Source organism: Camellia sinensis, chromosome 5 (genome assembly GCF_055761805.1).
Source record: "Camellia sinensis isolate YWXY chromosome 5, ASM5576180v1, whole genome shotgun sequence".
NCBI lineage: Eukaryota > Viridiplantae > Streptophyta > Magnoliopsida > Ericales > Theaceae > Camellia > Camellia sinensis.
In genome coordinates, this window is record NC_138965.1 from 37,381,221 (window position 1) to 37,453,309 (window position 72,089).

Below are 72,089 nucleotides of genomic sequence, written 5' to 3' on the forward strand. Positions count from 1 at the left end.
GGCTTCTTTTTGTCACTTGCCTCTTCATCCCTCTCCTGGCCTCATTTTTGTATGATTTGTTAGCCCCTTTTCTTGTGTTTTTTGACTCTTTTCCGAACTGTAAATAGCCTTATTTTGACCCCCTCTTCATGTTTTATCAAGGGTCTTTTGTTGTTTTAGGCTCCCCTTTTACACTTTGTGTTTAAACCTCTCTTTAGGCCTTATTTTGCATAGTATTTTAGGCTTGCATGTGCACGGTTTTGGGCTTGGTCATTAACTGTAATATACCATGTTTTTCTCCCCTCTTCAACTTTGTTGAAGGGCCCTCCTCTGTTTGAGGCCAGCAACCATCACTTGCTTCTTTGTCTCCCTTTTGGCCTATTTCTTGCACATTGTTTTAGGCCTGTTTGTGTTTAGATCCGTGGATTTTTATAAACTATAAAGTGCTTCATTTTGATCCCCTCTTCAACTTTGTTGAAGGGCTCTAGGCCATTTAGGGCCAGAAGCTGCTACTTGCTTCATTACCTCTCTTACGGGGCCATTTTTGCATGCTAGCTTAGTCCTATTTGTGTTCATTGTTTGGCCTTGATTAAAACTGTAAATATGCTTTTTTTGGGACTGCCTTGAATCTTTATTCACACTTCATGTTCAAATAATGCATGCTTTGTATAGCTATAGGCCATTGCGTGTGCCTAGTTTTGCATTTCGGGTCTCATTCCATGCATCCGGTGCCATATTGCCATGATTCGGGGCTGTTTTACATCACATTTCGGTACTAAAATTTGCATGTTTGCATACCATGTTTCATACCTTGCCATGCTTTGTTAGAGTGGCATTTGTGCCTTAGGATTGGTCCTCGGTTTGCGTGCACGTGTGCACGTATCTCGAGTGTCTCATTTTCATCTAATAGCCTCTTATGTGGGTGTGGTTGAGGTCCACTCATGTTGGTGTAAGTCCATTGCGCATTGTGTATGCCATTTCATTTCATAGCATTGTGTATACTAGGTTGCACGTTAGCGCATTGTGTATGCTATGTTACCTCGTGCATCGTGTATGCCATTTCATAGCATTGTGCATGCTAGGTTGTATATTAGTTGCATTCATGCATGTCATGCATATTGCATTGTGCTTGGGATAGGAGTTAGCCCGAGCAAGGGAAACGAGGTACGTTTCGTACTCCGAGTGACGGAACGTGTCTCAATTCCCAGTCACCGACACTCCGGATTATCCATGATGGAGTTTAGGTTTTGTTGTGTTTATATGTGCATTCATTCTATATTGAGCTGCACAATTCGACTCCTCGGCCATCATGCATCGAGATGCGTGATTGGTGGCACGAGGATCGAGGCATGCATACATTTGTGAAAATACATTGCCATGCCCTTTTCCTGCTCTCTGTTGCAGCAAATCAAGAATCAGTAGCCTTTCAAAGGCCTTGCACAGCATTCCGACATCAATCGCAAACAGAGGCTAATTGGGGCATCGTAGTGGATTTCCGTGCCAAGCAACCCGAGCATGCATCATTCATCACCCGAAGCAGCGTCGAGGCAGTCCCTAACTTGCATGCTAGTTTACAGCTTACCTAGTTTAATTAGTTAATTAATTAGGATTTTGTAATTATTTGGACTGTAATATTTATTCGGGACTGTATATTATTTATTCGGACCCTCTACGCGAGGGCAATGTTGTAATAAGTGTGCGTGTGTGTGATGTATGTCTTCCAACCCCACGTCTTTCTCCCTTTTATTTACCCGCTTATGATGGTTAGATTAGGGCATGTTTCAATTAGCATACAATATGATAGCATGTTTGCATTCATTCATCTGTTTTGCATGCACCGGGCTCGGCGCATCATACTAACTGCATTGTATTTTCAATTCCAAGTTGAATACATGTTAGCTGTAGCATTTCATATGCCATGTTTAGAATAGCCGAGCCTGCTATAGTTGCATTTTTGCATGTGTTGCATTAGGCATTTCTGTATAATTAGGATCATGCATGGATTTCTAATTAGCTTCTGTTTTGGCTTGGAGTACTCGGTAAGTTTTATGCTTTAGCATCCTTGCATACGTGTGAGTGACTGCCATGAATAACATGCTTACCATGAGGCTATATGTTTATGTGATATAACGGCCTGAATGCCTGTGGGTGAAGGTTGGGTTATTTGGATTGGAACAATTCATCAAATGTGTGTTTTAAGCCCACTAGATAGTGGCAAAATCATGTTTTTCTAAGCCCACCCGAGGGTGGCAAATCCACGTCTTAGCCTACTTGCGAGTAGCACCATAAAACCATTTTCAAACAAACAAACATGAAATGTTTTGTTCCAATTCAGGCGATCCAGTCTATACTTGTATGCTGTGCTCATCACATAGTAAATCTAGGCTAATAACCGGAATAAGAACACATAAAGTTTTCAAAACTAGATATCATGGTTAGTAGAGGCCGATCTTTGATTGGGCGAGCGGGGGTGCTCACGAAGTGACCTTCCCCAATCGTAGCCAAGTTCCCGAGCCGAGGCAACTTTGGTGATGACGGACACGTGGCCTTAGGCAAACGAGTCAGGGTTTCCTAAATTTCTCCAAAATAAAATATTTAGGTGGCGACTCTGTATCTGGCAAAGCAATCCATGTTTGGCACTTCTTTCAAAAATCTATTTTTTCTCAAAACGATTTGCCGGATTTGGACTCTTTGGTTCAGACTTACAACCGTGACAATTTTAGAGTCCTGAGCTGTAGCGAGCCCAATATCGAACAGAACGGGGGAGTTCATTCCTCCCGGGGCGTTCGGGGACGTCTACACTTACTCTTGACTAGCATGCCGTCGACATATACTTCCATGTTCCGGCCTATCTGGTGATGAAAGACAGCATTGACCAACCGTTGGTAGGTGGCCCCGGCATTCTTTAACCTAAATGGCATCACACGGTAATGGTAGGTACGTTGGTCGGTGTTGAAGAAGGTGTGTTCCCGATCAGACGGGTGCATCAGAATTTGGTTGTACCCAGAGAAGGCATCCATGAAGCTGAGCATTTGATGACCGGCCGTGGCGTCAACCAGCAGATCTATGCAAGGAAGATGGTAGCTGTCTTTGGGGCAAGCTCGGTTGAGGTCGGAGTAGTCGACACAGAGCCGCCATTTACCATTGTTCTTACGGACCAGGACCACGTTTGACAACCATCTAGGGTAGTCCACGTTCTTGATGAATTGTGCCTCAAGGAGCTTATCTACCTCTGCAGCGATGAGAGTATTGCGCTCTGGATGAAAGATGCTCTGCTTCTGGTGGAAGGGTCAGAAGTGGGGCTCAATGCTGAGGCGATGAGTTATGAAGGAGGGGTCAATACCCGGCATGTCTGAGTGGGTCCAGGCAAATACATCGTTATGTTCGATCAAGAGGGCAGTAAGGTCGGTCTTTGCTTGAGAGGATAGTTGGCTGCCAATTTTGGCAGTTTTCATCAGGTTGCTGAGGTCGATGGGAACCTCAATGAGCTCCTCAACTGGTTCCCTTCTGACAAGCTCGTCTTCATCTCTGACGTCAAGTCCTTCAATGATCATAGCCTCCTTGAGCTTGACTTCCTTAAGTGAGGCGACATAACATTCTTTGGCTACGATCTGCTCTCCCCTCACTGTGCCAACCCCAAGATCGATGGGGAACTTGATGGCAAAGTGGAAGGTAGATGTAATAGCTTGGAAAGCATTGAGGGCGGTGCGGCCAAGGATGATGTTGTAGGCAGAGGGGCAGTCGACAACAAGGAAGGTGAGCAACTTTGTGGTCTATCGCGGGTACTCGCCGATTGTGATGGGAAGATTGAGCCGATGGAGGTCACCAGGCCGCTAATGAAACCGACCAAAGGGGTTTGGAGGGGAGATAGATTTGCTTCCCCGATCTTAAGCTGGCCGAAGCAGTTGAGGAAGATGATGTCTAAAGAACTGCCATTGTCGACGAGAACCCGTCTAACCTTGTAGTTGGAGAGGAGGGCCGAAATGACGAGAGGGTCGTCATAAGGGTAACGGATGCCTGTGCAGTCAGCGTCCGTAAAGGTGATGGGCTCGGTCCACTGCCTGGGCTGTTTGGAGGGTCGGTCTAGTGTGGCAACTTCTTTGTCTGAGCCTTGCCTTATTTTTCTGAGTTCTGCCCGCTGAGCCGAGCGAGATGGTCCTCCACAAGCAAGCAGGCCAGAAATAACTCTGATTTCTCTAACAGGTGGGACGGGGCGACCTTATGCCCAAGGTTACTGTGGAGGGCAATCATGACCTTGGTTAGGTTGTGCTAGTTATTGGGGAGGGGTGCGCCGGCGGTTGTTTTTGATAGGTTCAGTCCGTTGTCTCTGTTGAGGGCAAGTTTCCGTGAATCGACTGAAACGTCCTTGGCGAATCAAGCCCTCGACCTGATCTTTAAGGTTAACACACTCCTCGGTATTATGGCAGTGGTCTTGGTGAAAACGGCAATATTTGGACTGGTCTATTCGATTGGAAGGAGTTTGTGATGGTTGGGGCCATTTTAGGGGGTAGTCCCGTTGGATTTGATTGAGGACTTGTTCCATAGGGGAATTGAGGGGTGTGTACCGCTCGAACCGGCCGGGCGGTCGGGCTGGTGCCGCCTGGTCGGCTCGGGGGGGTCGGTCGGAATAATGCGGTGTTTAGTTATTGTACTAGGTGTTTCTGGTTTCTGAATCCTTTCTCTTCTCCCTGGGGGTGGGATTTTTGGCTGTAGGGTCTTGGCGAGCCGCTAGAGAATCTTCGACGTTCATGTATTTTTGAGCTTTGGAGAGTAGGGTTGCCATGGAGGTCGGGTGGTTTTTAGAGAGGGAGAAAAGGAAGTTAGATGACCGTAGACTAGCCATGAAAGCTATAAGGATGACCAGATCATCGTTTTCCGCTACCTGCAAGGCTTCAGTGTTGAAGCGGGTAACGAAACTGCGCAACGACTCTCCCTCGGTCTGATGGATATTGAGGAGTTGGGTTGCCGGACGTCGCTGGCACTGGGCTCCGATGAAATGGCTGAGGAAGGAGTTGCTGAGGTGCTGGAAAGTGGAGACGGAGTCTGCTGGCAGTTGACTAAACCAAAGTCGAGCCGACCCCTTGAGTGTCACGGGGAAAGCCCGGCACATGATTTCGTCAGGGAAAGCATGAAGGATCATGAGGGTTCTGTAGGTCTCCAAATGGTCGAATGGGCCCGTTGTACCGTCAAAAGAGTCAATGGTAGGCATTTTGAACTTGGGGGGTAAAGGTTTGTCCCAGATGGAGGCGACAAATGGCGAGTTGGCTGTGGTAGATGGCTTATGCTGTATGTTTTGCATGACTCCTTGGAGCTGGAGCTTCATGGCTCGGAGTTCTACATCCCAAAGAGAGACGTTGTCCCCGCCGGAAGGCAAGGGGGGCTGGACGCTGCTGGCCTCTCCTTCTGGGGTTGGTGTCGGGGCCGATGGATGCGGTGGCCGAGGTGGTGGATTTATACCTGGGGGAGGGGGTCGCAGGGCTTCCAAGTTGGGTGGATAGGGCAGATGAATAGTATGGCTCAGGGCTCGTTCTTGGTTGGGTGGAATATCAGGAGGTGGCGAAGGGGGCATGGGAAGGTTTCTTTGGAGTAGGGCATTAATCAAAGCTTGGTTCTGCTCGGCCAGGCAGTCAATGCTGTTGGTGAGCTCGGTAAAGCACTGTGGCGGGTTGTTTGGGTTAGGAGGGTCGGCTTGGTGATCGGGAACATTAGGGTGGGAAGCCATGGATCTAGTTGTGACCATCTGTAGACGTCCCCGAATGTCCCGAGAGGGAAATCCCGTTTTGTTCATTTGAGGCTCACTACAGTTCAGGACTCAAAGTCACGGTCTTGTATCTAATCTTGCAGAGTACAATGCAAGATCGATGAATCGTCAAAGAGTCCAAATCCGACAAATCATTTTTGAAAACAGATTTTTTGTGCCAAACATGGACTGTTTTGCCAGATACAGAGTCGCCACCTAAATATTTTATTTTGGGGAAAATTTAGGAAACCTTGACTCGTGCCTAAGGCCACGTGTCCGTCATCACCAAAGTTGCCTCGGCTCAGGAACTTGGGTACGATTGGGGAAGGTCACTTCGTGAGCACCCCCGCTCGCCCGATCAAAGATCGGCCTCTACTAACCATGATATCGAGTTTTGAGAACATTATGCGTTCTTATTCCGGTTATTAGCCTAGATTTACTATGTGATGCGCACAGCATACAAGTATAAACTGGATCGCCTGAATTGGAACAAAACATCTCATGTTTGTTTATTTGAAAATGGTTTGATGATGCTACTCGTAAGTAGGCTAAGACGTGGATTTTTCACCCTCGGGTGGGCTTAGAAACAAGATGATTTGCCACTCTTAAGTGGGCTTAAAACTCACAGTCAATGCATTATTCCAACTCAGATAATCCAACCTTCACCCACAGGCATTCAGGCAGGTATATCACATAAGCAGTTAGCCTCATGGTAAGCATGCTATCATGGCAGTCACTCACACACATGCAAGGATGCTAAAGCATAAACACTTACCAAGTATTCCAAGCCAAAACAGAAGCTATGTTAGAAATCCGTGCATGATCCTAACTATGCTGAAATGCCTAATGCAACACATGTAAAAATGCAACTACAATAGGCTCGGCTATTCTAAGATGGCATATGAAATGCAACAACTGACACGTATTTAACTTGGAATTGAAGTACAATGCAGTTAGTATGATGCGCCGAGCCCGGTGCATGCAAAACAAATGAATGAATGCAATCATGCAAGCATAAATATGCTAATTTGAAACATGCCCTAATCTAACCATCATAAGCGGGTAAATAAAAGGGAGAAAGACGTGGGGTTGGAAGACATACATCACGCACACGCACACTTATTACAATTGTGCCCTCGCTCGGAGGGTCCGAATAAATAATACAAGCCACCTAATTAACTAGCTAACAAGTTACTTAATTATTACAAAACCAAATGAATAATTAGCTACAACTAATTATTACATAACTTAATTAATTAACAAATTAATTAATCACAAATAACAAATACTAACTAATAAGTAAGCAGTAAAAGGAATTGCTCCAGCTCCGTTTGAAGGAGAGGAGGGTATGCATGCTCGCTTCGGTTCCTCGCCTCGAAACGCCTTCCGGTTGCTCTTTAGAGGCTCTGTTTGCAGGGTAATGGAGGGTCTCCCAAGGGTGTATACGCACTATGCCACCCCAAATCACCTCAAAACATCAAGGGAGAGGCGTAGTTGGATCCATGACCATCAATCACACATCCTGATGCATGATGGCCAAAGATCCAACTTGTGCAAATCAATATGAAAATGAATGCACCAATACAATGAGTAAAGCCTAGAACTCTATCATGAATCATCAAGAGCTTCAGCGACCGAGAATTGGGACACGTTCCATCACTCGGAGTATGAAACGTCCCTCGTTTCCCGTGTTTGGACTAACTCCTACTCCAAACACAATGCAATATGCATGACATGCACAAATGCAACTAGCATGAAATCCTAATGCAATGCGACCTGACCATGCAAACATGCAAGGATGAGATGCAAACGTGCTACTAGCATACACAATGCGATAAACTATATGGCATACACAATGCGGCTAACAACCTAGCATACACAATGCAATGGACTAAAATGGCATACACAATGCACAATGGGCTTACACCAATATGAGCGGACCTCAGCCACACTTAAATCAGTGGCCATATGATGGAAATGAGACAACCGAAGCACATGCAAACATGCACGATGCAAGGGATCGATCCTAAGGCATCCAATGTCGCTCTACCAAAGCATGGAAAAGGATGCAACATGGCATACGAACACACAAATTCCAGCTCTGAAACATGATACAAAATGGTCTCGAAACATGCAAATATGGCACACAATGTAAGCTAGGGGGGCCCGAGTACCAAAACTAGTGAAGCGCGTTACACTAGAGGTACCAAAGCAATGCACAAATGGCAAAACCAACCCCAAACAGACCCTAGGCTGGTCTGAAACAGTGGGAAAATAGTCTAAAATGATGGCTCAACATGCAAAGAAATGAAGCTCATTCATTGGTCCGAAAACAAGGCATTCATGGACAACTCTCAAGCACACTTAAGGAGTAGAAAACATGAGAATATGGCATTCATATAGGCTCTGAAATATGATGCAAAATGACCCCAAAGCATGAAAGCACCTCAGTATATGCATGGAATGAGCCTCAAAACTCAAAGTTAAGCATGGGTATTGAACTACAAGCATGCAAAACAAACATCATTCGATCATGAGACCCAAAAACAGAGCTAAGGCAGTCCAAAATATGCATAACATCAGTTTAAGGCATGGCCAAAAAGTGCTAAAATCAAGGGTCAACAAAGCATGCAAAGAAAGCTAGTAAACTATGAGTTGTACTACAACTTTATGAAGCATATGAGAGCTCACCAAACCAGCCAAAAACAGAAGTATGCCATGCCAAAATATGCCCAAATAACCACTGAAACTCAGTCAATGCATGCAAGAATGATAGGCTCCTTTGGAAGTCCATGCAAGGGGTTGTTCTACACATATATGATGGACACACCAAATGGCAAAATCACCTCTGAACAGAGGTTATGAGGGTCCTAAAACCCACCAAAAAGGCCATGGAATATGGCTAGGAAGCATGCAAATGAAAGCCCCTTTGAAAGGCCTTGAATAGGATTGCTCTACACATGCATGATAGACACAAAATATGGCAAAAGGGGCTCCGGAAAGAGTTCATGCAGACCTTAAAACTCACAAATAATGGCCTGAAACAAAACTTCAAAGCATGCAAAATGGAGCTCCTTTGGAAGGCCAACAAAGCTAGTAAAGAGAACAAGGGGTGAAAGGGTGACCCCTCTCTGATTTTGAAGCTCAAAGACACATCTAAGCCACTAAAAATCCACTAGATTTTAGTGGCTAAAAGGCCAAACCAAGGCCAATGCAAATGCTCAAATGCATAGCCCTGAACATGAGGAAATGAAGCATGCAAGGGGGTAGATGACCCCCAACAGAAAAATATCCTTAAGTAAACATGTTTATAAGCTCAAAAGAAAACTTTTTTCAGTTTATGTCGAAACCCAAAAATGCTTGCAAATAGGGCTAAGATATGAAGCAAAATAATGCAAAACAAGGGAAAATAGAGGCTTACCCTTGTAGAGCCGACCCTCAACAACTTCCGGACCAAGGTAATGAGCCTTCAACCTCTGTAAATCAGTTCCAAGGTGCTTGGATGGATAGTGGAGGTGTTGTGCAAAAGTGCAAGGAAAAGGGACTAAAACAACAACAATATAGAGAGAGAGCAAGAAATAGAGAGAGAGAGAGCTATCTCTCTTGTCAAAGTGCTCAACCTCTAATAAGGAGAGAGGGCCTCTCCTTATATAGAGGAAAATCAATTCAAAGCTTCTTGAACAAACTTGGCAAGAGCTTCATCCCTCCATACACGTGTATGGAGGGGAAATTAAAGGATTCCAACTGGCTCAAAAGATCTGTCGTGAAACCAGTTGAGAGAGGGGTGCTGCAGGCCATCAGTGATGGCAAGCAGTGGCTCATTGATGGCCAGCAGGGGTCACTTTTGGCCGGCATTGTCCAAACATGGCCGGCACACTCCCATAGAGGTCGACAACAAAAATCAGTCCTAGTCCCCGTTTTGAAGAAATCCTAAATCCTTCATCTGGATGCCTTTTCTGGTCATTCTTGAGCCTAAACTGTAGCCCCGAAAGTATTTTTTCCAAATTTATCAGCCTCACCTCAAAATTCCATGTGTGCTAAGAGATATCCCTCTTTTAGTGAAGAATGCTCAGTTTCAGTCCAACCGAATTGATGCCCGACTTCCAACAACCATATCTCTCCCATTCAGACTCGGCTCGAGGAGATTCTTGAATAAAAATTGAAGCCCCGGAAGTAAGCTTTCCAACGGTGGTGGCCTCATAGCTGAAATCCAAGTATTCAAAAGGATAGGCCTGATTTGGCGAGGACTTCTCGTCTCTCTCTTAACCGTTCATGCCCAACTCCTTCCCTGACTGGGTTTCTTCTCTCCTCTCCTCTTTTCTTCAACTCCAAACCCCTAAACAAGGTGTTTTGAAAGATTTTTCAAAAGAGTTCATCTCTCCTTCATTCATTTCCACTTTGTCCTTGCTCAGTTTACCGAAAAGCGCAACATTTAACAAAATGTGAGCGTCGGAACATCGTAGGAACCTATTTTCAAAAATGTTTTGAAAGAGAGGGTTTTGAAGTCTAAAAACCATTCAAAAATAGCTTTGGTCCAAAATGGGGTGTGAGGTTAGAATTTGGCTCTCTCCTTGCTGAAGAAATTGAAACTTTGCCCTGCACACCTTTCACCACCAAGTAAACCGTCAGTAGCAGTGTCCAAGTCTTAGGGGCAGTCAAAAATGGGGTGTCTACACCATCCACCTTTGTAGGTGGTAAGAAAGGGTTATCGGGAAAGGGCCTCCGGCAACAATGAGCACAACTAGCGCGCGGAGTAAGAGGATTCCCACAGACGGCGCCAACTGATGATGCAGTTCGTTCCAAGTGGAACGGGTCAAACTGATCCTCACTCCTCAGGTCTATGTCTGAATGTCCAAGCCCACCAGAAGACCTGCATAAGAGTTCAACGGGGAACGGGGAGTCCCCCGGCGAACCCTCCTGCGAGCAAGTTAGAGAGAGAAATGGGATGTGTATATAGATTAGGGATGGAAAAGCTTAACCTTCTTATTGTCTTCAACGTCTGGTTATATCCTCTGGTAATCATTTCGTTGTCCCTTTCGACCTGTCGTCATGGCCGAAAGTCTATGCTTCAGCTCACCTCGTTCATGGTGAAGCCGTTCTGTCCCGACGAAGAGAGGTTGTCACAATAAATGCTGTAAGGGGCTTCATTAATGACAATGTGCCGTGGCAATAACTTTGCAGGATCTTTGTCTGCTTATGTGGCTTGTCCTTTACCTGTCACGTGCCTGAATATCATTGGTTCTTCATGCCATGTTGACTTCCAGCTGTGTTAGGCCTCATCAGTTGAATTATGTATTGAGCCCTAAGTGGTAGGTTTTGGTTGTTCATAGTGGACTATAGTCTTTATGGGCTTACCCATGTCATTAATAAAGCTAAAATAGATTAAAATAGTTAATAAGATGAAATATCACATTTAAATCATAATTATTTTATTGTTTTTCTCGCAATAATTAAATCAACTACGAAAAACAGCCAATTATCGTCTCAAATATAACTTTTTTAGTCAAGTTAAAATAACAAAAAAAAGAGCTAAAAAACCAACTAAAATAACCTATTCCCAAATGAGGCCTATGTCATATATGTATAATGGAAAATTCTAATATATATACTTTTAAAAAAGTGTACCATATATATTCTCACTTTTGTCATTTTTTTCCTTTAATTATGATTTTTTTTTTTCAATTATAATATTATTTTATGTTGGGTTTAATTATGATATTTTTTTAATTATAATTCAAAAAATTAAAGTTATGATATTTTTATTTTTAATGATAAAGTGCATAGGCACCATAGAGTTTCCCATGTATACTTCCGAACAGACAAGCGTAGCGTAGTGTGTAGTTGCTCCTCTCTGATCGTTCAATTCCAATGTTCTATTTCTTCTACCGTTTGTTTTCCTGAATCTGTGCCATAAAGCAGAGAGTGGGACGCCTCTGTTCTTCTGTAAGTAATAAATAAATTCTCTTCAAACTTTTTCTCTGATATATAATAGATTTGGTTTCACTCATGTTTTTGGTCAACACATCAATTTCCCTTTGTATCGTGGTGTGCTCTGGTGTTTTCCTATTCTTAGCAAACATCAAACCATGGAAAAACAAAAACCCTAGATTGTTAGTGGTAGTCACTAATCACCATTACAACTTTCAACTTTCAATTCTTTATATTTGTTATTTTAATTGTTATTTACCCTAACAAACAAGTAATAATCAATTAGGGTTCTTTTTGTATACTATTCCGCTAAACCCCAAGGCCATGTTTGGTTGGGCGAACTTGATTAAGTTGGATTAGCATTCTGATGACTAATAGTCTTAGGACTATGAATCTCTTTGGATTTTATATCTTATCCTATGTTTGAATGAAATTAGGATTATAAAAATAGATTAACAAAATATTATCCAATCCGATGTTTGTTTAAGGGGATTGGAATGGATTGGACATGACCAGACATGAGACATCCAATATATTGGCCATAATACCCCTATTATAATTAATGTAAAATTTTGCAATAGGATGTGCTATAATTTTTAAAAAGGAAATTTTCCTACTGTTGCTCCAGATCCATTTCGATTCATTTGAACAAAATTTAACCCCAGTTTTTTTTTTTAATAGAAAAACATCAAAAATCATTGAACTAATAAAATTTATATATACACAAGCAACCGTGAAAAAATATGCACGGCTATTTTAATCATCTAACCATTCATTGTCCAAATTCAAAAAAGTATTCATTTGAAAAAAATTTAACCCCCCTTTTTTTAACAAAAAACATCAAAAATTATTCAACTACAAAATTTATATATACACAAGCAACCATTAAAAAATGTGCACTGCTATTTTAATTATCCAACCATTCACTACCCAAATTCAAAAAGGCACTCATTTAAACGAACAGAAAAACATCAAAAATCATTCAACTATAAAATTGTAAAAATATAAATCTACCATTCATCATTTCAAAATACGCGTCCCAAGTAGCATATTGCAACATGGAGTAGGAAAATATGAGTAGTTCAATATGAGTAGTTCAACAAAAAAAAGTAGCAGAAAGTCTGTCTTTATTACATGTATTAAAGTAATCAAAAAACTAAGTACGTAGAAGGACATAAAAGAGTCACGAGTCTGTCATGGAGCACTCCTACGTAGCAACCTCATCACCCACCTTAGTTTGTCATCATGTGTCAAGTTGAAGAACATGTCGAGCTTTTGAGCACTTTGTGATATGATCTCATAAGCATCTAGCCTTTCATCAAGAGTAATTGGCAACTTAATTGGTTCATCATTCAAACTTGCCCGTTTAGATGCAACATCATGTTCATAATCCATCCTTCGACGGATGGAATCCAGCTTTTCAGTGGTGGCAAAAAATACCTCACCCAACTTGTTAGCAATCATGGACAACCCTTCCACTACATCATCATTACCTCTAGGCCTCTTCTTGTTGTCATTCTTTTTAGGTGGTTGTTGACTGGATGAGCGGAAGCAATTTATTCCGTCGTTGATATGACTATTCATACCCATATGTTCAAGAAATGTGCCATCATCTGCAAGACAGTCAAACAACAATTATTACTCAGCATTTATAGCATCAACTACATTAGCAGGCCCTTCAGCAAACTCCCTCATAGCTCGATCCTAACCAAATATGTGGATCCATGAGTTGAAATACGTAAAACTTTTGTTTCGTAGGTTTTTTGCATCGCTCTTCCTGTACAATAACCAATTTCAATTAATATCTCCAACTTAAGATTAAAAAAAAATGAATAAAAATGAATTAAAAAGTTAACAACTTATACAAAGTAACTTAAAGAAAGTATTTTACCCGAACGTATGTTTCCCAAATACTATCACTCTCAAAATCAACTTTTTTTTCCAGTGTCGTTCCATCCAAAACCACTAGTACCAAGCATTCCTGCTACACAGTGGTAGTGCTTCTTCCATATCTTTATCTTTGATTCGATGTGGGGAGTGCCACGAAGGTTTGTCTCGGTTAGCATCTCCAACAATTTCTCCTCTAATTTCATAAGGTAGTTGGCCTTGAAGGCATTGTCCTGTTTCATTCTATTGTTGACAATGTGCATCAAGGCATTAATAAGACATTCCACTTCTCATGGGCTCCACAATTGCCTTGGTTTTGACGGATCAACTTTCTCCTTTACTTTTTTACAAGAACTGGACACTTCATTATCCATGCCTAGAAAAGAAGAAAAAAGAAAAGTGTGCATGTTAGTCTCCACTATGTTGTTATCAACCTGCTAACATGCCAAAACAAGTCAATACATAAATGGATTTCAATAATAAAAAAATTCCATACCCATACATACATGTAACACATCCATCAGATAGAAAAATCTCATTGCTTAAAAAATATGCAATCACCAACAAAAACCATACAATTTTTGCAAAAAAATGGTGCAACATCCACAAGCTAATACAAGTTCCAAATACAAATCAAATGAAATTATATCATACTCGTAACAAGTAATTTTACAAAATATTGAAACTATCCTCGCCCTGCCCCCCTATTAGCCAACCAATTGTTATATAGATGCATTACAAGTGTATCCCGCCACCCAGTCCACTCATTGGATGTCTCAACGGTGTCATCAAAATCATCTCCCAATTGAGGTTGATCTTCTATGTTATTATTTAGCCTCTCTTCTATGGGGTCAACAGGCATCTCCTGACGAATGAGGTTTTGTAACAAACAACATGCTGTGATGATATGGTTTTGAGTTCTAATGGGGTAGTATGATGCACAACGAAGTATTGCCCATCTTATTTTCAACAATCCAAAACCCCTTTCTATGACATTTCGGGCTGATACATGTTTCATATTAAAAATTCTTGATAATTAGTTGGAGTGGCCCCTTCTCTCCAAACAGACAAATGGTATCGTTGGCCCCGATAAGGTGCTAGGAATCCTTGTCCATTTGTATACCCCGCATTCACTAGGTAATAGTAACCTGTAGGAGATGCTATACATTAGAATTCATTATTAAATAAAACTTAGTAATTCCATCAAGTAAAGTTAATTATTTATTAATTACCAATTGGAATTCTTAAGCCATTGGGTCGATTAATAGCATCCCTCAAAACCCTAGAGTCTATAGTTGACCCTTCCCACTCCGGCAACACATTTATGAAGTTTATGTCTTGGGAGCAAACTCTTAGAACATTGGTAGCAATCTCCTCCTTCCGTGTTCTATACCGTGATTGGTAAACCACTGATACATGAACTTTAATATAGGTTCCATCCATTCCACATCGAATTAGTGCATGCTTGTGTTATAGGATTTGGTGTCCTAAGCAAGTGGCCTTGAAGGTGCAATATAGCTTTTAGGACATCATTTAAATGTCGGCTTACAGTCTCTTTGGACCTAAAGAAATTGAACTTAAGTTTTTGTATTTTCAGGTCATTTGCAGAGGAACAAGGCCATCTTCTAACATTTTGTGAATGCCTCAACCCGCCTATTGTACGAACCATATGGCATAATGTGATGTCCCGGGTCCTAGACTTGACTGATATTGCGTAGTTAGATGGTTTGTTTTACTTTCGGTGTTTTGATTATCATATTGAGTCATAGAGATTTTAATTTCACCCTTACTTGACTTCTTTTAATGTTTCTGGGTTAAAATTTTGAGTTTTGGGCATTAGAACTTGTATCAAGGTGTGGAATCAAATTTTTGGCTTTGGCTGGCAAAACTGCTCATGCGGAATCACTCGAGGAATTTGGGAAATTCTTGGCAGAAAACCGCTCGTGCGGATTTGGTTGGAATTCTGGGTTGTTCTCTGTCTCAAACCGCTCGTTAAGAGCATGTGAAATCCACTCGTGCGGATTTGGGATTCCGCACGTGCGGAATTTGAACCGCTCGTGCGGATTTCAATGTATCTGTCTCGAATTTTGTGCTCTCTTCCTCAAATCTGGTGCAAAAAAGTGTTTGGTACACTTTTTCATCTCTCTATATTCATATTTTCTCTTCCTTCTCTCTACGAACCCACCCAAACTCAAACTTCTCTCTAAGATCTTGCTAAGATTATCAAGAATTTGAGAGGGCTTTTTACATCAAATTGAAGAGGGCGACGATTTCACCAATCAAATCAAGATTTCACCAACACTCAATTTTAGGATTCTCTCCTTCTCGTCCCAAGCTTGTGGTAGGGATTTTCTTTGAGTAATACATATATTTTTACAAGTCTATGCTTATTTGAAGCATTTCCCTTTTATTTGAACTATGATTTTGGGTTCATGTACTCTAAATGATTTTTAAAGTGTGTTTTCTTTATATTTCCCAAACTTTGAGAGTATGAGCTATGTTGTTATGTGTGTGTGTTGTTTGGATAGGATCCTTTCAAAAAATGGCAAAAAATCTAGTTTTGGTGAAACCCTAGAAATTGGGGATTTTGAGAAAAATGCTGAGATATCATGAGATTCATGTTTGATAAGGTATTTTGGTGAATAAATGATGGAGGATTATTACATTTGTATCTAATGAGGGATTTATTGGAAAAATGAGAAATGTTTGATTTTGGAAGTTTGATGTATAATATGTTGTTGATTTGTCTTGAAATGACTAAGTTGAAAATGTTGATTAACATGTGGAGAATGCATGTATTATGGTATTGTTAATTACTTCTCGAAAGATTCATTATGAAATTATATTGAGAAGAGGTGAAAATTTTGATCACAATGGAAGATTGTGTGGTGGAATTGAAATTGGAATTATTCAAATGCATTGTTACATGTTGCATTGCCATTCCATTTCATTTTGTTATCATTGGTTTCGAATTGCATTTGAAAACTATTACTTTGAGAACATAATTGTTTTTTGAAACAAGATCATTTTGATTTGTTTTGGGGTAAATATGTTGGTAAGTCCGGATAGGGGGTGTAGTTTGGTATTGGTTAAGTTGACCTGAATGTGCATGGTGAAAGACCGAAAACACTCGTTGAGGAGGTATCACGTGCCTTCTGGTGTGAGACTGGTAAAGTGGCGATTGGTAGTACTTGATATGCCTACTTGCAAACACCAACCTAGGGATTACCTGAGTCGTATTCACCACCCTTGAAATTATATTGAAATTGTTGGATTAATCTGTTTTGAAATTTACATTGTGCACAAGATTTCCAAAAGATGAAAAAAATATTTTGAACATGGCATGGCATATGCATTCATCTCTGGAGATTGTATAAAATGTATATACTTTGTTAAGATCTTCTTACTGGGCTTTGTGCTCACCCTAGTGGATTTTGTGTAGGAAAGGATGTGGTGATAACCGCCAAACTAAAGGCATGGAGTGTATTTTGAGGGCATATGGCTCTTTTCTTTTTGTTGTTATTTTTGACAAGCCAAAGGCTTTACGTATATGGGTTGTAGCCCATGAGGGCACTAATTGTGTTTGACTTGTAATATCACATGCTATAGATTCATATTCTAGGAAATGTTGAATGTATAATTGCATGTGAAATACTTTTGTTAATCTCTTGGTTATAATGAATACAAATTTCAGAGATTGTGATGATAATGTGTAGACGCGCCCGCGGTGGGCCTCATGCTACAGTTCGGACTCGATTTGTGTCACGGTTCTTAATCTGAACCAAAGAGTCCAAATCTGGCAAATCGTTTTGAGAAACAGATTTTTGAAAAAGTAGTGCCAAACATGGACTGCTTTGCCAGATACAGAGTCGCCACCTAAATATTTTTTTATGGGAGAATTTAGGAAACCCTGACTCGGTGCGGAAGGCCACATGTCCGTGATCACCGGAGTTGTCTCGGCTCGGGAGCTTGGGTACGATCGGGGAATGTCAGCTATGAGCACCCCCTTTCGCCCGGTCCGAAGACCGGCCTCTACTAACCGTGATATCCATTTTTTAAAACTTTATGTGTTCTTAAACCAATTGTTAGCCTAGAATTACTATGTTATGCACGCAGCAAACAAGTATAGACCAAATTACCCAAATTGGAACAAAACATTTCTTGTTTGTTTTGAAAATGGTTTGCTACTCGCAAGTAGGCTAAAATGCAGATTTTGCCACCCTCAAGTGGGCTTTTAGAGAAGATGATTTTGCCACTATCTAGTGGGCTTAAAACTCACAGTTTCAATGCAATATTCCAATTTAGGTAATTCAACCTCCATCCACAGGCATTCAAGCAGTTATATCACATAAGCAGCTAGCCTCATGGTAATCATACTGTCATGGCAACACTCACACGCATGCGATATGCTAAAGCATAAAAGCTTACCTAGTACTCCAAGCCAAAACAGAAACTAGTCAGTAATCATATGCATGATCCTAGTTCATGTTAAAATGGCTAATGCAACACATGCAAAGATGCAATCTAAACAGGCTCGGCTAACCTTAAAATGGCATATGAAATGCTACAAGTAACATGTATTCAATTTGGAATTGAAAAGTACAATGTAGTTTGTATGATGTACCGAGCCCGGTGCATGTCAACAAATGCATGAATGCACGCATGCATAGCATAAGGTATGCTAAAATAAATGTGCCCTAATCTACCATCATAAGCAGATAAATAAAAGGAAGAAAGAAGTGGAGGTTGGAAGACATGCACACCACACACACACACTTATTACAAATTTGCCCTCACTCGGAGGGACCAAAATAATAATACAAATTAATTAACTACGCAAGCTAATTAAATATTACAAATTGCTTAATTAATTAACAAATTAACTAAACTAAATAAAAACAGTAAACCGCCTCGGGGCGAGGGCCAGATGCAACACATGCTCGGGACTGGCTCGGAATCGTACTGCCATGCATAGTTTGCCTCTGTTTTCCCTGCTCTGCTCCTCTGAAAACTGCCAAAGTCTCAGGGATGCCTCTCAGGACACTGGGGGATATCATCGGCTGAGCAGAATTTCCACCGGCAGTAGCATTTAGTCACCGGCACAAAATAGATCCACCGGCCATCGATTGACTGCCGGTCGGCACTAAATACTGCCGGCCGGCAATAAATTCCTGCAGAACCTGCAACTCATAGCAGCAGAGGGCAAAATCTTGCATGGCAATGCAATTCAAACAATTTATGCACCAATCACATTCCTTATCATGTTAATGACTCAAAGGAGGATGTGCCCCGATTCTCGGACCACCAATCACACATTTCCATGCATGATGGCCCAAAGAATCAAGTGTGCAACTTCAATTTCAAAATGCATGCAAGCCAAATAAACACACTAGGGGGGCCTAACCTCTATCATACTCATCTCAAGAGGCAAGGTGATGCATGCAAGATGCAATGCAACTTAGGCATACGAGCTAAGGATGCAACATGCCGATACAAGCCAACATGCAAGGTGAGCATGCAAATAAGCAAAGGATGGTCTTAAACATGAATTAGGCAGCTATAGTTAGGCCCAAAACAGTGGCCAAAATGCTAAGTGCATGGAGGCAAATGACATGCAAACATGCATAGATACATGGTCCAAGACTTAAGCATAATGAAGCGACTTTTCGACGCATTTGAAAGGCACAAACATGGACAATTCGCATGCAAATTTCAGAGGCGATAGGTGATGCAAAACAGCCCCGAAACATAACGAAACAACACTCACCGCATGGAATGAATCCCGAAATGCAAAATTAGGCACATGAAATGGCTTACAGCTATACAAAGCATGCATAATATGGACATGGAGCATGAAGACAGAAGCAAGGAAGCCTTGAGATAAGCATTTTTACAGTTTATGGCATGGCCAAACAGCAAGCAAAGATAGGGCTAAAGTGGCATACAAAAACGGGGCTAACACATGGATTTCAAAGCAAGTAGCACATAGAGTATCCAAACAGTGTTGAGCCCTTCTTCAATGTTGAAGAAGGGCTCAAAATAAGCAACTTCACAGTTTATAACATGCCTCAAAACAGATCACACGCAAGCCAAAAATATTATGCAAAATTATGGCCTAAAGAGGGCTAATGAAGGAAGTGCTAGCTACTGTACTCAAACAGCAAGAGGTCCTCAATCAAACATGAAGAGAACCTCAAAATATGAGGATTTGAAGTTTGGGTCGGAGCCCAAAGATGTAACCACAAGGAGCTAAGATATAGGCCAAAAAAATGCACAAAAGAGGAAAAGTGGGACTCACCCTTGTAGAACCAATCCTTAGCAACCTTTGGACCGAGTTTGGGAGCTTTTAACCTCTGGAGGACAGCCTCAAGCTGCTGGAATGGGCGTTGGATGCCTTGTGCTATGAGTTGATGAAGAAATGGCCCAAGAACAAGGGTATTTGATGGTTGAATGAGAGAGATATGGAGAGAGATGGAGGGTTGTATGTATGTATATCAGATATATGTGGTATATCTTTGGTTTTTTTGCTTCAAATCTCTAACCTAGACAAAGGGAGAGGAAATGGTGCTTATATAAGGCAAGGGAAGCATTTAACTTACAAGCTAAGTAAAGGGAAAGGGTCAAAGGGGTTCAAGGGGGTGCAAGGCTTCTAGAGGAAGCTAAAACAGCTGGCCAAGCTTCTCCAAGAAGCTTGGCCAAAGGGTTCAAGCTTCTAGAAGGTTAGGGGGGTTCAAAGGCTCACAAGGTATAAAACAACCACACATGTGCGTGGGGGATCGATTCTGTGCATTCCAGCTGGCACAGCTGGAATCCACTCAATCTGCAGAATGCCCCGGAAGGTCGTCGGCTAGCAAAAATTGCCGGTCAGCAAAATAAAGTGCCGGTCGGCACAATAAATTGCCGGCCGGATAAATATAGTGCCGGTGGATGGCCGGTGAGGTCAAAAAATGGCCGGTTGGTGTCCAAATTGAAGCCCCGGAAGTTAGCTTTCCAATGGCGCAAACCTTGCATTAAAATTCCTTCTGGGCAAAAAGTTATGCCCTTTTTCGTGAAGCCGCGCAGATTCGATCCAACCGGGATGATGCCCGACTTCAACTGATCATATCTCCCCCACCCGGACTTGGCTCTAGGAGATTCTTGAGTGCAAAATGAAGCCCCGGAAGTAAGATTTCCGATGGTGGTGGCCCCATAGCTAAACTCCAAGTGTACAGACAAATAAGCCCGATTCAGCGAGGGCTGCTCGACTCGTTTCTACCCGGATTCATGCCGAACTTCTCCCAAACTAGTTTTCTCCTCTCCTTTCCTCTTTTCTTCAACTCCAAAACCCTAAACAAAGTGTTTTGAAAGATTTGCCTCTCTTCTCGCCGAAGAAACTGATTCTTTGCCCTGCACATCTCTCAACACCGAGCAAACCATCAGTAGTGCCCAAGTCTTAAGGGCGATCAAAAATGGGGTGTCTACAGTTGCCCCTCTTTGACAGAACTCGAAAGTCATAACAATGACGGGAGTGAATGTCAAAGCCCAGAGACGACCCATTTTTGACAAGGCCGAAGACTTGGACAAACAAACAAAATACCGATAAATAAATGGTTGTGCCCACAGGCTGCCTACGTATCCCTTTGCAAGGAATCAAACCAGCATAGTTCAGGGGCAGGATGCAAATGATATGCAGGAAGACTTTGATAATTGGACTTATACGCCACGTGAAGCCAGTTTGCACTCAAAACAATGCAATGTACTAACAAGTACAAGTGAGGTGCGCAAAATAGCGCGAATGTAGCTGTGATGAAGCAATTATGCAAAATAAATGCAACATTTTAAGTGGATGCTATGCCACCAAGTAGACATGAACCAAACTACATCTCATGCAGAAAGGATGTAAGAGAATTATGCAATTCTCACGAACATGTGCGTTAGATACACAAAAGTGAACGAAGTGTGATAGATACACTAAGTGGACAAACATGCGTGATAGATACACATAGTGAAGAGAGTGTGATGGACATGGTTACACGAATAAAGTGTGATTGATACACTAAGCAAAGCAAAGTGTGATAGATACACAAAGCGAAACAAGTGTGATGGATACACTGAGCAAATATGTGATAGATACACTAAGCAACCGTGTGTGGTGGATGCACAAAGGGAGCGTGTGATGGATACACAAAGTGAACGTATGATAGATACACAAAGTGAGCATAGTGTGATAGATACATAAAAGGTGAAGCGAGTGTGATGGATACACTATATGAAGCAAAGTGTGAGCGTGTGATAGATACACAAAGTGAGAGTGTGTGATTGATACACAAAGCGAACGTGTGTGATTGATACACAAAGCGAACGTGTGTGATTGATACGCAAAGCGAGCATGTGATAGAGACACTATATGAAGCAACATGTGATACATACAGTAGTTGAGCGTGTGATAGATACACTAAGCGAGTATGGTGAGCATAGTGTGATAGATACACAAAGGGTGAACACAAAGTGTGATAGATGCACTAAGTGAACAAGGTATGATAGATATACTAAAGGTGAACACAAAGTGTGATAGATGCACTAAGTGAACAAAGTATGATAGATATACTGAAAGCGAACACGAAGTGTGATAGATGCACTTAGTGAGCAAGTGTGATAGATATACTGAAAGGGAACACAAAGTGTGATAGATGCACTATGTGAACAGAGTGTGATTGATACACTAAAAGCGAACACAAAGTGTGATAGATGCACATTGTGAACAAAGTATGATTGATATGCTGAAAATGAACACAAAGTGTGATAGATGCACTATGTGAGCAGAGTGTGATTGATACACTAAAAGTGAACACAAAGTGTGATAGATGCACTTATGTGAACAGAGTATGATTGATATACTGAAAATGAACACAAAGTGTGATAGATGCACAATGTGAGCAGAGTATGATTGATACACTAAAAGTGAACACAAAGTGTGATAGATGCACTATGTGAACAAGTATGATTGATATACTAAATCAACGAAGTGTGATTGATACACTGAAAGTGTGATACAGAAAACGAGAATGTGTGTGATAGATACACAAAAGTGAATGACCTTAAAACGGAACTTCTTCGAATGAACCGTGCATACAATATTGTGCATGACTGAGGAAGAAACTTGATAGGTATAATGCATTACAATGCAAGTGAAGTGGGTGCATAACAATGTAAGTGGAAGAGTGTATAACCTTGAAGCAGGATTCATCTTGCGCCTGAGGTAGAGGTACACTCATATTTCGGAGCATTGGCAAGGCCCTGAAGGGGTACGTCCGGAGTGCAATCACGGAATTTTCTGAAGTTGACACAAACTCAGATACTTCGATTTTCACTCTTTTACTTTTGCTTTGCAGTCTGGAACTATCATAGCTTCAGATAGGTCCTGGTTTCACCGTTCACACTTATCGGGGGTGGACCCTGCAGTTTTATGGAAAAAAGAATCTTGTTTTGCACAAACGTGAAGGATGGCACAGCACTCTGAGCACAAAACGATTTATTTTTGAAATTGAGAGATGAGTTTTCGACCAGGTATTGAGCCTACGACTGAACACAGCGAGAAAGACTCAACAACGAAAAACAAAAGGTAAACAACCTAAACACGTCGAGACATGCTCGGAACGACTCAAAGCAAGAATCGAGACAAACAAAACAAAAGACACGACACACAGACGTGCACAGGGAGCCTGTTTCACCGAGTATTATTCCCACCCTTTCTTATTTGTGATTCTCACATCACTCGGCTCTCAAGCTCGGTTTTTCTCTCAAAACCCTTTTCTCGCTTTTTCTCTCAGCGCACATCTCTCTATTCTTTAATCTCTCGTTTTTCATCCCTCCCCTGGTGGTTGATGGATAAGCTGGAAATTGTGGGCTCTTGCCCCTGGTACTCTACCAGCTTTTGATTCTTGTTCACAACAGTGAATTCCTCCCACAGAGGGGTTGTGCTACAACTGGGTGTCTAGCAAATCTGCAGCTAACATCGGTTGATGATGCCCTGCTGGGGAGTTTGGACGTGGTTAGATCTGTCCAGATGGGGAAGTGGAATATCATGATCCATTCCAGTTCGTGCTTCGTACTTGACTTGATTCCTCGTTGCTTGGAGGATGAGAGAGCTTTTAGCCCTTTGTTGTTGACTTCAGTTGTGCCCTTTTCTGGCAGGTAGAGTGACCTTCTTGGCAAGTATATTGAAAACGGGGAAAAGACAGGAAGCCTGACTCAACTGTACCCCTAGTTCATCATTTTGACCATTTTTTGTTTTGGTTTTCTACTAAAACAATTTTGACCAATATGAGAGTTAGATTAACATACTTGTTCGATTTTTGATTTGAAAATCATGCAAGTCAGGCTATGAGCACTGAAAATTTTCCTTTTTTGGGTCTAAGAAATGGTCCAGTTTTTGGAAAAGATGGAACAATTTTCGGGAAAAGTAGTCAGCTTCAGTAAAAATTCTCAAAAACTATTTTTGCAAACGGCCAATGCTTGACAAGCACGGAACCCACTCTTGAGACGTACAACCTCGGATCTGGACAAAAATTGCCCCCTTGCTCGAAGAGAGCTGCATGGCAACGGAAAGTTGCCCCTTGTTTGAACGGCACCGCAGTGCATTGAATGGCAACGGAAAGTTGCCCCTTGTGTGAATGGCACCGCGGCGCATTATAATCAGTCCTCGAAGCGATGATTGCAACCGAACTCTCGGATATAGAGAAGGCAAAGATTATCAGAACCATTGCATGAACATGATCGAATTCGAAGTGTTTGTGGCTGGACTTCAAGATGAAGTTGCCTACGTATCCCAAAGATGGGAATCAAGCCTTACGTAGTTCAGGGGTAAGGTACACTCGGGTATTTAACCTCTCCTTTTTAGGCTCTAACTTTTGCCAAGACGCCCGATGCGGGTTTTCGACCTTGCGAGCTTTGTTTTTCTTTTCTTTTCAATTCTTTTCATTTCTTTTCTTTTCATTTCTTTTCATTTCATTTTCTTTTTTTTTTTTATTTTCTTTTTTGTTCTTTTCTTTGCATTATTTTCTTTTTTGTATTTTTCTCTTGCTCTAACTTTTGCCTGGGTTGCCCTTCTGGGTTTTCGGCCCAACGAGCCTCTCAAAGGGTAAAAGTGTAACAAATCCATGCCAAATGGTTTTAGGGTTTTGAAGCCATCTGTATCCAGGAGAGTGGCTGTTGATTTGCAAGAGGACTCATCTTCGGCTCTTCGAGCACGTCTGACATCTTTGCCCCTAGTTTGAAGGGTACTTCTGTTCTAGCTTTACAAGCTTCTTCTGATGAGGTCTAATCTTCTTAATCTGACTTTCTTGCCTCTTGTCCGAGGGCTGCTTCGAATCTGGCCACACAGGCCTCATATGGCGGTTGACCATTGAACATTCTGAACTCAGGTTCAAGGTTTGAAAGTGAGGGGTCGAATCTCGAGGCTGAGAGCGATCCTAAGCTGCACAATCTCAAGAGTGATCCCACACAAGTCTTCGAAGGACTGCGCAAAATATTTTTTGAAATTTTTTAAGAAAGCGACAAATCGCTCGCGCCGAAGACAGTGTAGAACAAATCTAGATCAAGCCAGGGTCCTTCTCAGTACTCACATTAACAAGCATGATCTCAATCATTAAGGGCTTAGCATGCCTCTCTTTCTCTCAGTTGATCAAATTTTTGCAAAACCCGAGGAATTCTTTCCTCTTCGTTTTCACCGCAGTGTTTAAAAAAAGTTTTGAAAAAACTTAGGTCGATACAATGATTTCAAGGCACAGAAAAGGCAGGCGAAGAGCACTGTCATTCCATTCAATACTTCTGGCACAACTGGCACACGGCAGAAGCAAACACAAGAGTGTGAAAATCACTGCTGTTCATTCAAATCTGTTGGCACAACTGGCTCCCTGGCAGAAACAGACTCAAGGACAAACACAAAGCAAAATAGTGATATCCGAAGTAACACCCCCGGAATCACCCGACTCTAACAAAACAGGACTGACTCAATATAACAAGACAGACCATTAATCAAAAAAGAGTGACTCAAAACAAAGAGACAGACTTAAAGCAAAACCACAAAACTGACTCAACACCCAAGTCAGAAGCTACAAAAACCAGCATTCGCAAGTGCTCAAAACAGTGCGTGCCACACGCCACATCTGGAGTAAACTGAGTGCCGCCCACAGGTGGTTCATCCCCTGATCACATATTCGTACTATCTCCCGAGTTCACTGATCCAGTGGTGATAGACTTTACTGAGCTGGTGCGGCAATGACCTTGTTGTCAAACAAATCATGTACATCATGGCGCAGACGAAAGCAGCTATCGGTCTCATGACCGGTTTGTTGGTGGTACGCACAGTACTTAGTCTGGTCATGCTTTGCAGGGATAGGATCGGGTAGGGGCCGTTGTTCCAACGGTTTCAGATGTCCTTTCCGGAGTAAGACCTCTAGAGCCTTTGACAAAGGCATATGAAGTGGAGTGAAGACCCTCTTGACTCGAGGTGGATATTTGGTTTTTTGTGAGCTACTTCCGGACGCACCGGTGAATGGGGTGGCCGTTTTTGATGCAGTGGTGGTAACCATGTCTACTTCAGAAGATCTTGAACCTGCATCACCATTGGTGGTCGCATTCGAACTGCGGGAAAACGCCCTCCTAGGCTGCTCCTTCTCCTGGTCAATGAGGCCCTGCTTCATAGCATCCTCAATTTGTACCCCCATTTCATGTAGATCTGAAAAGGTAGGAAAAGGGAGTACAATCATCTTCTGCATTAGCTTCGGCTGAAGATTGCGCACAATCATCCGAATCTGGTCCTTGTCCGTGGGCCTTAAGGTCATCATCGAGGCCTTAGCCCGCCATCTGGCTACAAATTCTGAAAAGTTCTCCTTGGGTTCTTGCCTCGTTGTCTCGAGATCCCGGGTCGTGATCTCGATTTGCGTATTGTATGAGTACTGCAGGATGAAGGCCTCAGCCATCTCGTCCCAACTTCTCTTGATGTCATCCTCCAATTTGGCATACCATGTGGCCGCTACACCCGACAGGGTCCGGCCAAATAAAGACAGCTTCTGCAGTCTAGTGAGGCCCATTGGCCTTAGGATGTCTGAAAACAGTCGTAGGTGCACCATAGGATCCCCAGATCCATCAAAACGATCAATTTGTGGCATCTTAAACCGGTCTGGCAGCGTCACGGCTGCGTCAGTGTATCCGTCTCCAATGTCCGGAATGGACTTCACACCTTGAGATTTCTTGAACAGCTTTTCAAGCTTGTGAATTTTTAAGGCCACGGGCTCCACCTCGGGCTCGAAGGGAGAATCTGATTGGTTGATAGGAGTGGGTGCCTTGGATAGTTGAGGCAGAATCGGGGGTGGAGCTGGCCCGACTGGAATGTCCGTATCATCCTGGACATGGGTTGCCTCCCCGAGTATGGGAACTCTTGGTGGGGGAGGAGCCTGGTGTGAAGTAGATACTCCAGTTTGCTGCTCCAATCTGGCAATTGTCTCTGCCTGTTGGGCTATGACCACAGCCTGTTGCTTGGCGAATTCTGCTTGACGGACAGTGTCTTGCTGCATGGCTTTCATACTATCCTGGAGTTGGCGCACCATCTCTTCCAGACTCGACATATTGTTCTAATCTAACTAAGCAACTGGTATATTTGTGTCGGTAGCAGACTTGGAAATCTCAGCCCGACTGCCCAAAGATCACTGGTCTGGTAGCTGTTGTACAGGTGGTCTGTGCCTAACTAGCCTTCTCTGGCCCTGATTATCCTTGAACTGAGTCTCTGACCTGACAAAGTCTATCAATACAAATCCAATGAACCTCGGGGGATATTGGAGCCCTCTGAAGCTATAGTTCCACGACTACCTTGCAAAAGAGAAAACAGACAGTATCTCAGCTTGATTTCACCAGAACAGGTATGCACATAGCTGAACGACTATGCTCTCTACTAAATTCTGCCCAAAATTCTGCCGGTAAACTGATACCCTCAGGTAAACTGAATCCCAAAATACTGAACTGGTGCCCTCAGGCCTGATGCCCAGACTTGTAAACTGGTATATGCATTCCTGTAGAGATACACTCTAAAAGCACATAGCAAGTAAGATAGAGCCAAAACACCCCTATGTTGGGGTAGGGTTTCCCTGTCCTATTTTGTCAGGAGCTAGGGTTTCACTATGCACGCAGCAGTTTCAAACAACCTATAATCGGGTAAGCAACCTGTCCTAGCTTGGAATGGTCACTATGGATCCGAATATGCACTAGGTCGAATGGTCGAAAAGGGTGCCCCGGTAAACCGGGGTTTGTGTTCCCATATTGTCAGAGCCCATAGCCGGTCAGCCTTATGGACATGCCTTGACAAGACAAGCCTCCGGCAAACCGTTCAGGAATGGCAGATGGCAAACACTGTGTTCCTAGGCGCACCAATGCACATGCAATGCAAAGAAACACATAAGCGAAATCAAAACAGGATATCATGAGTTCGAGTCAAGCTTTCTAAATCCCCAGCAGAGTCGCCAGAAACTGTAGACGCGCCCGCGGTGGGCCTCATGCTACAGTTCGGACTCGATTTGTGTCACGGTTCTTAATCTGAACCAAAGAGTCCAAATCTGGCAAAACGTTTTAAGAAACAGATTTTTGAAAAAGTAGTGCCAAACATGGACTGCTTTGCCAGATACAGAGTCGCCACCTAAATATTTTTTTATGGGAGAATTTAGGAAACCCTGACTCGGTGCCGAAGGCCACATGTCCGTCATCACCGGAGTTGTCTCGGCTCGGGAGCTTGGGTACGATCGGGGAAGGTCAGCTATGAGCACCCCCTTTCGCCCGGTCCGAAGATCGGCCTCTACTAACCGTGATATCCGTTTTTGAAAACTTTATGTGTTCTTAAACCAATTGTTAGCCTAGAATTACTATGTTATGCACGCAGCAAACAAGTATAGACCAAATTGCCCAAATTGGAACAAAACATTTCTTGTTTGTTTTGAAAATGGTTTGCTACTCGCAAGTAGGCTAAAATGCAGATTTTGCCACCCTCAAGTGGGCTTTTAGAGAAGATGATTTTGCCACTATCTAGTGGGCTTAAAACTCACAGTTTCAATGCAATATTCCAATTTAGGTAATTCAACCTCCATCCACAGGCATTCAAGCAGTTATATCACATAAGCAGCTAGCCTCATGGTAATCATACTGTCATGGCAACACTCACACGCATGCGATATGCTAAAGCATAAAAGCTTACCTAGTACTCCAAGCCAAAACAGAAACTAGTCAGTAATCATATGCATGATCCTAGTTCATGTTAAAATGGCTAATGCAACACATGCAAAGATGCAATCTAAACAGGCTCGACTAACCTTAAAATGGCATATGAAATGCTACAAGTAACATGTATTCAATTTGGAATTGAAAAGTACAATGTAGTTTGTATGATGTACCGAGCCCGGTGCATGTCAACAAATGCATGAATGCACGCATGCATAGCATAAGGTATGCTAAAATAAATGTGCCCTAATCTACCATCATAAGCAGATAAATAAAAGGGAAGAAAGAAGTGGAGGTTGGAAGACATGCACACCACGCACACACACTTATTACAAATTTTCCCTCACTCGGAGGGACCAAAATAATAATACAAATTAATTAACTACGCAAGCTAATTAAATATTACAAATTGCTTAATTAATTAACAAATTAACTAAACTAAATAAAAACAGTAAACCGCCTCGGGGCGAGGGCCAGATGCAACACATGCTCGGGACTGGCTCGGAATCGTACTGCCATGCATAGTTTGCCTCTGTTTTCCCTGCTCTGCTCCTCTGAAAACTGCCAAAGTCTCAGGGATGCCTCTCAGGACACTGGGGGATATCATCGGCTGAGCAGAATTTCCACCGGCAGTAGCATTTAGTCACCGGCACAAAATAGATCCACCGGCCATCGATTGACTGCCGGTCGGCACTAAATACTGCCGGCCGGCAATAAATTCCTGCAGAACCTGCAACTCACAGCAGCAGAGGGCAAAATCTTGCATGGCAATGCAATTCAAACAATTTATGCACCAATCACATTCCTTATCATGTTAATGACTCAAAGGAGGATGTGCCCCGATTCTCGGACCACCAATCACGTATTTCCATGCATGATGGCCCAAAGAATCAAGTGTGCAACTTCAATTTCAAAATGCATGCAAGCCAAATAAACACACAAGGGGGGCCTAACCTCTATCATACTCATCTCAAGAGGCAAGGTGATGCATGCAAGATGCAATGCAACTTAGGCATACGAGCTAAGGATGCAACATGCCGATACAAGCCAACATGCAAGGTGAGCATGCAAATAAGCAAAGGATGGTCTTAAACATGAATTAGGCAGCTATAGTTAGGCCCAAAACAGTGGCCAAAATGCTAAGTGCATGGAGGCAAATGACATGCAAACATGCATAGATACATGGTCCAAGACTTAAGCATAATGAAGCGACTTTTCGACGCATTTGAAAGGCACAAACATGGACAATTCGCATGCAAATTTCAGAGGCGATAGGTGATGCAAAACAGCCCCGAAACATAACGAAACAACACTCACCGCATGGAATGAATCCCGAAATGCAAAATTAGGCACATGAAATGGCTTACAGCTATACAAAGCATGCATAATATGGACATGGAGCATGAAGACAGAAGCAAGGAAGCCTTGAGATAAGAATTTTTACAGTTTATGGCATGGCCAAACAGCAAGCAAAGATAGGGCTAAAGTGGCATACAAAAACGGGGCTAACACATGGATTTCAAAGCAAGTAGCACATAGAGTATCCAAACAGTGTTGAGCCCTTCTTCAATGTTGAAGAAGGGCTCAAAATAAGCAACTTCACAGTTTATAACATGCCTCAAAACAGATCACACGCAAGCCAAAAATATTATGCAAAATTATGGCCTAAAGAGGGCTAATGAAGGAAGTGCTAGCTACTGTCCTCAAACAGCAAGAGGTCCTCAATCAAACATGAAGAGAACCTCAAAATATGAGGATTTGAAGTTTGGGTCGGAGCCCAAAGATGTAACCACAAGGAGCTAAGATATAGGCCAAAAAAATGCACAAAAGAGGAAAAGTGGGACTCACCCTTGTAGAACCAATCCTTAGCAACCTTTGGACCGAGTTTGGGAGCTTTTAACCTCTGGAGGACAGCCTCAAGCTGCTGGAATGGGCGTTGGATGCCTTGTGCTATGAGTTGATGAAGAAATGGCCCAAGAACAAGGGTATTTGATGGTTGAATGAGAGAGATATGGAGGGAGATGGAGGGTTGTATGTATGTATATCAGATATATGTGGTATATCTCTGGTTTTTTTGCTTCAAATCTCTAACCTAGACAAAGGGAGAGGAAATGGTGCTTATATAAGGCAAGGGAAGCATTTAACTTACAAGCTAAGTAAAGGGAAAGGGTCAAAGGGGTTCAAGGGGGTGCAAGGCTTCTAGAGGAAGCTAAAACAGCTGGCCAAGCTTCTCCAAGAAGCTTGGCCAAAGGGTTCAAGCTTCTAGAAGGTTAGGGGGGTTCAAAGGCTCACAAGGTGCAAAACAACCACACATGTGCGTGGGGGATCGATTCTGTGCATTCCAGCTGGCACAACTGGAATCCACTCAATCTGCAGAATGCCCCGGAAGGTCGTCGGCTACCAAAAATTGCCGGTCAGCAAAATAAAGTGCCGGTCGGCACAATAAATTGCCGGCCGGATAAATATAGTGCCGGTGGATGGCCGGTGAGGTCAAAAAATGGCCGGTTGGTGTCCAAATTGAAGCCCCGGAAGTTATCTTTCCAATGGCGCAAACCTTGCATTAAAATTCCTCCTGTGCAAAACGTTATGCCCTTTTTCGTGAAGCCGCGCAGATTCGATCCAACCGGGATGATGCCCGACTTCAACTGATCATATCTCCCCCACCCGAACTTGGCTCTAGGAGATTCTTGATTGCAAAATGAAGCCCCGGAAGTAAGCTTTCCGATGGTGGTGGCCCCATAGCTAAACTCCAAGTGTACAGACAGATAAGCCCGATTCAGCGAGGGCTGCTCGACTCGCTTCTACCCGGATTCATGCCGAACTTCTCCCAAACTAGTTTTCTCCTCTCATTTCCTCTTTTCTTCAACTCCAAAACCCTAAACAAAGTGTTTTGAAAGATTTGCCTCTCTTCTAGCCGAAGAAACTGATTCTTTGCCCTGCACATCTCTCAACACCGAGCAAACCATCAGTAGTGCCCAAGTCTTAAGGGCGGTCAAAAATGGGGTGTCTACATAATGTTAATGACGAGATGTTATATTTCATACACAAATATGCAATGGAATGCTATGAGTCGGGCACAAGATTATATTGTTGGAGTATGTTTGGGTTTTCCCTATATTAATTATTTGGGCCATTACACATAACGTCATAAAACAATGCCTATCCATACGAAATTATTCAATGCATGTAATGTCACTATCTCTCACTAGCCGGTTAATGTGGCCCATCTGTTCTTGCAATCAATTGGGCACTCTAAAAATGGTATGAGGATACTTGTGAATGTACATTCAAGACAATTTCAATGGCAATATATGCTACAACGCATAAGGTGTACAATTCTTGCATTACAACTTGCAAAACTACATATAGCTCAAGCTCCTTATTACTCTCATCTCCAAAACCATCAAAATTGTAATCCATCTATGCAAATAGTGATGCGCATCAATATATTAGAGTACAAGAAAACTTTATAATTCTAAAAAAATTAACAAAACAAAAAAAATAATAATGAAGAAGACCAAATTTACATCATCACTTGCTTCACTTTCACCAAATTTATCTAACCCTTAAAACAACTCGTCTGAGAAGACTTTCAAGCAAACATTGTCTCTTGTTAAACCAAATTTAAAACAATTCACGACTGAGAGATTTAAACAATGATGAATCATGCTAAACCTGCTGTTAGACCCAAATTAAAACAACAATACCCACTTCCTCCTATATCAAAAACAAACTGAGGTTAAAAAAACAATGCTGAATCAGGTTAATGAGCAGAGAAATTACTAAGTATTGGCAATTACACCTTCTGTTAGACACAAATTCAGACAATACCAATCCATTCTACACCAAAAAATGAGAGGCAATACCCATAAAACAGGACATGATTTGAATTTCAACTCTTTTGTATCCAAAATTGAATGATCAACAATAAAGGTAAAACCAGAGTGAATCTGCAAAGGAAAGAGCAGTACCGTTTTGGAGGAGTCGATGAGATTGGGGTTTGTTTGGCAAAAAATTATTTGACATCTGCAAGTTCTGTTATCAATCCAATGGAAAAAGGGGTTGCCCAGTTTCTACATTAAAAAAGAACACCATTTATATCAAATTACAACCTATTTTCTTGTTGACTTTTTTCTCATAGACTCCATTTAGCTCTATGACCATTCCATGACAACTTAGCAAATAGTATTCGTATCTCTTCTTCTCTTCATCTAATTACAGGAAAAATCATCACTGCACACCTTAAATTCATTTTTTTCCCTTTTGTTCATCTTTAGTAAATAGCTCCTAATAAATTTTCTTAGCCTTTGTTCTTCAAACATCTAATTATCTAGAAGAATGCTTTCCCATGATCTAGAAAGCACGGATACGGATACGAGATACGGATACGATACGATACGGATACGTCGATACAACAAAACCTAAAAAAGTAAGATACGGTTACGACTAGGATACATTTGTAAAAAATAAAAATAAATAAATTATTAGTAATGAGTTACACATAAGCTCAAGAATGTTGAGAAACCACAGTAACTTTATAATGTAAAATACTAATCTTTAAGAATTATGTATTAATTTAAGCCAATAGCTAGTTTAGTTTTTAAATTTTCAATAGGTCTTGCAAATATTTCATTTCAATATCAAGTCTAATATGTTGATATTATAATATCAAAACGATCCATAACTTGACCCTATATTTTTTCCTTTTGCACTAGTCAAAAATATTCTATGCAAGTTTATTTGCTTATTTATTTATTGATATTTAATTTTACTATTGTTATATTATCTTATTAATCCTTCCTTCTATGTAGTTATAGGGGACATGCAAGATACAATGAAGATATGTCAATTTGATGAATTCTATTATTTGAGCTTACTATGTTATTTTTATAAAAAAAACTAAGCAAAGTATTGTAAAAATATTCTATTTATCCTCGCAATTATATTATATCATGATGTTATGCAAGAAATAATACAATTCTAATTTCGTAAAATGAGTAATACATGACTTGGAGCGTTTGATACTTCAAAATTAATTAAGAAGTACCCGATAAAATGTGAGTCGGAGTATTCGATACTTCAAAACTAAGTATCTGATACTTCAAAATTAATGAAAAATTAATTAAGAAGTATCCGATACTTTTAATAAGTATCTGATACGTATCCGTAAGTATCCGAGGAGTATCGGTATCCGATACAGATACAATACGGATACGTCTTCCTATTTGAAGTATCTGTGCTTCATAGCCCATGATGCTTGGGGGATATCAATAATGTATCTGCTCATAACTTCACGAAAAATATATTAGTTTGCAGCTTCAAGGAATTTTTCTGGGAATTTTTTTTGACGAGAAATGTTCTAGGTAACAAACCTTGGAAAAATAATACTATCATTTTAGTTGACAACACAAAAGGAGCTGAAGGCACATAAAAATCTTTAACAACCCCAAGCCATGAAACAGGCCTTCAATTGAAACGATCAACTTATATATATATATATATATATATATATATATATGTATATGAACAAGTTCCAAGCTATTTAAATCCTTACCAACTGTAAAGTTGATTAACTACCCGATTGTATCTATATTTGTATAATTAATTTCCAAACCTTCAAAACCCCTAATCAAATTCCTCTGCAAAATCAAACTTCTTCTTCATATATATATATATATATATATATATACAGCCACACAAACACACACATATAGGCAACTCAGATGTGCCTTCAGCTTCAAATAACGATCAAATTTCACTCCAAACCCAAAAAACTGTGATCATTTAACCAAATCCACCAAAGCTTCAACAACCCAAAAAGCTGGTTAGGGTTTGATCAGCACTGATCAGGTGAATCGCAGAAGACTCAAGAACAAATTTAGTGAATCCATCAAAACAAAATTAAAAATCTAACTTTAGCAATTAAAAATCAAAACAAAACTTTTGCTAAACATTGAACAATGCTTCAACACATACAAACCTAACAATATGACCCCACAATCAAGAAATCTGAGATTTCAATGTGACAGTGAAAACCTCATAACCCTAGATCTGGATCTATGAAGACGAAGAGAGAGAAATAGCAATAACTATAACAACACCAATGTAAAACAAAGATTCTATAGCGATCCCGGGTTTACCCTTGTTGTACAGTGATTCGGACATGTGTCCGTGAATGTTGGTAGTTGTTTCTTTCCTAGTTTGCATCCTCTTTACTTTGTATTTTGAGTTATGGGATGTGTTGGGCAGGTTTGTTACAGGTTGGTTGTGCTTGGGAGCCTAGTGTTGCTGCCCAGATTTTTGGTCCTTCGCTCGAGCGAGGAGTTTGTCGCTCGAGCGAGAGTAGTGTTGCCCCGGTTCTGGACCTGAGAGTTGTAGTTTCTGGCTCGAGCGAGCTTTTCGTGGCTCGAGCGGTCTGGGTTTTTCTTCGCTCGATCGAGAACTTCTTGGCTCGTACGAGAGTTTTCTGTGTCTGGTCGCTCGAGCGACCAATCCTTCGCTCGAGCGAGCGTGTTTTATATCAGCGGACAGCAGCGTCTAAAACATCACTTTTTCACCTCTTTTCTTTGAGCAAAACCTAAATCCGAGCCTCTCTCACTCTAAACTTGCACTCTCTCTAAGATTTCATCTCCCTAGGGTGTGAATCTAGCCTAGGGCCTTTGTTAAAAAGATAGAGGGCGTTGAGAGCTTCAATTTAATCTGAAAAAGTTTGGATTTGGAGCAAGTTGATCTTGGAGTCTTCATCTCCTTTTTGGCTTAAACTTCAAGGTAGGGATATCCTACTCCTCTCTATGGGTTTTGTCTTTAAATTTTGGTATTTTGAGATGTTGGGCTTGGTTTGGTAATTTTGTAAAAGTTTGGGGCTTTTGTGCAATTTTACAAAAGTTGGGGTTTTATTCATAATAAACCTAGATGCATGTTTGGCATAGGAAAATGGAATGATTGTTGAATCATTGATGAAAATGGAACCTAAGGGTTGAAATGTTAATTATGGGAATTGACCTAATTACATTGTTTAATTAATTGGGATAATTAATTGAGAAGAATGAGGAATGAAATGTTGATTTGATATTCATTGTGCGTTTATTTTCTGTTTAGAAATAACTGCTTTGGGCTATCGGTGGAGGATAGTCGTGATTGTTGTAGACAATGCATGATGATTAGGTAAACTGAAACTAATCAATGAAATGTGTCATGGAACTTGACGGTTAATTGAATACATTAATTGTATGTATTGTGTGATTGTATATAGAACCAATGTGTTTATATACGTTATGTGTAGAGGAGGAGATAGGGGATGTACTCCGCGGTTTAGGGGAAGATAGGGGATGTACCTCTAAACCGGATAGGTATTTGGAGGAGATAGGGGATGTACTCCGTAGACAGAGCTCATATGCTTGTCTAGAGAAGTGAAGATAGAGCTCATATGCTTATCTTTGTGAAGTGTGGATACAGCTTGTATGCTTATCTGTGGATATTGTTGATATACATATCTGTAGTAGAATGTGGATACAGCTTGTATGCTTATCTGTGGATATTGTTGATATACATATCTGTTGAGAATGTGGATATAGCTTTTATGCTTATCTGAATGTGAGATATAGTTTTTATACATATCTGTGGAAATAATGATAGAGCTAGCATGCTTATCTGTTGAAAAAGGGAAAATGAAAAGTAAATGGGACTTGTAAGTCGTTGACATAAATATGTAATTTATGAGATTGTATCTGTGTTGAACAACTATCAATTGCTAATGTTTTAGTCATTGTCCATGGTTGGTTTAGTGTATTTCTACTGGGCCGTGGCTCACCCTATATGGGAACATCATTTTCAGGTGCAGGAAGCATGCCACCTCCAAGGACATAGCTGGGAGGCTAGTGGCGGGCATAGTTTTGTTGTTGTACTTTTGATGTATTACATGTAATTTCAAGCCAAGGGCTTAATGTGTAAACGAGTTAGAACTCTTTGTTGTAACCAAGTGTTAACTTGGAAAGCTGTAAGCCCGTAGGGCATTTTGTTATGAGGTTAACATGTAATACCTATGTAATGGAACTCTAATGAATGAAAGAATGTGGTTAGTTTATATGTAAATGTATGTCTTATTTGTTGGGTTTAATGTTATTATTTTGAGGGCGTTACAACTTGGTATCAGAGCGTACCGGGTTCAAATACTTTGGGTACGTGGGAAGTGATTAGTATCACAATGGGTTTGTCTCGCTTGATAGAGACTTAGATGTAGTATCACATGCTGTGTGCTTACTTGATAACATGCTTATGTGACTATGTGGGTATGGGATTTAATTTCTGGGATGTTGATTGGATCCTTGAGTTTCTGGGAGTCTTGTTGGAAAAGCACTTGATCAATGCTATTTCTAACCGGAACTCTAGTGACGTCTCGGGACTATCATTATCCGGAAATGAAATTCGTAAGTGCTTATGTGTTTATGTGCTTATGTGGAGTGAATTACACTTGTCCATGCATTAGGACGTGAGTGTTTAGTTTCGGCACACCTATGAATGTGCTAACGTTCTGTGTTACCTTTATTAGGATGTCAGGACGAGGAAGAGGTGCTAGGCGTGGTAGACCTGCGAGGCAGGAAGCACCGTTACAGGGTGAGATTCCGGCAGTGCAGGAGGGAGTTGGGCAGGCCAATGTGGCCGAGCCAGTGGGTCAGCAGGCTATGGGTGCCTTGGCCAGAGAGATAGCAGGAGCTTTGGGTATTCTTAGGGCTGAGAATCAGGAAGTTGAGGCAGGGCCTTCCTTCTTGAAGAGGGAGTTCTTTCGGTGTAATCCGGACGAGTTTATTGGGGATCCTAAAGAGCCGCTTAAGGCAGATGAATGGCTCGAACAGACAACGAAGACGTTTGAGATGCTTGGCATCGAGGACGGAGCACTGAAAGTGACCTTGGCATCCTTCCAGCTGAAGGGAGATGCGGGTCAATGGTGGAAGTACGAGAAAGCTCGTGTTGGCGGTACTTGGGAGGCGTTTATAAATGCTTTTCAGGAGAGGTTTTTGTCTGCAGTAGCTAGGGAGAAGCTGAGGGATCAGTTTAGCCGGCTTAATCAGCAGGGCTTGTCAGTGGCCGAGTTTGAGGCTACCTTTACCAGTCTGTCCAGGTTCGCACCTGAACTGGTGGCGTCTGAGGAACGCCGTTGCTATGAGTTTGAGCGGAAGTTGAGGCGGGGCCTCAAGTTGAGAGTTGGTGGGTCCTATATCCGGGAGTATAGACACCTGGTGGATGCTGCAGCTCATATGGAGCTTATGATGCAGGAGGAGGATGAGGGGCAGAGAGGCTCCAAGAGGAGCCAGGATAGTCAGAGTGATGGCAGGAGACAGAGGGGTTCTAACCCTCAGCAGTCGCAGGGTGGTGTTGCTAGATCGACCTTCCCAGTGCCGAGTGTAGGCTCAGGGAGAGGTGGTCAGGGGGAATTCACTTGTTACAAGTGTGGCCAGTTGGGTCACAAGGTTTCTGTTTGCCCGCAGAAGGGTGGAGGTCAGAAAGTTGTTTCTTCATCAGCTAGACCGCAGAGTCAGAGTTTGGGCAGGGGGCAGCTCTTGACTTGTTATCAGTGTGGACAGCCTGGGCACATGAAGAGGTTTTGCCCACAGTTGAGTGCCACTTCGGGAGCGTCTGGCTCTAGGCAGACGCAGGGTTTTCAGCCAGCTCAGTCTGTGCAGGCCTCGAGGGCCAATCCGGGAGTTTCGTCATCCCAGTCTGTGCAGCAGTCTTTTGCTCCGAGAGGTGAGCAGGTAGACCAGGGGCCTACGGGGCGCGTGTATGCTGTTACCGCGCAGGATTTAGTACCGGCTCCATCGGTGGTGAGAGGTACTTTTCTGTTTTGCAACTCAGTTGCTAATGTGTTGATAGACACGGGTGCATCTCATTCTTTTGTATCTGCTGCATTTGCATCTGTTTTGGAATTGGAGTTAGCACAGTTAGCATCTCCTATTTGTGTGGTATCGCCTTTGGGTGGTGAGTTGATCCTGAAACAGGGTGTTAGAGGATGTGATATAGAGGTCGCCGACTATAGGCTTCCTTTTCCGTTTGTTGTCATGCCCATGAAGGGTTTTGATGTTATTTTGGGTATGGACTGGTTATCGTCATACCGGGCTGTTATTGATTGCTACCGCCAGAGGGTCACGTTATGTACCTTGAGCGGGGAGTGGTTCCATTTCTTGGGAGACCGGGTTGGTAGTGTTTTGCCACCGGGGTATGATTCGCGAGGGCGAAGTGAGCTTAGTGGTTTACTTGCTAGCCTTGAGAGTAGCGAGTGTGTTGAGACCCAGGTTGTGCTACCGAGGGTGGTTTGTGAGTATTCGGATGTCTTTCCCGAAGATCTTGTTAGTTTGCCACCTCACCGAGAGATAGAGTTCTCTATTGATTTAGTGCCTGGTACGGCGCCGATTTCTATGGCACCTTACCGTTTTGCTCCAGCAGAGTTGGTTGAGTTGAAAGTTCAGCTCCAGGAATTGCTCGATAAGGGCTTTGTTCGCCCTAGTGTTTCACCGTGGGGAGCGCCGGCCCTCTTTGTTAAAAAGAAAGATGGTGCCTTGAGATTGTGTATTGACTATCGGAAGTTGAATCGGGCTACGGTTAAGAATAAGTATCCTATGCCCCGTATAGATGATTTGTTTGACCAGTTGAAGGGTTCCCGTTGTTTCTCTAAGATAGACTTGAGATCGGGTTACCATCAGTTGAGGGTCAGGGAGGAGGATATTCCGAAAACGGCATTCCGTACGCGGTATGGCCATTATGAGTTTCTGGTGATGCCATTTGGGCTTACCAATGCACCGGCAGTCTTTATGGACTTGATGAACCGGGTTTTCCGGGAGTTCTTAGACCGATTTGTGGTTGTCTTCGTGGACGACATTCTTATCTATTCGTCTTCTGAGGAGGAGCATGAGGCACACTTGAGAGTGGTGCTTGAGTTACTTAGAGCCCATAGGCTATATGCCAAGTTTGGGAAGTGTGAGTTCTGGCTGAGGGAAGTCAAATTCTTAGGCCACGTGGTATCCGGGGAAGGGGTGTCTGTTGATACATCCAAGGTCGAGGCAGTGCAAGATTGGGCACAGCCTAAGAGTGTGTTTGAGATCCGCAGTTTTCTGGGATTAGCTGGGTATTACCGTCGGTTTGTGAAAGATTTCTCCAGGTTAGCGTCACCATTGACTAGACTGACTAGGAAGGGAGTCAAGTTTGTGTGGAGTGAGACTTGTGAAAAGTCGTTCCAAGAGCTGAAAGTTAGATTGACCACCGCACCGGTGTTGATTATTCCGGAGAGAGGGTTGGGTTACTCGGTTTATTGTGATGCCTCACGAGAGGGTTTGGGTTGTGTGTTGATGCAAGAGGGGAAAGTGGTAGCTTATGGCTCACGTCAGTTGAAAATACATGAGAAGAATTACCCCACACACGACCTAGAATTAGCGGCTGTGATCTTTGCCTTGAAAATCTGGAGGCACTACCTTTATGGTGAGAAGTTCGAGGTGTTCTCGGATCATAAGAGTTTGAAGTATCTGTTTACACAGAGAGACTTGAATCTGAGGCAAAGGAGATGGATGGAATTCATCGAGGATTATGATTTTGAGTTGCATTATCATCCGGGAAAGGCCAATGTTGTGGCCGATGCCCTTAGTAGGAAATCTATTAGTGATGTAGCTTGTATAGCCATCCGGGAATGGGAGATGTTGGGAGCACTCGGCGAGTTTGATTTGCTACTGGGCGAATCTGTCGAGGCTGCGGCCTTGTTTTCTGTTATTGCGCAGCCTACACTTGTGACTAGAGTGTTAGAGGCACAGAGAGGTGACCTTGAGGTAGAATTCCTCCGCGAGAAGATCTCCAGTGGGAAAGTTGAGAAGGGTTTGACGGTGTATCCCGACCTGAGTGTGAGATACCGAGACCGTTTGTTTGTACCGGAGTCTTGCCGTGAGGAAGTACTCCGAGAGTTTCACCATTCGCGCCTTGCGGTGCATCCGGGAGGTACTAAGATGTATCAGGATTTGGGTCGCCAGTTTTGGTGGCGGGGTATGAAAAGAGATGTGGCTGTTTTCGTATCGAAGTGCCTTACTTGCCAGCAAGTGAAGGCCGAGCATCAGAGGCCAGCGGGTTTGTTGCAACCCTTGCCTATTGCCGAGTGGAAGTGGGAGCATGTCACTATGGACTTCGTTGTGGGTCTTCCGAGGACTCAGCGGGGTAGTGATGCTATTTGGGTGGTTGTAGACCGGTTAACTAAGTCGGCGCACTTTATTCCTATGCGCGTGAGAGATTCGGTAGATCATCTTGCCGACTTGTATATTCGGGACGTAGTGAGATTGCACGGGGTCCCAGTGACGATCGTCTCAGATAGAGATCCTCGTTTTACTGCTAGGTTGTGGCAGAGTTTGCAGAGTGCCTTGGGCACTAAGTTGACCTTTAGTACGGCTTATCATCCTCAGACTGACGGGCAGTCCGAGCGTACTATTCAGATCCTCGAGGATATGCTTCGGGGTTGTGTCCTGGACTTCTGTGGGACGTGGGAGAGGCACTTGCCATTGGTAGAGTTTGCCTACAACAACAGTTTTCAGTCTAGCATCGGTATGGCACCGTTTGAGGCCTTGTATGGCCGACCGTGTAGGTCTCCAGTTTGTTGGGCCGAGGTGGGTGATGCACCTTTGTTGGGTCCGGAGTTGGTTAGGGAGACGACGGAGAAAGTTGAACTTATCCGTAGGAGGCTTGTTACAGCCCAGAGTCGACAAAAGAGTTATGCCGACCGTAGGAGGAGGCCTTTGGCATTTGAAGTAGGTGATCATGTCTTTCTGAAGATATCACCTAGGCGAGGTCTGATGAGGTTTGGAAAGAGTGGGAAGTTATCCCCTCGGTTTATTGGTCCTTTTGAGATCCTTGAGAGGATAGGTGAGGTTGCTTATCGGTTAGCCTTACCACCGCAGTTGTCCGGAGTGCATGACGTGTTTCATGTGAGTATGCTTCGAAAGTATGAACCAGATCCATCACATGTGCTGGATTGGAGCGATTTAGAGGTAGATGAGGATGCCTCGTATGAGGAGAGACCGGTTCGGGTCTTGGATAGGCGGGATCGGGTCCTGCGTGGCAAGACCATTCCTTTGGTGAAAGTCTTGTGGAAACATCACGGAGTGGAGGAAGCCACTTGGGAACGTGAGTTGGAAGTCCGAGAGAAATATCCGGACTTGTTTGTTGATATGTAATCTTGTATTTAAATTTTACATTTTGTTGAACTTAAGAGCTTTTATATATGTCTTAAGTTGTGAAACATTGAAAATGTTTTGATTATTGGAAGCATGTTTTGGAACTTGCCTCATATGGTAGTTTGATGTAACACTATATATGTTGGATATATTGTTGACATTGGAAAGTTAGTGCATAATGTTGATGCATGTTAATAATACATATGTTGTTTACATATTGTGATATGTCTCTTGTTAAAGGGATGGGATGACCAGTAATGGGTCGAATTGTTGAATGTTAAATTGTAACATTGTTTAAAATGGAGGCAAACCTGTTTTTGAAAACTTGTGCTTAATTTCGGGGGCGAAATTCTTTAAGGGGGGGAGGTTATAGCGATCCCGGGTTTACCCTTGTTGTACAGTGATTCGGACATGTGTCCGTGAATGTTGGTAGTTGTTTCTTTCCTAGTTTGCATCCTCTTTACTTTGTATTTTGAGTTATGGGATGTGTTGGGCAGGTTTGTTACAGGTTGGTTGTGCTTGGGAGCCTAGTGTTGCTGCCCAGATTTTTGGTCCTTCGCTCGAGCGAGGAGTTTGTCGCTCGAGCGAGAGTAGTGTTGCCCCGGTTCTGGACCTGAGAGTTGTAGTTTCTGGCTCGAGCGAGCTTTTCGTGGCTCGAGCGGTCTGGGTTTTTCTTCGCTCGATCGAGAACTTCTTGGCTCGAGCAAGAGTTTTCTGTGTCTGGTCGCTCGAGCGACCAATCCTTCGCTCGAGCGAGCGTGTTTTATATCAGCGGACAGCAGCGTCTAAAACATCACTTTTTCACCTCTTTTCTTTGAGCAAAACCTAAATCCGAGCCTCTCTCACTCTAAACTTGCACTCTCTCTAAGATTTCATCTCCCTAGGGTGTGAATCTAGCCTAGGGCCTTTGTTAAAAAGATAGAGGGCGTTGAGAGCTTCAATTTAATCTGAAAAAGTTTGGATTTGGAGCAAGTTGATCTTGGAGTCTTCATCTCCTTTTTGGCTTAAACTTCAAGGTAGGGATATCCTACTCCTCTCTATGGGTTTTGTCTTTAAATTTTGGTATTTTGAGATGTTGGGCTTGGTTTGGTAATTTTGTAAAAGTTTGGGGCTTTTGTGCAATTTTACAAAAGTTGGGGTTTTATTCATAATAAACCTAGATGCATGTTTGGCATAGGAAAATGGAATGATTGTTGAATCATTGATGAAAATGGAACCTAAGGGTTGAAATGTTAATTATGGGAATTGACCTAATTACATTGTTTAATTAATTGGGATAATTAATTGAGAAGAATGAGGAATGAAATGTTGATTTGATATTCATTGTGCGTTTATTTTCTGTTTAGAAATAACTGCTTTGGGCTATCGGTGGAGGATAGTCGTGATTGTTGTAGACAATGCATGATGATTAGGTAAACTGAAACTAATCAATGAAATGTGTCATGGAACTTGACGGTTAATTGAATACATTAATTGTATGTATTGTGTGATTGTATATAGAACCAATGTGTTTATATACGTTATGTGTAGAGGAGGAGATAGGGGATGTACTCCGCGGTTTAGGGGAAGATAGGGGATGTACCTCTAAACCGGATAGGTATTTGGAGGAGATAGGGGATGTACTCCGTAGACAGAGCTCATATGCTTGTCTAGAGAAGTGAAGATAGAGCTCATATGCTTATCTTTGTGAAGTGTGGATACAGCTTGTATGCTTATCTGTGGATATTGTTGATATACATATCTGTTGTAGAATGTAGATACAGCTTGTATGCTTATCTGTGGATATTGTTGATATACATATCTGTTGAGAATGTGGATATAGCTTTTATGCTTATCTGAATGTGAGATATAGTTTTTATACATATCTGTGGAAATAATGATAGAGCTAGCATGCTTATCTGTTGAAAAAGGGAAAATGAAAAGTAAATGGGACTTGTAAGTCGTTGACATAAATATGTAATTTATGAGATTGTATCTGTGTTGAACAACTATCAATTGCTAATGTTTTAGTCATTGTCCATGGTTGGTTTAGTGTATTTCTACTAGGCCGTGGCTCACCCTATATGGGAACATCATTTTCAGGTGCAGGAAGCATGCCACCTCCAAGGACATAGCTGGGAGGCTAGTGGCGGGCATAGTTTTGTTGTTGTACTTTTGATGTATTACATGTAATTTCAAGCCAAGGGCTTAATGTGTAAACGAGTTAGAACTCTTTGTTGTAACCAAGTGTTAACTTGGAAAGCTGTAAGCCCGTAGGGCATTTTGTTATGAGGTTAACATGTAATACCTATGTAATGGAACTCTAATGAATGAAAGAATGTGGTTAGTTTATATGTAAATGTATGTCTTATTTGTTGGGTTTAATGTTATTATTTTGAGGGCGTTACAGATTCGTAGCAAATCAAACCATGTAATGGCACTGTAAATCAACCGAATATCAATGGAAAAAGAAATTTACTCATTGAAATTTGTTGAGATCAGCGAATCATAGTATAAAAACGATGAATATTTCTTCAGATCGGCAAATGGTGGATCCAAATCGATAAGCAGTTGCTCCAGATCTGTGAATTGTGGCTCCACATGGCTCAAGATCGGCGACGAACTTTGGAGACTCTCATCTCATCACAACAATGTCAAAGAAGAGTAAGGGTTGTGGAATAAAATAATCGACAAATATTGATATATAGTCACGATTAATTTGGTACTTTAATGAGTTAGTCCAGACTTTGGCTTAGTCCTCCAATTTGTATCTCACCCTGCTTCATGGGATTAAACAGACTATCATCATATGTGAGATACTATATCTAGATGGATTGTTAGTCCACACATGTCCGTCCAAACAAACATGGCCTAATTGGGTTGTTCTACTCTAATTTCGTTTAGCATTAGGTTTTTCGAGAAATTTGTTTCCGGACTATACACAATACGCATTTGAGATTTTAGAGAACGGAATCAATACCACATCCAATACCAAAGACTGTGGATGAGGTGTACATCGATTTCATAGGCAGAAGAGCTGGCTTGATCAAGGCTCTCACCACTGGTTCCTATTACTTCTTATTCTTCGCTTCCCTAATTGTATATATATCGATACATATATTTTCATATATATGTCTAATAATTACTTGCTTTGGTTGATTGTTATATGCAGAAGTAGCCAAGTTTTTTCAGCTATGTGATCCTGGTGAGTTTTTATTTTTCCCCTTAATATTTTTAAATATGTGAATTCTATAATTCAAACCCCTTTTAGGATATGCCACAATTAGTGTTTTAAAAGGCTCTAGGCACACCAAGGCAATAAGGTCTCTTATAGCCTACACGCAAAGCCCGAGGCGAAGCGCGCGCCTCACCAAAGCGAAGCTCAAGTAGTAGAAGAAAAGCAAAATTATAAAATAGGCAAAATTTTCAACATAACAAATATATATAATTTAAAAAATCATAACCATTTTCGATAATCTCTAAACATAACATTTAATCTTCTAAAAATTAGAAATATAATATCCAACAAAAGATATAAAACATAACATTCAATCTTTTATCACTTTCTGCTCCCTTTTGACCACATTTGGACATTTTATATTGAAGAGTTTTGAATCCTTGTGGGTGTGCCCACAAAAAACGCACTTAGCCTAAAGCATGTATGCTGCACCTCAGCGCCTAAGAGTTTTGAATCCTTGGAGAAGAAAAAACTCCTCGCCTTAGCGCCTAAGCTGCGCCTTGCGTATTGCGCCTCGCCTTGACCTTTCCAAAGCGCAAGGCTGCGCCCAAGGTTCTGAAAAGCGGTTGCAGTCGCCGTAACGGTGGTGGTAGCGCGGTTGCTGTTGCGGGGTATAAAGGTCGTAGCATAACGGTTACGGTAACTGGAACCGTGAATTTTTTTATTTTTTGCACAATTGGAAAAAACCTTACCGATGAGCATATTTTTTTTCCATAATCAAATTTATTAGGTTTTAAAATAAATATTGATTAATTTTTGTAATTTTTTAAGTATGATCCGATATATTTCATATTTTTAAATCACTATAAACTGAGTTTTTTACATTTTATTTTAATAATTAATGACTTTATATGTCATAAATCCATATTACACTTATGGCAATTTTTTTTTATTGGATTTAGATATATAAAATTATTATTTTTTAATTATTATACTTATGGAAGCATATGCAAATTTTAACTTGAATAGTTTTAAAAAATAAATTATACATACTAATGTAGTCATATAAAAATTAAAAAATAAATTATAAAGAATTTTTTTTTTTTGGAGGGGGAGGGGGGGGAGGGGGCATTTGAATCACTTGAATATTCATTCTCTTATTGGATAACTTGTAAATAAAAATAAAATAAACTAATCAAAAAAAAATTGACACGTATAAAATATGTATTAATATATAATTATAGGTGTTATATTTTCTAGATACTTTATAGAAAAATCAATCACTAACTATTATATATAAAATAAACAATGACAAAGTAAGATAATAAATAAGAGCCTAAATACATATATATATATATATATTTTAATCAAGCCAAATATTCATCTTCCCTCTTCTCTCTCTATCCCTCTTTCCCAATTTTTTTTTTTTTCCCCGAAAGAAACAGTTCGGAACCATTGCGTAACGGTGTGTAACAGGTTGTTACGGCCGTTACGGCACCGTTACGACTGCTACGGCAGCCGCTACAGCCAACACACCTGTAAATCTCAATCACACCGCAAAAGCGGCCGTAACGGGTGGCGGTAACCACCACAACCGTTACATAACGGCATTATGTAACAGTTGTGGCCGCTTTTTAAAACCTTGGTTGCGCCTCATTGCGCTTCGCGCTTAGCGCGTGCCTTTTAAAACACTGGCCACAATTATGACGTTTGTGGTATTGGGTTAGGACTTATTGTCATGTTAGTTATGAATTGATTATGACTTACTGTTTTTGTGTTAATTATGACCCATTGTAATGTTGATTATGACTTATTGTGATTATTAATTTGGTTATTATCAGAAAAGTCTTTGATTATATCTTAAGTGGCGCTTGGTTATTATGACTTGTTATTTTTTTTTTAAGTTATGACTGAAAAAGATTTAGTTATAATTTATAAACACAAAAAATGTCAGTAGAATGACCCGATATGATATAGTCGTTACTGAGTAATATCTGTGATCCTTTGGTAGATAAACTCAAGTGCTTATTAATTATGTTATTTTGGGGGCCAAAGAAAGTGAAATTGGTTGTTTATGAGGCAGTTTCTGGACAGAATTTTTTGTGAAGTTCGTTTGTGTGCATTATTTTAATTATTATATGTGTTTGTTCTATTCCGTGCATTGCTTGGTAGAATATTTTTGAAGCACTTTATTTAGGTCCCTGTTTCAGGGGTTGGTTTTGTATTCTTTCGGCATCTCCTTGATGCTTTCTTAATAAAACTTTATTTATCAAAATATATATATATATATATTTTTGAAGCACTTTAACCAGAATACCTGATCAATGCTTCATAGCTGCAACTTAATAATATGAGCATGAAATGTGTCCTCCACAAACATGGGGTTAATTTCACTTTTATCCCCTAAATATTGTCAATTATTATTATTATTATTATTATTATTATTATTATTATTATTATTATTATTATTATTATTATTATTATTATTATTATTTTCCATATCTAAACTATCAATTTTATTTCGTTAGTTTCTGATTTCAGTTCATATGGTTCAATTGGAGATAGTCCGACCAAATCAATAATGGTGAAAACCTGACATAATTGTCAGAAGGAAATTTTACAATTTAGACACCAAACACTCGTCTTCTTATTCACACTATATTAGACAACTTAAACAACCAAACACCCATATTATTCTCCAACTGTCATTTCAAATTAGTGAATAACAAAGAATGAGTGTGGTTGTATGGTTTAAGTTGTACAAATTTTAAAATAATCTTTTTGTTGATCAAATTAGGCTGTAAAGGTTACTGATTTGTCCAACTGTCTACAATTTGACTACATTAGCTGGCATTAGAAATTTTAGGGACTAAATAGATGAAATTAATAGTTTAAGGTTGAAAGAGAAAAAATGGCAATAATTTAGTGGATAAAAGTTAAACTAACCCTAATTTGACATATTGTTGGATGTTAATTTCAAACACCAGCATTTGTCTTTATTTAGGATGGTGTTATCTTATATTTATTGAGTGGAGTGAGTGGTTTTTCTGTTTGAATGTTTGATCTGTTTTCTAATGTGACATTTGTTACTGTCGTTTACATTTTCACTTGGTTTCCCTGCAAAAAAGGCATGCTTACTGTTATTTTAGTGTGCATTAGTTATTCTTAAAGTACATGACTTTGCTTTAAATTTGGTCCACAATGTTGTAAGCTAAACGACAATCTGTGATTATTCTTACCAAAAAGCAAAACTTTAGGAATTGTAAAAACTAACTTCATGGACATTTGTAACTATAAAATTAAATCACATGCATGGCTTCTTGCACTGGCTTTTGCTAGCTGTAATTGTGTACAGTGTGGTGAATGGCATTACTGGAAGGATTATGCATATGACAAAATGAGGTTTTGATTGTTTCTAGTATGGGAACGTTTGAAGTATATTACTAGTATGACAAACAGCACACTTTTTTGTACTCTGCATCTTTAATAAATGCATTATAATTTCTAACGTTTTCAGTTCATGGGCTAATGATTGGAAGTTTATGATTCTTTGGCTGGTATAATCTAGTCAAATATTGTGTCTTGATGCTTGTGATGAGTACAAGTCGAGTAGAGAGCCAGGATGAGTGTAAGAGTGACAAAATGTACAATTCCTGAGGCCTATACTGTAGAAGGCCAGGCCACCTACACAACTGGAGTGTATTCATAATTTCATTGATAAATGACTGTCTTTACCATTATTAACAAATCTGTGAATAAATAGTGTTTCAAGCACTACCAATTAATCCCAGAATAGAAATTTTGCAAGTATCAAACTCGTTGTTATTTCACCTAGTCATTTGTTTTTATTGTGTATTTTGCTTCTAATGCTTTCGCCACAGAATTTCATAAAATCTATTCCCTGAAGCAGTACTAGTTTAATGTTCTGAGTTGTTGAAGCTAATGGGATAGGTTTGGATTCTGATCCTATACTGCCATATGGTCGTTAGTTCCTTGTACTATATCATTTGTGTCATCCTTAAACTTCTTATCGATTGAGTTGTTACATATTTATAGGATTAACACCATAACTTTGAGTCTATGACTGTCATTTACTTTGCGTGCTTAAGCTCTGTATATTAAATTTCATTTTCTTTTTTGGTTGTGCTCACTGTTGAACATACTTCAAAATGGTGTTGGAAGAATGAAAATTCACCTGAACTTTACTATCTCAATTTACACATTGCTTGTGTTTTAAAATTTTAAAAATGATTTCCTTATTTCTGGAGAATGTTTCATTACTTTGAGAGCAACTTAAAGCAGCTGATTGGTCAATGTTTCTTATTTTCTTGATAAGGAACAAAAGATTTCTTAACAATGACTTTCCATTTAATAGTCCATAATTGCTGGTTATGTATTACATGGTTACTATATTTACATTATTGTTTATCTTTAAAGAGAATATGTTGGTGGGAAGAGTGTGATTCCAATTATATGGAGAATAAATTTTTATTCAGAGTCATGTTGTTCTTGCAGATAAGGAGAATTTGTGTTTTATATGGACTTCCAAATGAGACATGGGAAGTCAACCTGCCTGTTGAGGAGGTGCCTCCTGAGCTTCCTGAGCCGGCATTGGCTATAAACTTTTCAAGGGATCGAATGCAAGAGAAGGACTGGTTATCACTTGTTGCTGTTCACAGTGATTCATGGTTGCTTTTTGTTGCCTTCTATTTTGGTGCACGCTTTGGGTTTGGTAAGAGTGAAAGGTAATACTAGTAAATCACTGTTAAATTGGTTATCACCAAGGTTTTAAAAAGCGGCCGCAACCGTTACGTAACGCCGTTACGTAACGGTTTTGGCGGTTACCGCCACCCGTTACGGCCGCTTTTGCACAGTGATTGAGATTCACAGGTGTGTAGGCTGTAGCGGCTGTCGTAGCGGTCGTAACGGTGCCGTAACAGCCGTAACGGCCTGTTACGCACCGTTACGTAACAGTTTCAAACTGTTTCTTTCGAAAAAACACAAAAAAAAGCTGAAAGTGGGGGAAGAAGGATAGAGAGAAGAGGGAAGATAAAGAGAGAAAATGGAGGAGAGCAAGAGATATAGAGAGAGAGAGAGAGAGAGAGAAGAGGGAAGATTAAGAATATGTTATTGATTTTTTGAAACTATAAGACCTATGCTATTCTATTCAGTTGCTATCACTAAACCATTTTGTTTGTGTGCGTATATCTATATATTGTTTGAAAATAATAATAATAATAAGAAGTGTGGTTATTATCTATTTGGCTTGGTTAAAATATGTATATATATATATATAATAGTTAGTGATTGATTTTTTGTAAAATATAAAGTCATTAATTATTAAAATAAAATGTAAAAAATTCAGTTTATAGTGATTTAAAAATATAAAATATATTGGATCATACTTAAAAATTTACAAAAATTGATCAATATTTATTTTTAACCAAATAAATATGATCATGGAAAAAAATATGCGTATCGGTAAGTTTTTTTCAAATTGTGCGAAAAATAAAAAAATTCACGGTTCCGGTTACCGCAACCGTTACACTACGGCCTTTACACCCCGCAACCGCAACCTCGTCACCGCCACCGTTACGGCGACCGCAACCGCTTTTCAGAACCTTGGTTATCACTAATTTTAGTTACAATCAAAGTTTCTCTTCAGTTATCGCTCAAATTAATGTTGGATATGATCCAACGTGGCTATGATCAACATGAAAAAAATACTTACATGTTATTCTTTATTGATCTTTTTTTTTACTTTGTACAATGTGCAAAAAGTACTTTATATTACTGTTTTGATACTTTTTGTTTTGTAAATGTCTATTCAACATTAACTGAAAATTTTATTTGGAATTTAATGATAATGTTCAATTTTTATGTTTAAGTGAATATTTTAGTATAACATATGTACAAAAATTTAGTAAAAATATATTAAAATAAATTTTGTAGACAAATTTTAATTGTATAAAATTTGGTCCCCCTCTTAAGAAGATTTCTGGGTCGGCCACTGTATGTATAGTGTGCCCATCTGTCCAGTTGCTCTGCAGCATTAGTCATGTTGTGCAGTTCTATTTGCATACCATTTATTGTGATATTATTTTACTAGGATGATATGTGGCTTTTGTTGCATACTGCTTCCTGCTACTTTTTTTCCCCTTATTCTCATTTCTCACATTTGTGATGCATTTAACTTGCTGCAGCGTATCTTATCTTCCTTTGCTTCTTTTTTTTTTTTTTATGTTTAGAATGAAATGTGCAGGTTATATCCATTAATTTGTTCAATCTGCATTGTTGTGGTGTTACACGTAGACTCTTTTTGTTGTACATATTCCTTATGTTATTTGCTCTTTGTTTCCTAGACATCCACACTTTCTTGAAGTCTATATGGAGATTCAATTACCTCCCGATGTGCTTATTATGTTCATTTTATAGGTTTTATTTGCTCTTTATACATTTACTTCTGCTACAGACTAAGATTACATTCTTTATAAAAAATAAAAATAAAAAACATGGCTTTCATATGGCAGAACTCCTCATCAGTTGTATCGGGTGGATTAAAAATAGATGATTTTGTTTTTCTAATTCATAAGATGGGACAATAGTTAAATTCTGGGGAATGCTAGACAAGAGATTAAATGTCTACTTTCCTTACTTGCATACAAAAATGGGGGTCATAGTGCCATTATGCACTGGCATTCCCCAATAAAATGGAATTATCCTGTCATGTTATTGGCATGCCCCTTTGTTTTTGAACCTGGAAAATCTTTTCAAAATTATTGCAATTTTTTTTTCATTTTTGACATTTATATATTCATACATACTATTACATTCCAACTTTGGTTGATTCTTGAATTATTAAATATCAGAGCTCTGATATATATTTTTCACGTGGTTAAATTCATATTCATAGCATAGCTTCTTCTTCTTCTTCTTCTTCTTCTTCTGCTTCGTGCATTATAAGATCATTGATGGCCTTTTTATAAAGACACAGGTCAGCATCTTTGTTACATGATTTTTGAAGTTTTGAAATGGTCAAAGTTACGCCACAGGTTTATGATACCAGAGATGGTATGTCCTTTTTGTTTTGTTTTGTTTTGATTGACTAGAATTTTATAGTAAGCCCTTGCTTCTGGAAATTAGCTATCTCCCTGTTTTAAAAAGGTTGATGGTTTTCTAATAAGGCAGCCATCAGTCTCACATGATCGCCTGGTATCAACAAAGTATCAGAACGGGTGAATAAGCTATCAGGGGGAAAACTGATATTGCCAATTAATTTGTTTCTTTGCAATTTGGATATTAAATTTTGAATTGCATTGACATTTGTACTTTAGGAAGTAGTAATCTGTTTTCTCTTTTAATAAGTCATTTAACTTCTGGTATTGCATTCATCTCTTATGTTGAAGAGGGCATATCAACTTATAGTCTTGTGCACAGCCTAACTTAGATTAGGCATTAGAATTGGTACTTTATAAATACTTTTATAGAATACATGACAAAAAATGGAAGCGGTTATAACTCTTTTTGGAAGATAGTATTTTGCAGTTTTAGCAGTTAGGAATATCAATTCAACTAATAAGTTCTTCCTCTCTTTTCCCTTTTTCATTGACTTTTTTTTTTAGTTAGATGAGTATCATAATTTTGTAGGGTACCTATATTTTTGTAAGGGTGTTTAGATATTTCTTCGGATGTATAAAAGTTGACTAGTAAAGTGGTGGAATGAGTATCTTAGCATAGTTCTTTTCTTTGCTTTATGAATGATGTGCCAAGCAGAGTCAGTCCTGCATTTCTTCATTTTGCTTCAGTATGTTTATGTTAATTATCATATATTTAGTTTTTAATTGTTGATTGTGATGATGCATATGTATGCGTTTCAAATTGTATGATTTGCTTCTGAAATAAATGAAAGAAACAATTTTACCACTTGTTCCTTAAAATTAGGTTCAACCAAGGTATAGGATGCTTTACATGACTACGGGATCTTCTGGTTTAAGTTAGATGCATTATTGAGAGCATAACTTGCCATGAAGGCCCAATAAGATTTAGACTCAAGCTTATGTTCAAGCGGTGTGGGTGGACATTCTTCCATCACATTTACCATGAATCGCGAGTAAATTCCAGAACAAAAACCAATTCTGAAGTCAAGTTACTTCCTGCTGGGTAGCATCCTTAGTGGATGATTTAGAAGCCCTTCATGCCCTGGAGGAATTAAAAATTGTCTTCACAAGTAACAATTCACGTGTCTGAAATAAAATAGAAAAGCAGAGTTTCCTACTTCAGTTATTTCTTATCTTTGTTGGAATTGGCATTTGCAGGAAGAGGCTTTTCCAGTTGATAAATGATCTCCCAACTATATTTGAAGATGTGACAGGGAATGTGAGGCAGCCGAAAGACCAATCTGGTCCTCACAGCAACAGTAGCAAAATCAAATCAAGTGGGAAGATGGTAAGAAGTGACCCCATCATACATAAAAAGAAAAAAATTATTTTTATTCTGCATGTTTTGCCTTGTTATATGTGATTTTTGTTTTTTAAATTTTGCTTTTTGGTTGCTTCAATTAAGCAGCAACAGCCTCGGCAGCCTGAGTCTCAGCCAAAGACAGTAAAGACGTCTCCTTCGCCTAAATTAGAGGATGAGAGTGGGGGAGATGAGGAATAAGACGATGTTGAACAGGGAGCGATACTCTGTGGTGCTTGTGGGGAGAACTACGCCAATGACGAATTTTGGATTTGCTGCGATATTTGTGAGAGATGGTTCTACGGAAAATGTGTAAAGATTACGCCTGCAAAAGCTGAGCATATCAAGCAGGACTAGTGCCCTAGTTCCAGTACCAAGAGGTAAAAATCTAGGTTCTTAAGCTTGAGAACAAATATCATTAATCAAACAAATGGACATAGTTTAGAACTTTCTGGTACTATTTTAAACTGAAACAAGGCAAGACTTGTGCCCATTTTAGAAGTTAAATGAACTAGAATGTCTGTTGATAATGGGATTTAATTTTTTACTATTTTATATTACCAATAGAAGTTGGAACATGCATTGTTTTTAGTTTATCAAGATCGGTTATGCATTTTTCATGTTTGTTTCTATATTGGCTTGGATAGTTTTATGGTGTACTAGCAGGGTGTAGTTATTGTAGGCTACCGACGACTAGGTTTCCATTTATGTTGCACTTCATCAAAAGAGTTTCTTTGCTAGTTATATGGGCTGCTATTGTTAATAAATAGCGAGACGCTCAACTATTTTTTTCTTTAATGGGCTGTTATTTTATTTAGCATTGCTATACATTGTGCCAAATTTGACGTGAGGTGTATAAGTAAATTTTGGCAAGATTTTTTTTGTCGTTACGTTTGTCACAGTGGGATCTGTGTTTCGATTTGGCATTTTGAGAGAGGTAGAAGTAATAGCATTTGCACTATTGGTGCAATGCTGTTAAATGCCGTATTTTATCATTATTCATCGTTAACATTTAGTAATAACTAGTCATTTAACTTTTGAACCATTGAGATGCAAGAACGTGAACCTTTTTTTAGCAGAATCTCAAGGAAGTCGTATGAAATGCCGGATCTATTTTAGAAAAAGTGTGTACATTCAACTATTATATAGTTGAGTTCACACTTCAATGAATCTAAACCTCATAAAGAACTTGGGCGAAAAGATGGTAAATTTTACTGGATGACTCAGCAGATGTGACGCCCTCAAAATAACAACATTAAATCTATCAATATAGACATGCATAGATATATAAAAGTTCCACATTCTTTCATTTATCAGAGTTTCATTACAAAAAGTATTACATGTTAACGACAAAAGCAAATGCCCTAAAGGCTTACAGCTTTCCAAGTTAACACTTGGTTACAACAAAAGAGTACTAACTCATTTACACATTAAGCCCTTAGCTTGAATCTACATGTAATACATCAAAAATAAAACGACAAGGTGTGTCCGCCTCTAGCCTCCCAAGCTATGTCCTTGGAGGTGGCATGCTACCTGTACCTGAAAATGATATTCCCATATAGGGTGAGCCACAGCCCAGTAGAAATATACTAAACCAAATATGAACAATGACTAAAAGATTAGCAGTTGATAGATGGCCAACACAGATACTTTCTCTTATCACACTTTACAGTTTCATGACATGCAAGTCCATGTTACAATTCATATTTTCAGTTCCTTTCAATTCTCATTTTAACACCATGGCTCAGAACCTGGCCAAACAACTCATATGAGACAGTAACTCATATCAAACACTTCCCATTTCATAATAAATAAGCATACTAGCTATATCACACAACAACAGATAAGCATACAAGCTATATCATCACTTCCATAGATATGCATATGAGCACTATCACACTTCCAATGACAAGCATATGAGCTCTGTCAACACATCACTAGATAAGCATATGAGCTCTATCTACGGAGTCCATCCCCTATCTCCTCCCAACAACATCCGGTTTAGAGGTCCATCCTCTATCTTCCCCTAAACCGTGGAGTACATCCCCTATCTCCTCCAACACAACACAATGCATATAAACAACAATTATACACATCATCACACAATACATAAATTTAATGTATTCTTTCAATCGTCAATCTCAATGACACATTCCAGTGATTAGTTTCAGTTTGCCTAATCATCATGCATTGTCTACAACAATCACGACTATCCCCCACCGATAGCCCAAAGCAGTTATTTCTAAACAGAAAATAAATGCACAAATGGATATTCAATCAACATTTCATTTCGGTGAGTGATAAATAATTCAACTACACCCTTTAACCCCATACATTCCCAATCTCAACATTCCTATTTCATAACCTCATTTCTCTCGATTAATTAACCCAATTAATCAACAATGTAATTAGGGCATTTTCCATAATTAACATTACAACCCTTAAGGTCCCATTTCCATCAATGGTTCAACATTTATTCCATTTCTCTATGCCAAACATGCATCTAGGTTTATTATAAATAAAACCCCAACTTTTGTAAAATAACACAAAAGCCCCAAACTTTCATAAAATTACCCAACCAACCCCAACATCTCAAAATACTAGAATTTAAAGACAAAATCCATAGAGAGGAGTAGGATATCCCTACCTCAAATTCGGATCCCCAAGGGAGAAGATGACAAAACCCAACGTGCTCCAAATCCCGAAATTTTCAGATTAAAAAGTAGCCCTCGACGATCAACAACTTTTTTGTAAAGGTCAAAGATGAGCAAATCACTCCTACTAGATCAAAACCTAGAGAGAAGGTAGAGTTCTAGAGTGAGAGGCTCAACAATGGTGTTTTTAGAAAAGTAGGAGAGAGAAGAGAAAGTGAAAAAGTGATTTGAAAAGTCAAAACACGGAGCTTTAACCTAGTCGCCCCGCTCGAGCGTCAAACTCCCCACTCGAGCGTCACTCACAGACTCCCGCTCGAGCGTCCAAACTCCCGCTCGAGCGCCGGATGCACTCTCCCAGCATCTCGACACAGCAGGTCCCCGCTCGAGCGCTCGAATCCCCGCTCGAGCGTCACTCACAACCTCTCGCTCGAGCGGCCTATCCCAAGCTCGAGCGTCCAACACTGCACAGGAAATACTGGATGGGTGAAATTCCCGCTCGAGCGCCAAAACCCCCGCTCGAGTGGACAGGTCAAAATCTGGGCAACTAGTTTTGGTTTCTAAACTCAACCAACCTGTAACAAACCTGCCCAACACATCCTATAACTCAAATACAAAGTATGAAAGGATGTAAACAAGATAATGATCAACTACCAACATCCACGGACACATGTCCGGATCACTGTACATCAAAGGTAAACCCGGGATCGCTATAGCAGAGCTTGTATTCAAAATACACTCTGTAAGTAATAAATCATCATGGGTTGTAACTTGCTGATCATAAAGAACTTGGTAGATTAGTTGATAGCTAAAAAACCACCATTGAGTTCTAAAAATGTTGAGAAATAAATTATTAGTCTGAAGTGCGTGTACAAGTCCAACCATTCTTTATTGAGTTGTTAGAAAGAGAGAATTATAATTCGATATAAGTTTCTAAAAATAATTTTTGATCAGTGATAAATTTTTTAAAAATTAATAACTGTGGCGTTAAACTTTTTCATGAATTTGTAATTATTTTGTGAAAATAACACAAAATTGTAATTTTTTCTTGAAAATGTTCTTTCATCCCAATATCATAGAGTTCCAATAAGTTGGGCTCATTTGTTAGCTTTTGTTTCATGTTTTCTGTTTTCTGTTTTCTGTATTTATTTTTTATTTTTGAAAATTGGAATGAAAACTTGTTTGTTTTATTGTTTTAGTTTATAAAAAATGGAATTAATTTCAAAATTTTTAAAATTTTTGGAAACGAAAAAAAAATGTGTTTAAAAGTATTTCCTAAAATATGAGGTGCTTCCATAAAAAAATTTAAAAGAAGTTTTTAGAAATAGTTTTCCAAAAAATTTCATGTTAGTTTACGTTTTCCCTATTTGTAAAATTAAAAAAAAAAAAAAACAACAACAATACAATATGTATATATATATATATATATATTTTACTTTCATTTTTTCATTTCTTTATTATTAGGGAAAATTACCAACTCTTTTGAGAATTTCTTAAAATATGAATTATTTATTGTAATTTTAAAAATTACATTTCACCTTTTAAAATTTAAATTGCATTACAATTTTCTCCATTTCTCCACTGTTAGGTCAACTAACAGGTTCACTTACATCATCACTAAAACTTTGCAAAATGTTAATTGTAACCTTAATAACTTACATTGGGGTGATAGAGTGGTGAACAATGGTAGGAAGCGTGAGAGAAACCTACAAATGGTTTGAGAAAGGAAAAAGATAAGGGCAATATGATATTTTTAGTTAAGTATGGATGAATAAGATGGTCATTTTCATTTTTATGTCAACAAAGTAAACAAACAAATTTTAAAAGGAGAGAATATGTAATTTTCAAAACTATTGGAGAAAATTATATTTTAGGCAATTCTCAAAAAGGTGTAGTTTTAATTTATCCTTATTATTATTAGGGCAAAATACATTTTATCCCTCTAGACTATTGTCCCGTGTCACTTTACCCTTTTAAACTAAAAATTGTAACACTTAATCCTGATATCTATTAATTCTTTTCAATTTAAATCATAACGGCGAAAATACACTTTTAACTATAGGAGTAAATTACACTTTAACCCCTTAAACTATCACTTAATATCATTCTACCCCCTCAACTAAAAATATGTTTTATTTATTAATTTAAAATATATTTTTAAGTTTTTTTTTTAAATAATATTTAGTAATTTTTATTTTTAGTAATCTTTTTTCATATTTTAGTCAAAAACTTTAAATTTTTACATGCACCTTAAAGTTAAATATTTGTGAAATTTTTTTATAAAAAAAATCATGAAAGACAAAAAACTAAAATAAAACAAGAAACTAGTACATTTTTATATTTCTTGTCTTTAGTGAACATTTTTTTAAAAAAACATTTATAAATTTTTTGGTTATTTGGTTTTAAATTTTTTTTAACAAATTAAAAATTAATTTAGTGATAAAATGAAAAAAAAAAAGAAATTCCAAATTGAAAGTGATATTAAGTGATAATTCTAGAGGGTAAAGTGATATGAAGTGATAGTTCAAGGGGCTAAAGTGTAATTTATACAATTAATAAAAGCGTATTTTAATCATAAAAGTCTAAATTAAAAAAAAAAAATTAAAGAACTGCTATTAGCACTTACCTTAGTTCTTTGGACCATGCGTTTCTTTGAACCCTTATCCTAAACCTTAAATTTCAATAAGATTTTTTTTAACACCCCACTTAATATCAAATTTATCCCTATTCATAATATCATCATACCTAAGTACACACCCACCTAATTTTGCACACCCTCTCTATCATGGTTGAGAGTTGCCATTACTTTTTAAGAAATTTCATGTTTATGCGTATTTGGGAGGTTGTTGTTAATGAGATAACCATACTAGAAATGGTGGCATTTGATTGAGAGTTAGTATTGTGATTTGAAAATGAAATAACGTGGCTTTGATTGTTAGAAATCCCTTTGTTTGGGTAGGTTGATTTGAAATTTCAGGGACGAAATTCTTTAAGAGAGGAAGGTTGTAGTGATCCCGGTTTCGATCCTTCTTTCATGTTTTGCCACTTCAACTGGGCAGGTTGGGAATCAAGCTACCCAGTTAGTTCTTGGTGGGTCCGAGAGTAGCGCCCTGGCAGGGTCGAGGGGCAACGCTCCCAAAGCAAAAATACAAAATGCATTCGAAGTTGCTTGTCCGCTCGAGCAGCCGTTTATGCGCTCGAGCAGAGAATATTTGGTTCTAGAAGTTTGACTTGTCTGCATAGGTACTGGAAACATGTATTCGACGCTCGAGTGGGGCTTTCCACGCTCGAGCGGACCATGTTATATCAGTTCGTGAATCTGATATTTCTGATCACTTTTGTATATCTCTCTCTCTCTAAAAACATTTCCTCTCCCTTCTCTCTACTTTGCTCTATGCCAAATTGGATCAAAACCTTGATTTCTCAAGATCCATTAGAGTTCTGCCATAGGTTTTTTTATCAAAGTTGGTTAACTTCTCGAGGGTTTCGTTGTGTGCGGTGAAGATCGAGTTTCGACACCGTTAATTTTGGGGGTTTCATCTCATTTCTTCTTCAAAACTTGAGGTAAGGATTTTCTTAGAGTTATATATATGATTTTGCAAAATCTATATGATTTTCGAAATCATCTCTCGATAGTTTTGAAAATTGATTGTTGATTCAAGAAGTTAAGCGATTTTGAAAGTGGGTTTGTCTCATGTTCTTTTAAAATGATCTTATTGGTTTTGATCTTCGTTAATTGAAGAAAAGATGATTTTGGAATGTTTTCTTTCAAAATATTTGAGTTGTATAGTTTTGGTGAGAAAACCTAGAATTTAGAGTTTTTTTTAGAGATTGAAAATCCATGAATGAAATTGTTATATTTATTTTGTGTCAAAATAAATGGATGTTTAGAAAATTTCTTATTTATATTTATATGAATGATGAATTTCAGGGAATATGAGAATTATTGTTCATTTTGAAAATTATTGTTCAAAACGTTGAAATAGTCTTGAAATGACTAATTGTTGAGGATAATTGAAAAGAGGAAATTGTGTTATTCCTTGGATGATGAATTGGAATAAAACTATTTATATTCATCTTGTGTTATTGGCATATCAATTCATTTGATTACATTAAACTTTAAAAGTTGATTTGAAAACTTGCATTGAGAAAAGGATGCTGAGAAACAAGTTTTCATGGAATGATTTTGGGGTAAATACGTTGGTAAGTCTTGATAGGTGGTGTAGATGATATAGAATAAGTTGGCCTGAGAGTCTAGGATAAAAGACCGAAAACCTGCGCGGATAGGTGTCGAGCGTTCCGGTTAATACCTGTAAAAATGACAATTTGATAGTACTTGTATAGTCTACTTGCAGACACCGACCTACGGATTATTAGAGTCATATTTATCGCTCTTGAAATGAATTGTTAAGTTTTGAAGAATTCAAATTGCATGACATCATTGAGTATGAGGGTTTTCAATGATGAAGATGTGATTTTCTTTCAAAAGAGCATAGCATAGCATGGCATGTGTATTTCATTTCTTGAGACTTGTATAAAATGTATATACTTTGTTAAGGATTTCCTACTGGCTTTATGCTCACCTTACGGAATTTTTGTGTAGGAAAAGATGTGGTGATGCTGCCTAACTAAAGGCAAGGAAATGTGTGTTGAGAGTACGAGACTCTCATTTTGCTGTGACTCTGTTTGTAAGCCAAGGGCTGTATGTGTGTGGGTTTGAATAATTGTTTTGTGTAACCAGGCTCAAGCCTTGGAAACTTGTAAACCCTTGGGAGCATTTATTTGTTTATTTACTTGTTGTTGGATTAATGTATTGTTGCATGAAGAACTACTGTATCATGTAATGTAAGTTTAGAGATTTATATTTGGTTTTCCTTGAAAGAGCCATGATTGTTGTATTATCATTTGGGCTAGAAATTTGGGGTGTTACAACGGTCCCTCTCTTTGATTTATTTAAAATCATTGAAAGACGATACCCATTTTATCAAAACCATTACATCATTGTTGTAAAACTAAGCCAAAATCACACCACCGGTCAACCACCCAGCCATTCGGCCAGTTGTCCGACCGATTGACTGTCCAAGGGTTGGTTCAGCACTATGTTGCCGAACAGAAATTATTTGTTTAGTATTGTGTTGTCAAACATAAACAATTTTTTCAGCACTGTGTTTTCAAACAACATTTGTTCATCATTGTGTAACTCAACCATTAATTCACTATTTTTCCATTCCAATTCAATATAACAAACAAAATAACAAACATCCATTCCAATTTAACAACTGATTTTTGGTTCAGGGTTTAGGATTTTGATGAGAAGGAATACATTTAGGGTTTAGAACGATGATGAAGAGGAATATGTTGAGTTTAGGACAATGAGGAAGAGGAACGTTGGGTTTAAGGATGGTGATGAAGAGAAACGTTGACGAAAAAGAATACGTTGGTTTAGGTGGGCGATGAACACGTTTAGATGGAGGAGATATGTGTACAATATTGTAGGGTTGTCTTTATTTGTTGGGTGATTGTTCCATTAAAGATTGTCCTTTACTATAATTTTATTTTAGGATATAAGTGTAATAATAAAAAAAAGAAGTGAATTGGGAGGTTTAAAGAAACTAGGTAAGTAATAATATCAGCTCTAAAAAGTTAATAGATGAGGGGGTTAATTGTTATAATTTTTAGTTTAGCAGGATAAAGTGATACAGGACAATAGTTGAAGGGTAAAGTGTAATTTACTCTTATTTTAAAGTATGCATTCGAACTTTCGGATCAAAGCATCGTTTGATTTGTGATTTTTTGACTAAAAAACCTACAAAATCACAAGCAAATAAAAAAAAATAAAAATCAGAAAGTAAAAAATATTGAAATGTCATATTATACACATTAATCAAAAAAAAATTTTCTCACAACATTTATTCAACCAAAAAAAATCATTCCACTAACTTTTTTCACCTTATAAAAATCAAAAAGTCAAAAAATTATTTACGAAGCCAAGTTACTGAATGGGAGCTAAACAATTTTAGACTCATTTGAAAATTAATTTTTTTAATATTTTATAAAAGGATATTTACGCTGTATTTGATTGGGAAATTTCTGATGGGATTTGAAAAAGAAGAGAAAAATGTGTGTAAAACTAGATCAAATATAAATATTTCATTCATATTTCACCTACATTTCTCTTTCTAAATCTCTTTCCAAATCTCCAAACCAAACACAATATTAAAAAAATAATAACAAATATAAATTCCCCAACTAAACACAACGTTAAAAAATAATTTGATAACTTATAATAATTTTTTATTTTTTATTTTTTATTTTTTACTTTTTAACTAAAAATTTAAGTTTCAAACAGCACCTTATAAATAATGGGGGCCCAAATACAAATTATTTAGACTGGTCCAATATATCCGGGAAAACCCAAATTCCCCAAAAACCAACATTAGAGAGAGAGAGAGAGAGAGAGAGAGAGAGAGAGAGAGAGAGAGAGAGAGAGAGACGCAGTGGGACCAACAGGGGAGGATAAACGAGTGGAGGAAGAATCTACCTCATCAGTGAAACCGCCTACAACAAGATCTACTATCCGTCACACTCTCATTCTTCATCACCATCATCATCTTCTCACTCTCACTGATAATCCCCATCCTTAATTCGGCTCCTCTCAGGTTAGTTTCCTGAAAATTGAAATTATACTTATAATCTGTGTACTTATGTATATACTTATGTGGGTACGCGATTGTTTCTCAAGTAATACCTCTAATTTTTATGTGTATGTTTTTGGTATGTTTTTGTGTATGTGTGTGTTCTATTCTATCAATTTTATATTCGAGTATTGGAAATTAAGGTTTTGGGATATTCAGGTGTAATGATAAATCTTGTCCTAATTCAACTACGTGGATAACCATTGTTTTGTAGCATCTGTCAAACTGATCAGCAATTTTATATTCCTCGTATTTGTGTATATGAAAATGATATAAAAGCCCACTTTTAACTGATGATTAGAGAAAATATGACACCGAGTTGTCTGAGTGTTTGTACCATTTTTGGCAAAATTGCCACGTGGCAATTTCTCTATTAAATTAAATGTCACGTGGCAATGGAAGACCAAAAGTTGATGATTTTTGGAGACCCATCAAAGCAAAATGGCGGCTGAGCAAGGGAGTATTCTTATTTATTTAATTGACCAAGTCAATTAGTTGGTTAATTGATTAATTAATTATTTATTTAAGGATTATAGGTGCCTCAACCACCTCGAAGGAAACAGGAGTTGGTTGAGGCCCACAAAATATCACTTCCTTAAATCAGTGACGGTTCCTCTGAGCCACACACAGTCATTTATTTGTGTTAGAAGTTAAAAATATCCAAAAATTCCTAACCTTGGACTAGGTCCGCAAGTCCTGGCACGCTCACATCCAATCCTAGTAAACACTACCTATGCGTTCGGCACTAGGTTTTCTAAGTGGTAAACACTTAGGTTTTCTAATAGACTGCCACATCATTGAGTTTTATTTATTTTTTTTGAGCTGGCCACATCATTGAGTTTGAAAAGTGGGTCTAACCTTTGGGCTAGAGTAGCACTACTGTTGTGTATATGCATTGTAATGTGATTAGGGATGTAAGAAAAATTGATAAAACCGAGCCGACCGACCGAAACTGACCGGAATTTTAGTTTTCGGTTTGTTGTTCATAGCATACAATCTGTTTCGGTTTTGAAACTTTTTTATACTGATGCAAACCGAACCGACCGAATATTATATTTAAATATTTTTATATTATAATTTTTTGAACATTATATGAGAAATAATTAATATAATACATTTTTGTGATAAAATTAGGGAGAAAAACATTCATAGAGCAATTTTCATATATTTTCTTCATTTATTTTCAATGTAAAATTCTATAATCTATTATAAAACCTTTTAAAATTTCATAAAAATTTCTCTTCTACATCAAACCAACAAAACTAATAAAACCGAACCGTAGTATACGGTTTGTATCGGTTTCTCAATCATAAAAACCAAAAGGATCGGTTCTGTGCTAAATGTATTCTTAACACTGACCGAACCGAACCAAACTGTTTACACCCCTAAATGCGTTTTGCTAGTTAACCAAGGATGAAATAACAATACAATAAATCTAGAAACCATGAAAAATTACCCATAATTCTATCATGAAAAGTGATGTGTACAGTGTAGATTTAAAATTAATGTTTTGTGGGCCATAGGTAGAATGAATCTTGTCTGCATATTTGGATAATGTTTTGATTATTTTTTTTTTTGGATAATGCTACAAACCCAGAAATTTACCAAGAATTTGAATTGTGTGGACATGATTCATTAACTAAAACTTTTGTTTCTTCTTGTTCATCTCTCTATGCCAATATCTATATATACATACATAAATAACTTCAATTTACATCTATATATATATTAAATAAATATTTGGGTAAATTACATTGACTGTAGCACTTGTGTCCTTCAAAACTTTTGGGAAGTGTATTTGAATCTTTTATTTTATTTTATTTTAGAAATCTTTGGTGTTGTTGTATGTTGGTTTTAGAGGAGTATAATCCGATTTAAACTCGTTGGGTTTGTTTGTTCGCACTTGTTCTTGTCAAAAGTTCCTGGGAGACTTAGAAATTCTATTCTAGGGTCGACACCAACCTTCCTAAGGGTCGACCCTTACTTGTTGGTGAAGTTTCTGGAAGTATTGCTGGAATATAGGGTAGACACCAGTCTGGGAAGGGTTGACCCTCTTATATTGCAGAATCTGTGTGTTAGTTGCTGGAAAATAGGGTCGACCCCCTCCTGTCTAAGGGTCGACCCCCTTGCTTGTTGCCAGATTGTCTTTTCTACCTAAATGGTTGACCCCTGCATGTTTTTATTTATTTTTTTATTTTTTCAGATTTTGGGATTCAATTGGGCCCTACCTTTGGAGGGTTTATTTTATTTGACCTTAGGGCTATTCTCTACTACTATAAATAGGTCCAAACCACTTTTCTCTCATTATTTTCCTCCCCTTCTTCCTTTCAAACCGTGAGCTCTTTTCTCTCTCTCTAAAACTCAAACTTTTTCACTTGAATCTCTAGATCTACTCACCTACAGTGATCTTTTCACCTTGCTCCTTTGAGATGAAGTGTAGAGTTTGTCAAGGGCTACATTTTGATCGACGCAAATCGTTGTTTCGTCGCCGTCGATTTTTGAGCTTCTCTCTCCTCTCTCATCTAAGCTTGAGGTAGGGATCTTTTTTATATTTCCATATGATATTTAGCTTAGTTATTAATATCTTGTTAACAATGATGTGATTTGGCGGTGTTTAAGGCAAACATAGGGTTTGGGCATAAAATGAAAAGAGGGATTTTTGGGTAAAGGTGAAATAAATGCTTGGGGGGGTTTGAAAATGATGTTGTATTGTGTATGATTTGATGATTTTGGCACTTGGCTAATATTTGGGAAAAGAGGGAGAATTTTCCCTAATTGAATCAAATTATTATTTTGTATAAATAATGGAAATTCATATTAAAAATGTGAAATTGAAAAGGTATTGATATGAATGGTGGGATTGGTTATGTGTTATTCTATTCTTTAATAGTTTCGAATAAACTATCTGTTATGAGATTTGATATCTGTTTAGAAATAACTGTATTGGGCTATCGGTGGAGGATAGCTATGATTGTTGTAAAAATTGCATGCGGATTAGGTAAATTGAAACTAATCACTTGTGCTTGTTATTGAATATGACTATATTTATGTACATTGTATATGTATGATTATTGGGAAGTGGAAAGAGGATGTACTCCATTGTTTGAGTTTGTGATTAAATACATTGCATATGTATGTGTGATTGTTTGGGAGGAGAAAGGAGATGGACTCCATTATAATTAAGTTGGCCAGAGTGTCTTGGGTTATACATAGGTGCCTAGCCCGCGGACGAATTATCCGTAAAATAGCAATTGTAGTGCTTGTATAGCCTATGTTTACATGGGTCCCGTTTGATGGTTGCCCGCGGACAAAATATCCGTGAAATAAGAATTTGAAGTGTTTACGTGTTGATAATGTGGTTCTAGAACTAATGAGTTGTAATCTCATTTGAGTTATTGAGAAACGATGAAATTGGCTTATGTAGTTAAATGAAATGAAGGGAAATGACTTAATGATTGAGTTTGGTAATTTAATACTGTATGTAGGGACATAATTTTTGGATGACAACACGTGGTCGAGGTGACACCGAAGTGTCAACCGAGGTGTCACGTGTCTTGGTCATGACACCGAGATGATCTCGGCTAGGCCGAGGTTATCTGGGAAGATACTGGAATCCGGGATAAGCGGATAAGGGACAAGAGTCCTAGAATGAGAGAGGACTTCAGTTTGGGTAAAGATAAGACTCTTAGAGAGTTTATCCCAATCCTACTGGGAGTCCAAGATTAGCAGTAATCCTAAGTCCATTGAAGCTAGGTTTCTATTGGAACTAGGTTTGTGTTGGTTATAAAAGAGAGGCACCCTCATGGGTCTAAGGTATGCTTTTTATGCTCTGAATAGTGAGTTAAGCACTTTTGCTATCTTTGAAAGATAACTGACTTGATCGTCGAAGTGCCCCCGGGTGGACGAACCACCGCTGGAATCTCTTCTTTTTTTGACAGGTCGTTCGGGCTTAATCTATTTTGCCAGTGTTCTCCAGCTGAGTACCTGTTTGGCAGTGTGGTCGAAAATTGACACACAATTTGGCGCCGTCTGTGGGAAAGAAAGGAGAATAGTTGGCCAACGACGGACAGAAAGATGTCCAGAAAGGGGGGCAGAACACAGTTCTTGCAGTCCCTCAACATGATAGGGCAAAGGGGCATTCTCACCGGCCTTCACGGGAGGTCGGGCATGGAGAATGATGCTTGGAAGTTGGAATTTACAAGCTAAGGTTGGTTTAATACTTGTTGAAATTTTAAAAATTTACAAGTTGAAGTTAAACCGATGTCATGTTTAACATTTGTTAAAATTTTAAAAATTTACAAGTTGAAATTAAACCGAGGACGTGTTTAACACATGTTGAAATTTTAAAAATTTACAAGTTAAAGTTAAACCGAGATCATGTTTAACACTTGTTGAAATTTAAATTTACAAGTTGAAGTTAAACCGAGGTCATGTTTAGCACTTGTTGAAATTTAAATTTACAAGTTGAAGTTAAACCGATTTTATGTTTAACACTTGTTGAAATTTTAAAAATTTACAAGTTGAAGTTAAACCGAGGTCATGTTTAACACTTGTTGAAATTTTAAAAATTTACAAGTTGAAGTTAAATCGGGGTTATGATTAAAGGAAGGAATGATATAGGTTCCATCACCTCAGGATGCCGAGGTAATAGAACCTAGGGGGCAGTTGTGGGGACATAATTTTTAGATGACAACACGTGGCCAAGGTGACACCGAAGTGTCATCCGAGGTGTCACGTGTCTTGGTCATGACATCGAGATGATTTTGGCTAAGCCGAGGTTATCTGCGAAGATACCGGAATCCGGGATAAGCGGATAAGGGACAAGAGTCCTAGAATGAGAGAGGACTTCAGTTTGGGTAAAGATAAGACTCTTAGAGAGTTTATCCCAATCCTCCTGGGAGTCGAAGATTAGCAGTAATCCTAAGTTCATTGAAGTTAGGCTTCTATTGGGACTAAGCTTGTGTTGGCTATAAAAGAGAGGCACCCTCATGAGTCTAAGGTATGCTTTTTATGCTCTGAATAGTAAGTTAAGCACTTTTGCTATCTTTGAGAGATAATTGACTTGATCGTCGGAGTGCTCCCGGGTGGACGAACCACCGCCGGAATCTCTTCTTTTTGTGACAGGTCGTTCGGGCTTAATCTATTCTGTCAGTGTTCTCCAGCTGAGTACCTGTTTGGCAGTATGGTCGGAAATTGACACACACACTATACATAATGTGGATGCCTTTATCTTTGACGTTGTATATGCATTGTGTACTTATATCTTTGCTAAATTTCATATACTGTGTTAGATGGTTTCTATTGGGCTGTGGCTCACCCTACTTGGGAATAACATTTTCAGGCAATGACGGCATGCCTCCACCAAGGCAATAGCGTTGGAGAAACTTTTGGAAGCAAGGGCTTCTCATTTTGATTGTATATTTTTGTAAAGCCAAGGGACTTAAGATGTAATGAGCGAAGCTCACTTTTGATTGTAACCAAGATATGTCTTGGAAAGATGTAAGCCCGTAGGGCATTTAAATTTGTTGTTATTAATTTGCATTACATGCTGTAGATTTTGAATGAGCGTTTATGAATGTATAATGCATGTAATCTCTTTTGTAATACGAATTCTGTTATGAGAAAGTGTACCAATTATGTTATATTCATTCCTCTTATGAGTTGGGTTATTTGTATTATTTTGAGGGCGTTACAACTTGGTATCAGAGCGTATCGAGTTTGAATACTTTGGGTACGTGGGAGATGGTTATTACCACAATGGGTTTGTCTCGCTTAGTTGAAGCATTAGTGTGCAGTGCATGCTTATGTGATAACATGCTTGTATGATTATGTGTGTATGAGATTTAATTTCTAAGATGCAGATCGAGTCCATGGGTTTCTAGGAGTCTTGTTCGATATTCTAGACCAGAGGCAATATATTCCCCCCCCCCCCATACCCGCCCCAAACTGAGTACAAATCATTTTATAGAAGTTTTGAAACACAGAAAACACCTCACTTTTATCTATTTTGCATCAAATATACTCAAGTGGCCCTGGAACAATCTATGAAGGTAACAAACCATTTTTGACAGGTTAAAGACACAAAATAGGAGGGACCCCATACATCAGAATGAATCAAAGAAAATGGAACTGAACTTTTATTAATAGGAGTAAAAGAGGCTCTGTGTTGTTTTCCAAGTTGAGAAGACTCACATTGTAAATCTGATACATTATTTTTCTCAAAAACAAAAAGAAATAAATACTTAAGTAATAAAAAGACGGGGTGTCCTAAGCGATGATGTCACAGCCAAATGTCGTCCTTGGTGGATAGTAACTGAAGAGTTGAATGAGCCAGCTTGTCTGTTTGATCCAGAATGCAGAGACCATGTTCCTCTCTACAACTGTCAATCCTCTTTCTCGTGACAAGGTCTTGAAAAAGACAATGATCAAGAAAAAACGTCACGCTACAATGTAAGTCACGGGTAATATGATTCAAAGATAAAAGATTAACACTAAAATTGGGAACATGGAAGACAAAGGACAAAGGACAAAGGAAGGGAAGAGGTGGTATGAATTAAACCTTTCCCTGACACAGACGAAATAGTACCATCAGTAATACGCACTTTTTCCTGACCTGAGGAAGGATTATACTTTGAAAATAAATGAGAGAAGCCAAACATGGTCGGAAGCACCGGAATTAATAATCCATGGTATAGTCGTATGAGATAGTATTGCACATGAAGAGGAAACCAAGTTACTTGAATTGGCAAAGGAAGAAGAGGGTGCACTTGTAGCAGAAGTAGAGGCTCGACGGTCTAGCAAGTGGCGAAGAGCATGCTCAAAATCCGAGGCAGATAACCCCGAAACATCAGCAGCAGGGGAGACAACTGGAGATGAAAAAGGGGGCTCAATAGTGTCTGAAAGATGTGCCCGTGCATTGGCCCCTCGGCCTCTAGACGGACCAGACCGACCCCATTGAGTACCAGGACGGTCTCCTCGACCACCAGAGGGAGTTCCATGCAGCTTCCAACAAGTCTCTCGTGTGTGGCGAGGTCGACGACAGTAGTCATAGTAAAGATTATCCTTCTCAGAGGAAGGACGAGAACCACGAGGCACACGGTCTCCATCGCGAGGGAGTGCAGAAACCAAGGCTGAGTGATCAGTAGTAGCAAAAGGAAGCATCGCAGAGCGGTGACTCTCCTCATTCTGTACAAAAGCAAAGGCTTCATGGAGAGAAGTAAGGACTTCCATGCCAAGTACTCTGCTCCAAACCGGATCATACTTCACATTGAGACCTTTCAATAACTTGAAGACCCGCTTTTGCGTCACAAACTTTTGGTCAACAGAATTAGTAGGACTGACAGGTTTGTAATCCTGAAGGTGACCAAGTCACTTCCACCCATTGCTAAGGAAGATAAAATACTGAAGAATAGTCATCTCACCTTGTACCGACCTTTCAATGGAGCAACGTGATTCAAAAGCCTGGGAGAAGTTCCCCTTCCTGGAGTAAGTAGTAGCTACAGCCTCCCAGATATCCTGGGCAGTGTCCATAGACAAGTGGCCCTTTCCAATCTCAGGGACCATATAGTGGATTAACTAACCCATGATGAGAGAGTTGGTGATTTCCCATTGATCATAACTAGGGTCCGTGATACTGGGTTCTTGTATTCGGCCATCAACATACCCCATCTTCCCTCTGATGATTTTAGAGTAACCAGATTAGGGAATGATCAGGATATCATCCCTTATTTATATTAAAGAAGATTAATAATTACAAGGCAGCCCTAAGGCATAGAATAATTACAAACTAATAACCTAAATAATAATATAATATGCTAACACTCCCCCTCAAGCTGGTGCGAAGATATCTCTCATGCTCATCTTGCCTAATATGCCATGAAATAACTTATTCCCAACTCCCTTGGTGAGAATGTCAGCAAGTTGCTCACCAGACTGTACAAAAGAAGTACAAATGGTGCCACTAGTGAGTTTCTCCTTAATGAAGTGGCGATCAATCTCAACATGCTTTGTCTTGTCATGTTGAACCGGATTGTGAGCGATGTTGATAGCGGCCTTATTATCACAGTATAACTGCATGGAGTCCGTCTGATCAATACTTAGATCACTCAATAATAACTTGATTCATAAAAGCTCACACACTCCTTGTGCCATAACTCTAAACTCAGCTTCTGTACTTGACCTAGCAACCACATTCTGTTTCTTACTTCTCCAAGTAACTAAGTTGCCTCCAACAAAAGTGCAATACCCAGAAGTCGATCTCCTATCAGTTACTGATCCAGCCCAGTCACCATCTGTATAGGCTTCCACACGAAGATGATCATACTTTGAAAAATAAAGACCCTTACCAGGAGCAGACTTCAAGTACCACAAGATTCTCATGACAGCCTTGAAGTGAATCTGATGAGGAGCATACATAAACTGGCTAACCACACTGACAGCAACAGCAATATCAGGATAGGAGTGAGATAGGTAAATGAGCTTACCCACTAATCGCTGATAGCTCCCCCTATCAACAACTTCTCCTCCTTCATCATCTCCTAATTTCTGATTGGGTTCCAGTGGAGTGTCACATGCCTTGCAACCAAGCATCCCAATTTCCTTCAACAGATCAAGCACATATTTTCTCTGTGAGATAAATATCCCATCCTTGGAGCGAGCAACTTCAATTCCCAGAAAATACTTCAAGCTTCCCAAGTCTTTGATTTCAAACTCACTGGCTAAATATTGCTTCAACAGAGGTATTCCCCCACTATCATCGCCTGTAAGAAATATGTCATCTACATAAACGATAAGTGCTGTAGTCTTACCACGTGAGGAATGTTTTACAAACAAGGTGTGATCTGCCTGACTCTGTTTGTCATCTTGTTAAAGCAAACAAATTCACTCTCTCTCTCTCTCTCTCTCATCTTTCCACTTTCAAACCCACAATCCTTTTTTTTAATCAACCCACTACCTCACTTTCTTTAAACCCCACTTTCACTCACACTCACATGGGCTTGTCCCATTCTCCTCTCATATTTTCAACTTTTCTTTCAACTTTTTTTCCAAAGTATTTGATCTGCCCAAGACGTGGCATAACACTTTATTTTATATATTATTATTATTATTATTATTATTTCAACCAAAAAAAAAAAAAAAAAAAAAAAAAAAACA

At 39.3% G+C, this 72,089-nt stretch overlaps 2 long non-coding RNA genes and 1 pseudogene across 3 annotated transcripts; 2 read left to right on the forward strand and 1 right to left on the reverse strand.

Annotated features, from left to right (window-relative positions):
• Nucleotides 1-11,516: 11,516 nt before the first annotated feature.
• On the forward strand, nt 11,517-16,283 carry LOC145790560 (uncharacterized). The gene is made up of 2 exons (XR_014329385.1): nt 11,517-11,662; nt 15,132-16,283. It is a non-coding gene; the product is annotated as an uncharacterized LOC145790560 (long non-coding RNA).
• On the reverse strand, nt 12,642-44,765 carry LOC114272979 (uncharacterized). The gene is made up of 3 exons (XR_014329384.1): nt 44,435-44,765; nt 13,539-13,910; nt 12,642-13,424 (listed from the first exon to the last, which is right to left on the reverse strand). It is a non-coding gene; the product is annotated as an uncharacterized LOC114272979 (long non-coding RNA).
• Nucleotides 44,766-44,784: 19 nt separating this feature from the next.
• On the forward strand, nt 44,785-54,168 carry LOC114273006 (PHD finger protein ALFIN-LIKE 7-like; annotated as a pseudogene). Its single transcript, XR_014331114.1, has 6 exons — nt 44,785-44,791; nt 44,984-45,019; nt 45,128-45,160; nt 49,649-49,878; nt 53,449-53,578; nt 53,699-54,168. The product of XR_014331114.1 is annotated as a PHD finger protein ALFIN-LIKE 7-like (transcript).
• The last annotated feature ends 17,921 nt before the right edge of the window (nt 54,169-72,089 follow it).